Genomic DNA, 64,718 nt, shown 5'->3' on the forward strand with positions numbered 1-64,718 from the left:
AAATTCAAATGAATAAACTTTTCAATAATATTCAAATGTATTTACTGAATCTAAATTAAATAAATCCTGCCAGACTAAAATGATTAATTTGGATGTTTTTTAGTCATGTGCACCATTCTTAAAAATCAAATGTTTTCCGGCATTTTTGGAGTCAAGAACACACAGCAGCATATTCATGTTGTCTACGATGTCTCATGGTAAAATAAACAGCAGAACTAACCTTGCTGTCTCAACCAACAAGCAGAGAAACAACAGGGGAGAGAGATTTGTGATCAAGGGAGCAGTGTGGGACTGGTAATGTAGCTCTGATTCCAAGAAGAGTGGTTTAAAAAACAGCCTGTATTAAGCCATAAGCTTGTTAATGGCTGCAAAAACATATGATTGGTCTCTAAAAGACATTTAACCAAATATTCAAAAGGTGAATGTTTATATTTGAGTCTGTATGTATATATTAGACACAGAAAATCTACAAAATTACTTTTGTTTAAGAATCATCAGTTTCATTTTGTATGATCATTCCTGGACAAAGCTAGCATGTTTTTCACTTCTGAAAATACTTTAAAACTACTCCAGAAATAAAGAACTATGAGTTTCTTTCTGACTGAGAATGAAACCGGCTGAGACATTATCAGCGATGCTCAGGCTGTGCATTCAGATAATTCTGTTATCTGACCTCCAATCAGGAGTGAAGGTATTTATCAAGTTCCCTCAAACGCTCAAATACTTAATTACTGAATTTATTATGGAAAAACCACACTTTAAGTCTTTAATAATTGAGTTTATTTAGACAGTGCTTATTCACAACAAAATCATCTCAGGGCACTGTACAAAAAAGCAAACAAGTGCAGTTCAAACCAAGTTGGATCTGTTCTAGATTTTTACTTCAATACAGAAATGTGATAACCTGTTACATGTTAACATTTTACTAAGCAAGACATGTATGAAGTTTATAAATTATTGGACACCAAGAATAAGTAAATTAAACTGTATAAAAAGCAGAAATTGTCAATTATCTTGAAAAAGGGCTACTTGATAAGCTTTTGGTTGTTAAATGTATTTGTTCAGCTTTTTCCTGCAAAACATTTTGGCTAGCTTAAAGATTTTAATCATGGTGAGAGTCTATAGATTGATGCTGAACAGTTGCAGCTTATAGAAAAATTAAAATGGACTGCACTTTCATCAAATAACCTAGTACTGACCCGAAGAAGTCACAATCTAATTTGTGCACCTGACCACATTCACTTTCGATCTTTACACATCATGAGAGTTTCAAAAGGCTTGATCAATATTCCATAAAAGCTTCAAAATAATCTGGAATCTTATATTGATGTGGAGAAAGCAAAAACAGTTTAGTCTTTCCTGGAAATAAACTTTGCATTCTTACATTAATGTCAGATGCTCCATGAACCACGTTACACAGCGACCCCTATAAATCCTCACACACTCCCCTATTGCAAGAAGGCTGTTTGAAGAATGAGTTGTTACCCTTCAGGATGCTTCCAACAGAAAACCTTTATATGCTCTGATTATAATTTATGTGTTGAGAATTTATTTGGTCAGGCAGTTTATCATAAATGTGAAAAAATGTAATTTCCCAGGAAAATTTATTTTATAAGTAACATTTTTTATGTTGTTTCAGCATTTACCTGAGAAACATTTTGATGTCATTTTAATTATTAGGAAGTATTTCATTCTGTGCTGTATGTGCTTTCGGTAAAGCCTCTGAATTCTTCTGACTCTTTGAGAAAAACAAGTCAGCAATATGAGAAGTAACGTTTACAAGAGGAAGTTTTAACATTCACAAATTTAGCTGGATTGTTACAACAAAAGTGCTACATAATTCAGAATTTTGTCGTTTTTATATGGGGGTACATTTTCAAAGATTCAACAAAAAATGTTGCACATGTTAACTTACATTTGTATAAATTATCTAAATAAATCCACACACCAAGAGATTGAAAAGATTTACAGTCTCTCAACAAGAAATGATAGATGATGTATTGATTCTGGTTCAAGCAGCACGTTTTAACTGAAAGTTAAAGATAAATACGATATATGAAATGTTCACAAACTCCGCTTTAACTCTGCTCATAGCTGATCTGAGGCCTGCGCCATGAAGCAGGATTAGTGGCTTTGCAAAGTAATTTCAGAATAGTTTAGGTTTCTTGAAATCAGGAAGCTGGTTCACTTCTTGCCTGGGTTTATCACCATGGTAACTAATACTGGAAACATAAAAGGGTCAGTGGCAGGTTTAGTTACTAGATTAGAGATCAACACATCTTAAAGCAATGTGCCCTTATGGATTAATGCTCTTAGAGAATGAAATAAATGAAGAAAATTAGGTAAAACGTAAATGTTATTGTTTTATGCCCTTCAATTTTGACCATATAATGAATTTATAGATGAGATTGATGTGTGTGATGCAAATGAGAAAATAGAAATTTGAAGAGGATAATTTCCATTCTATATTAAGCAGAAAACTAACAGGCTAATTACAACTTTTTTTTCCCTAGCTTTCTTTCATGATTGTGATTGGTCCTCTAGGTCCACCTATTTTCTGTGAAAATATACTCAGAGAGCCTTAATTGACTCGGCAAATAATAGCCAGCTTTATAATTCCTCTCAGGGTGATCTGTTGGATATTATGATGTTTTGATTTGGTTAAGCCAGACATCTTAAATAATCTGTGTATGTTGAAGCTGCTTCACAGCACAGGACTCAGCTCAGCCTTCTCCTCTGTCAGAACTCATTGATTGTCATTATCAAAGTACTGATTTGTTATCAGAGGTTTTTTATTGCTTTCACAGTGACCACAGTGTTCACCTCCCAGGTATCAATAAAGCTGCAGTTGGTTCATAAAATTCTATTCAAATGTTTGCTACACTAAAAGAGTTTCACTCAGTTTGCAGCTCGTGGAGCCAGCTGGCTGACTGTTGCATCATATTGAGGACATGTTGACATCGTCATTACTTTTTTTTACCCAGCATGCCTTTGGCACCTTTAGAAACCTCTCTGACTTCTGCTCCTGAGAGATTAGTGTTTCTATGACAGTTATTCCACTAATACAATGAGGGGATGCAAACATTTGCATTTAACATATCCATCACTATTATCATCACCATCCCCAGATTAGTGCAGAAAACAAGTACACGTGTGCTTTGGATGTTTGTTTGTATAAATGTGTGTGTGTGTGTGTGTTTGGTACCTGTGTCTGATGGGTTGCATATTTGGATTTAGTGTGTGTGTCTGAAGCACTAGGTGTTTGTGTAGTGCGTATTTATATGTGCTGTTATGTGTTTGTTTGTGTGCCTGGTGTTGTGTTGTGTATGCATGTGTTTAGTTGTGTCAGTCTCTGTAGTGTTTGTGTGTCAGTGTTCGTTGGGCATGTGTCTGATGGTGTGGAAGATCCAGTCCATCTTGGTGCTCCATCCACCATGATGAGCATCGTTCATCTGTTTTGTGAAGTACTCCAGCGCCTCCTGCTGGCTCTTTTCTGGGGGAAAGAAATAGAGTGTGAGACAGGAGAATCCACAGCTGAACAGTGGTGTCTAAGGTCAAGTTTCTTTTATATTGTTTTCTGATCTTTGGATTTCTGCACTAAAAGCATCTTTGATTTTGTAAAATAAAAGTTGTTTTTCACACCGATCTGTTGCGTTCTTAGTCTCGATCCACTAATTAAAATAGAAAGGTTGGACCAATAATTAATCATGCAGACTTTGATTTTACATACTTCTCACAACAAATACCATGTTCGCGAGTAAAAAGCTACATTAACTTCTTTCTTGTGTAATAAATATGATCGCTACTAATCTGAAAGACTTACGTTCTCATGATTAATGGAGGATTTCGTGCATATAAATTGTAAAAAGAAAAATTACACAACCAGGGTATTTTATGTCACTTTAGTCATTCCTGCAAGCTGTTTTGGGTCATGGTCACATGTAGGATGGAAATCAATAAAGCCAAGTTCAAGCAGCTAAGTTACTGCAGAGTGTTACTCCGGCTGTTTGTAAGTAGATTTAATCTCACCAGCCATTCTCATAGAGATACAGTAACTTTCAAGACCACTGGGTGGTGTGGTCTTTGCTAAAAACATTAATGTTCTCCAAAATAGATTCGCACAAGGGTTTTCATCAAGGTTATTGACAGAGCTAGCCAAAACCTAACCTAAGCACGCATTAGAAGTTCTTTTTTCGGTCTGGCTGTATGTCCTGCAAGATATTCCTCCTATTCTAGTACTGACATCAACAACATCCAGGCTAAACCAGACTGGGAGGTCATTCCAGCTAGTTGTGGGATTAAAAATTTTCCATTTTTCACTAATGCATCATCAACCCCACAGCCTGGACCAGGTCCAGTCTCATAATTTCTTTCCGATGTAGCAATATCAGGAAATCTGAGATGGTCAGGTTCACAGTCCAAGTTGTCCTCTTATGTCAAAGTTATTCAGGTTGCTTTTTTGGTCCGCAGCTGAGTTGTCCTAAACTGAGCCGTTCATGATTTCTCCAAATCACACATTTACGTGCTTTATTATATTTCTGTTCAAACTTAAGTTTTTCCACTTTTCTCTACCAATCTCCTTACTCTCAGCCTCCCTCTTTCTTGTTTCTCTTCCCGTCTTTTCACAAGTCTGCCCTCCCATTTTACCTAATGCAAGGGTCTTCCTAAGGTACGCAATATCATCAAAGCTCTGCAGTTCAGGCATGCCGCAGCCCAGCATGAGTGAGAAGAGGTTGATGAAGAGGCTAGCGTGCTGTCGGATGGCCAGGTAAGCTTTGTAGCACATCTCCTGGAACCTGCACCATAGATGGGTAAACACAGGTGAGACTGGCTCAATAGACAGACAGTGGAAGCAGCTGCAGACAGACGAGGACCAGGTAAGACCTCTCAAACTCCTTTGTCTTAGTTGACTCCTGAATGCCTTTACTGATGACAATGAGGAAGTCCTGAGTCAGCACGAAAGGCACACGTTCCCTCTTGTAGCCAAACTTTTTCTTCTTGTGGTCTAGGAAGTGACCGAAGTCGATGTGAAACAGCTGAAGGGAGAATAATAAGAGTTAGGGTGAGGAGCTATGGGAAGAAAAAGTTAAGATAAAAAATATGGGGTCCACCTGTCCGTTCTCCTTCACCATGATGTTGGAGTTGTGTCGATCTCCAATTCCCAAGATAAATGTGGCAACGCAGTAACCTGCACATGACCTGGTGAACAGGTCAATGGCCCGATCATACCTAAGGTACAGGTAAGACAAGTGAGACATATATATCAAGTACAACAGGTGAAATACTGGTGGATACAGTACAGACCAAAAGTGGATGAGCTTCAAGTCACCTCTTGAAGCTCATCAACAGAATGCTAAGAGTGTGTGGAGCAGTAATCAAAGCAAAAGGTGACTTTGAAGAACCTAGAATATAAGACATATTTTCAGTTGTTTCATGCTTTTTTGTTCAGTATATAATTCCACATGTGTTAATTCATAGTTTTGATGCCTTCAGTGTGAAGCTACAATATTCATAGTCATGAAAATAAAGAAAACTCTTTGAATGAGAAGGTGTGTCCAAACCTTTGGTCTGTACTGTATATAACATGTAGACCAATAAGCAGGTGGAAGGAGTTCACATAGACAGATGCATGTGAAATAAAGCATACAGAACAGCCAGATGGAGCAGGTATACAGATGTATTAAGTTAAACAGATAAACAGTTAGGTCTACAATCAGATGGAGGAGTACTAACGCTTCTCCATGGTTCTTGTCTTTGATCCAATGGTGAAGCGTGTTGGAGTTGAACTGCAGTGCCCCCTTCAAGCCTCCTTTGCACTGAATCTGCATGATAGTGTAACTGTTCTTAACCACCTCAATAAGACCCACACGGTCCCCGATGGACAGGCAGCCGTACGGCAGCATACTGCAACACACAAACACTCCAGGTTAGCCACGAGTGATTGATATTACTTCCTCCGATGAAGTCACCTGCTCTCACCGCAGGTCCAGGCCTTGGTTCTGCCAGATGTTCTCCATGATCTTAATGATCTGCAGTGTCAGCATATCTTGACGCAGGTCTGCAACGCAAACAGAGCCCACTACATTATCCTCAATACCCTAACTCAATAACCTAGCTCCTCCTTTAGCACAGTTTGCATTCTGCGGTGAAACATGAGCTGGTTACCGTCTCCGTTCTTGAAGATGATCTCATTGTTGGTGAAGAGTAGCTCAGACATTATATCGGGATTCTCCCAGTTTAGCCATAGGGGGCGCTTCGCTGAGGACATGATCCTGCACTCCTCCAGCCTGCAGGCATAACAACTTGTTTTACAGCTGTTTATCTAGGTTGGTTTGCGACCTACTATGTTGGTTGGCTGGTTAGGCATATGGGAGCATTTAGGGTTAGATTTGTATTTGTTGGCTTAATTAATTGGTAAATTGCTTAGTATGTTACCTGAGGTTTCCCAGCTGGTGAACTGGGTTTAGTGGAGAGACAAATCCTTGCAGAGACTCCATGTAGTCTGGACGTGACATGTGTTCAACCAGGAACTTCATCTGAGTCTACCAATAATAATAATAATAATAATAATAATACAGTGACATGTCAACACTCAGGCATAGGAATTGAATAAAAGAAAATGTTGGTTTTTGTTTTCATACCTTTTGAGTCTCGTCCTTCTTCTCCTGCTTCAATGTGTCTGTCAGATTCACCAGTTTGTCCATGGCCTCCACCTGCACACATGTTTCTGTCTAAATCACCAAACTCTGTTTCTAAATCCTCCATGAATGCAGTGCATTCACTGGACATCACAAGAGGATGAGTAACCTTAACACTATCTCTTCCCTCATTATAAGCTCATTGTATCTTTTAAACAGAAATCCATTGTTAACTTGAATGATGCAACCTACAATAATCATCCCGATGAATTTGCTGGACCCCCACAGTCTCATTGGACAAACAGAATTACACCCATTTAATTTTTTTATCAACATGACTTTTGGACAGGAGAAGATCAGGTTTAATGACCTGTAATATTTATTTACATAATTATTTGATTTGATTTAAATATGCCTATGTCATGTTTTTAAGTAACATCTGAATGTGAGCGTTAGATGCTTTATTACCTTCTCCTCTGAGATTATCAATAGCTTCCATCTGGCTACCCCTTTGAAAATCTCCTGGATGTGCCCCAGTTATCTCCCAAGACACCACTGAACCCATGGGAACCTCACTTTGATACCCATGTTTATCAATTGTAACCCTGGTCAATTCAAGCTAATACAGATAGAAACAAACATTTCATTCCAGATGTTTGAGGACTAACCTGTGTGATTCAGAGCCTCACCTGTCTGTTAAGGTGTTTCAGGTACATGCCGCAGGCTCTGCAGAAAGCCTCCAGCAGCAGGCCAAACCTTCTGGAAACTGTCTTGTTGTGCATTTCTGACCTGTGAAAACACTTCTTCTCAAATCAAACCTGAATGTACAGGTAGCTAACACACGTGTTTATTACAATTCTACTCAGGTTAACAGCAGAACATTTACACTGACTTCAGATGCCAGAAGAAGAAGTGTCCTATCCTCTGATTGGTCAGAGCTTTCTTGATGAGGAATCGAGCCAGAGGATTGTCCAAGTACATCTCATACTTTAACACCTGCAGACCCAGAGATCAGGTTTGCATTCACAATGTACTAAAGAACACAGATGAAGTGACAGTTTCAGGTCACCTGTACAAGCTGCAGCAGATACTGTGACAACTTGTCATCCGTCAAGCCCTGCACCAGACATCGCAAAGCAAACTCTCTGACTATCGGATCAGGAAAGTTACAGTCCAGCAGCTCCAGAGCTGACTCAGGCTCCATCAGATGCCATTCCTTCAGCAAACAGTACATCTGAGGAAGACGAAAAGACATGTTGAACGTGGGTCAAAACAAAGAGTTCAGAGTAGGCATTATACACAATACCTTGACCATGTCAGCATTTTGTCATGTTACAAGTTTGACACGTGAATGTGTTTTAATCTAACCAAATTTAACCCATTCCGGCTGCATATTTAGGGTTGTTGTCCTGATCGAAAGTGAACTATTTGCCCAGTCTCAAGTCCTTTGCAGCCTTTTACAGGTTTTCTTCCAGTTTGCCTTTTAATTACCTCCATCCATCTTCCCATCAACTCTGACCAGCTTCTTTGTCTCTTTATGCAGTGCCCCCACTACATGATAATGCCACCACTGTGTTTCATGATGGGAATTCTATGTTTTCTTTGGGCAGATGTATTATTTTTGCCACACATAGGGTTTTGTATGCAGTCCAAAAGTTCCAAATTTGGTCTCAATCTGACCAGAACACTTTCATTCAGTCATGGCTTTCTTCTTGCCACTCTTTCATTAGGCCCAGATTTGTAGAGCACACAACTAATAGTTGTCCTATATGTAGATTTTTCCACCGGAGCTGCAGTTCTTCTGGAGTTATCATGTTACCAATACATTGGAAGCTGTAACATGACAAAATGGCGTAAATTAAAGGGTGTGAACACTTTCACTTTTGGAATGTACTGTTTGGGAGTTCAGACCCTGGCCTTTAATTTGTTTTAATACTTGAATAAAAGCCCCAAAACCAATGCACTATCGAAAGCAGTGGTGGGTATTAACTAGTTACATTCAATCATTTATATTTACTTAAGTAACTTTTTGAAAAAAAAAAGTGCTATTATGCCATTTGGAGGTCAAGGGAATATAAAGTAAACAGTAAATATTTTCACTGAAAGTACTTTGCACTGTTCTAACATGTTTATTTCACCTACTGTAAGTATTGGTGTTGAACGTTTTCTTCTGTGTTTATTCTGTCCGAATTTCTTACTTTAATACTCTGATTTATTTTTACTCATTTTGCATTTTATTATTCAAAGCACCAGAACCTGCAAGTAATTTTATAATTTTTTTGTATGAAGAAGGTTCGACTCCCGGCCGGGGGTCTTTCTGCATGGAGTTTGCATGTTCTCCCCGTGCATGTGTGGGTTCTCTTCGGGTACTCTGGCTTCCTCCCACAGTCCAAAAACAGGACTGTTTGGTTAACTGGTCTCTGTACATTGCCCTTAGGTGTGAATGAGAGTGTGTAGGCACCAGCTTCCCCCCGACCCACTATGGAAGAAGTGGTAGAAAATGACTGACTGACCGTTTGTATGAATACATCATTTTCATAAACTACATCATCTTAAACCGTACTACTCAAGTACTCAGTACTTTAGTAGGCTATTCACCCAATACTTATTTACTGTTACTTGAGAAATTGTTTGAATGACTACTTTTTACTTCTACTTGAGTAAAAATATATCAAGGTAGTGCTACTCTTACACAAGTACAACTTTTGGCTACTCTCCCAGTGTTGGTTTTACTGTTACTTGAAGGCAGCTATAGTAAGCACAAACATGGAGCAATCATTATAAGGGGTCATTAGATAAACAGTCTACTCAGAAACGAAACAGAAAGGAAAGAAAAGACCAGCACTGAGTTTTAAACTTGCTGTTTATGTCTATAGTTCGTTGCTCAAACATCAGTTATTCAGCCACAGGAAGGGCAGTGAAGGCTTCATTTTCTTTGGCTGCTGTGTCTGAGTGGAAACCTGGCCTTGTGCCTTGAGGTAGAGCTGCTCTCTCAGCTGGGCTGCAACTGAATTCTGTATCAGATTGCACTTGCTCTGTTAATAATTTAATACGTTACAGTCTGGATACGGCGGGGTTTGTAGGATCTTTCCTGATCGTGACAATGAGTTTATACCTGCGACACTTCGTCTCTGGAGTTCCATTTGACTGAAAGAAGCAGCTTAGGCAGAGACTCTGGGATGTTTAAACAATAATGTCTGCAGAGAGATGAACAGAGACAGGGAGACATGGGCAGGCAGAGACAGACAATAAAGTAATCAGCTAGAAGCAGCAACAGGTATATCACATATACATATACACAAAGCACCAAATTAGAAAAAAAGCTGGAATGAAAAAAATAAAAAAGAATTTCTGCATTTGCTTGATTTCTTTTTTAATACGCATCTATTTCATGCTACAAGATATTCTAAAAATGTTGAGGTTACTGTGGTTAATGAACAGGTAAAAACAACGATTAGAACAGTTGGTGTTTTGATTATAATAAAGGTTTCATAAATGTAGTTCACTTAAAAGGCTATATTTTTGAGGAATGAAAATCCATCCATCCACCCTTCCCAGATCAGGTCAATGAGACAACAGTCCCAGGAGGGAAACCCAGATATCTCTCTCACCATTGACAGTCTCCATCATATATAGTTTTTTTTCAGTGAGGACTGGGCCTTCCTAGGGTCTACTTCTATGGGGATGTGCCCCAAAACAAACCCTATCTCTAAGAGTGCGCACAGCCACGCTATGGAGGAAGCTCATTTCAGACACTTGTATCCGGGATCTTAATCAGAAAACAGCGAGCTTCAATTTTTTTGCTCAGCTCTTTTCTACTACAGAGGAGCATAGAAGCATCTGCATATTTGCTCTAGTCCTCAATCCATCTATCTCCCGCTTTAACCTCCTAAAACCCATGACCGAAACACAAAAATGCTTAAACACATCTGACTGAGAAAAATACTGTCTCCCCACCCAGAAGAAGCAGTCTATCTTTTGTTGAGAACCCTAACCTCAGACTTTGAGCAATACATGACTTAAGGACGCCAAAAAAACAGCATCCTCTGGAAAAAGTAAGGATGTATCCCAGAAGTTCACTAAGCAGACACTGTGTTCTCTCTAAGTATGCTTTACATTCTTGCCCATAAACAACCCCCACTGGGAACAAGTTTGACTTTTCGGGGGAAAATTTATAACTGTTAAAGATTAATTCGTGATCTTCATTAGGATTAACAATGAATCTTAGTGAAGAACTGGAAGGGGATTGGCATATTTCTGCCTCTGTGTTTCAAAATATTTAAGGAAACTACACCTTAAGACTGCAAGCCTCAGTTGGACAACTCTTATCTCGATTCAGTACTTGACACTATGTCAAGAGCTGTCCCTCATCAACAGCTGATGGAACGACGTTATTACTCTGTAAATCCTTTGGTAGGCATTATAGTATTGAGGTTCCAAAGCATAGACTCTTCATAATTTAGAAACATAGTTGGTCCTTGCATGAATTACAGATTCATGCAGGAACCATGAAATTTTTTTAACCTGGACTTTTCAAGCCAGGCTTGGTGATGGCATGGGATGTTATTTGTTGTCTTGCCAAAGCCCATTTCCACCATTTCTTATGGCAGCATTAATGCAGAAAAGTACAAATTGCAACATATGCTGCCTCCAGCATGTCATCCTCTTTATGGGCGTTCATGACATTTTCAACAAGACAATCAAAGCACTGTATGCATCGATTCCAAACGGACAGCTGACAAACAAAAACAACTAAAACAGATGAAAAGCGTCCCGCTACTGGACTTATCTGCCTGTAGTTCACGAAAGAGAATGTGAAATGAATTTATAAGACCAACAATGGGATGAGGAGGATCTCATATTGTTAGGCACCATAAACCCGTAAGAAGGGAAAATGTGATGAAATAATACCAAAAGTCCTAATTACAAACATTACAAATTAAGCAGAATGGTGCATTAAAGAAGGGACACAATTAGTTATGATGCCAACAGTTCCTAAAATGTTATGAACTCAACCATCTAATCTGTATCTAGACATTTAGCTCCCACCTTACCTGTGTCTCCAGAGGAAATCCTTCTCCTGCTCAGAAAGCTCATACAGAGGGTCTTTGGAGCAAAGAGAGCGAAGCTGCTCTGCATCGGTGGCTGAAACACTGCTATCGCAGGCCAGACGGCTACTCTAAGTCAGAGATACAAGGACAAAAACAGGGTTTACACACAAGAGAAAAGCTCTCTGGGGGACTGGACCTACTGACCTTTCAGTGAATCTGCCTGAAGTCCTCTCCTGGGAAAATGTTGTCCTAAATGCTTTTCAATTTTGAATTATCTTTCTTTCTGCGGGAATCGTGGACTTCCAATTATTTGAAAATTGATTCTCCTTTCCAGATTGATGAGACGTTACAAGTTATTCTCCAAGAACATTGCTTAAATGTTTCCCTTTTAGCATTGTGTTAGCACACACCTGTATGCTTTAGACCAGAAAACTGCTAAAACCCTTTAGAAGTGGTCACTTTAACAAGTTCATTTGACTTGCAGCACCATGCTGCTACTTTCCCCTTTGTATCCAGGGGTGTTTTTAGTTTTTCATTAATTTCTTTTTCATTTTGGCTTCATCTTTGTTTACTATATAATAACAATGTGGAATCTGCTTTTTGTACATTTTCAAATGTAACAGTTTTATGACCTGGTAAAATCCAGATAATATGCAGATCAATATAACCATGACCTTTCCCCATGACTGTATGCGACTGTTTTCCTATCATTTATAAAGTGATAATAGTTAACATTGTTAACATATTTGGCCCAAATGTTCTTTTAATGGTTACTGGGCCCTTCAGTTGCTGGACCACTCAAGGGTATAGAAAACCTTAGACCCTAATCCGTTTAATACAGTGGCTTGCAGATTTCATGGACATCGTGGATCAGAATTTCTACAGAATTTGACATCAGTCTCTCTGAATTCTGTTTACACATGTCAGTCTGTGAATTACCAGTCCATGGCAGTAGTTGTAGCCCAGCTCTCTGCTGATGGTCCAGTTAGCATGTTCTTCAATCTGTTGCTCATCAGGAAACATGACTGTCTGGTTGAATCGTGAGAATTCCAGCTCAACGCAGGGGGTCTCCTGCAGATCACAGTGCCAATTGATCAGGTCAGCCATCAATCATCATTCACTCTTTCTCCAGTTGTCCATCGGTCATTGTTAAGTCATCGATTATTACTGTGACTGATCAGACATTAGTCCACTCAATCACCTGGATGCCAACAGTCACAGTTACCTTGTTCGGGTTTGAGCCAGCCACTCCGATGGGATTTAGCAGGTCTTCAAGGCCATGAGGGACAGGCCAGAGACTCAGAGCCATCTTCCCAGAGACAAGAATATCCATGTAGTCAAACAGGCTGACATTACCCCAGGCGAGAGGGCAGTGCTCCTACAGGAAGTCAGAGAGAGGTGGGTCAGGTAGATCAATGACTAAACAACTAAAGTTACCACTTACCATGTGCAAGTCTCTACCCTTTCCTACCTCCTTGGCTCCTTTCCTTCCCTTCACAGAGCAGATAGAGAGACAGAGTCTTGCTGAGCGAGGAAGATCCGCCAGGTATATGTCGTAGGTCAGCCACTCGTTCCACCTGAGCATAGGTATGTAGAGTTAGGTGAATAATAGCAGGATCAGACAGGTGTTCAGTGTGTGTTTTCAAAGTGTATATGTTGAAGCATGGTGGGGTGTGTTACCTGGGGTTGGAGCAGGGAACTCTCTGTGTGTTGACATTTTCACACAGTGGCTCTCCTCCATGATATATACCTGTCCTCACATAGATCTACGCACAGACAGACACACAAGCACATGAGAACGATACCCGAATGTCAGACAAACACCTCCCATCAAACAGCTTGGTAAACTTAGTGAAATTGTATACATTAAACTGCTTACACCTTCACTCCCTTTGTGTTTGTTGTTTTAATGGCAGCGTCTTCAAAAGGTGTCCATATAGGACCTTAACCTCCACAGAGACACTGCTTAAAGTAACACACAGGCTCACTACTACTCACTACTGCTTTGAGACAAGAAACAATCTCAGAGAAGTAGAATCACAACAATGAGCTTCACATGTTTAAAGTACCTTGACTGTGAGTGATCACATGTGACGAGAACATGAGAGGAAAGACACAAAGACAACCTGAGGAGACAGAGGAAGGACACACAGCGGAGGACAGATTTAAAACTGAGGAAAGAATATTAAGACAGACACCGAGGACACTGAAAGGAAAGGTTCAGGGTGTTTGACAAAGATTTAAATAACATCTTGTTTGTCAAGAATCTAAATGGAACAGATGAGAACTTCAATGCTGAATAAATGCTACCCAGAGTTAGCGTGTCCATTTAGTTTTTAAACAGCATGCCAAAGGAAGTTGTGTCTCATTGCCCTGGAATACTTTGTCTACATTTCAACAATGGATTACTCAGAAATTTAGGGGAAATCTCAACATAATGCATATTGATCAACATTAAAGTTAGAGGAAGTAACACCGGATTCTTAGAGACCAGCACTATTTCAGCACAAAAACCTAATACGACCACTCATTGAGGGACTTGTGCCTCATATTTAAGCAAATTATTTCTCTAACCAGTGTTAGGCAGCTAAGAAAAATTTAAACTGATATCACAAACCATTTGATAAGAGCACATTCCATCAGACATGGGTTTTATATTCAGAGGTTAATAGACTGGGGTCAAATAAGCTTCCTGCATGTTGTCCACTGACTACTGAGCAGGAACTTGACTTTACTTCAACCAGTGGGGAGGGGTTCGGGACATCAGCCAGGCAAACATCCCAACATTTGAAACCTTAAGACAAGCTTTTTATCTTTTTATTCCTTTAAAATCCTATTATTTTGTACTTTTCACTTTGGTAGAAGTAATATGATGTAATCACAGTCAAAAAAGTATAGGTGTTCCTTTTTAAAGATATTTTTTCAGCACAAGTGGCCTTTATTTTTATTTTTTTGACAGTAGGCAGACAGGAAAGAAGGGGAGACATTAGGCAAATGTCGCCGGGTCCGGGACTCGAACCTGGGACGGCCGCTTCGAGGACTGTAGCCTCTGCATATGGTCGCGTGCTTAACCCCTACACCATCAGCACCGCACCAGGTGTTCCATTTTTAGTCTGACAATATATATCACAGATTAGTACGTGTATATTGTACAAAGCAAATGTTACAATTTGTATAATCTGATTCATTTCAAACATCAGTCAATGCTTTTTGAGCTAGAGTGAATGAGTTAAAGTGTTGAATTATTGTACGGTCTTTTATAATCTTTGGCTGGGCATTAACAACATCCACATCCCTAACGGATGTAGAAATATTACCCAAAACATAATTCTTCCCTGCAACAGTGAGCTCTGACCTTTTCAGTTTTCAGAATCCTTGATCCTGTCAGGAGCTGAAACTGATGGTGAGAAAATATTTTTCTCTATCTCTTTGATAATTTCTGCACCTGCTGTCGTTGGGTCGAGGACAACTCTGAGACAGGTGCAGAGATAACTTGAAACTTCTTGCATTTGCTTCGATACTAGCATGTATTTAGAGCGATCGGCTTCACGACCTACGTGTAGAAATGAAATGTATAGAGCACACAAAAGATAAGCAAGAAGAGGGAGCATGTAGCACTGCTTTGTGATTTTCTTCCTTTGGGTTAACACCAGGGGCAAATACAATGCTGACACAGAAACAGGTTGAATAGATTCAAATGAAGAACAGATACTGAGGATAGAGTGTTGGACAGGAAACACTCAACAAAGCTTTTAAATGTCCCAAATATTGACAGAGCAAGAACATAGGTAAACACTAGACAAACAGAAGACAAGGACACGGTGATAGACTCAAACTGTGTGCAAGCTTTAAATGTTGACTTTGAATAAAGTAAAGTTGACTTAGATTATGGATAGATAATGAGAGTAGACAGAAGAAGTATGAAAAGAAACAAAAGACAGGTAAAGAGGGAAGATTATTGGACGGTGGTCAGCAGATGGGTACCTTATCAATGTCCCGGATGTTGACGTTGACGTAGGTGGCGCAGAGCAGTCGAACCCTGAGCAAAGTGTTAAAGGCCCAGAGGGAGCGAGGAGGAGATCCATCAACTCCTCCTGGACAAGGAGACGGCTGGGGCGTCCTTCGACTAAAACACAGACACCTCATCAACTTGACACCTGCAGCACCCCTGTATCTGCTCCTTATTGGCCGTGACATACTCCAACTGACTTTTACCTGTAGGAAGGAGTGACAAAGCCCGAGGCTGGAAGCTGAGAGTAGAGACTGTCTTTGGAAACAAGCATTAGGTGAGGAAGACGTCCAACGATGATGCAAGAGCGTATGTACTGCAGACAGAAGGGGGGGGGGAACAGGTGAAGACAAGTTAGAATAATCGAACAAGTAGAGAAAAACAGACTGAAGAGTTTAAACTTATTACCTTATACTGACTGAGGGGGAAATTTTCCAACAGGTACTCATCACAGCCACATACCTAAGACACACAGAGACACCTGTGAGTTACATGGACACAGGTGACAGAGGGAGAAGTGGGACAAGGGGACACAAATAGGTGTAGGACAGTTTAGAGATAAAATAAGAAAAATAAGAGAGATATGTATACAGGTTAATAAATGGGTGGGTCGGACAACCAGGTATACCTTGAGAATGTACTGGTCTTGGTTCTCCTGGACCCTGACTGACAGGTGGATGGACAGTCAGACAGGTGTGCTGGTAGGCATGTGGATGAACAGACAGGTGGGCAGGTAGATTGACAGAAAGCTGACAGAGATAGTTGAGACAGCCCAGTATACCTTAAGGATGTACTGGCCCTGGTATTCTTGCACGCAGAGTCGGAGCTGCTGAGGGGAGAGGTGCATCGATCGGCTCTTCTTCCTGATGGACTCTGCAATTAGCTGCTCGGGTAAACTGTCATGGCTCACCTGGACACAAAGGTTACGAGCGCCGGAGAGGAAATGAGTGCTTTATGCTTGAGATTCTGTGCCTATGTTTGATACTCTTATTTTGAAGTAAGAAAGGAAGTAGTTCTTGAGATGCTATGTTGGGCTGGTGGACTCGCTTTATTTAGTAAATATTCAGAGTCCTCTAATGACTTTTTTTCAAAAACAAAGACTTGGGACCAACTTGTTTTTGGGGACCTGAAGATATAACCGATGTGTTTTTACCTTCTTTTCGTGACTGATTAGAGTTTTCCTTTCCTACAGCTTTTATTCCAACTACATTTACATAGTGAATTTGTAGACAGTATAGTTTAGTAACTTCAAGCTACTTTTGAGAGAGCTAATGTCTGCTCAATTTTAACAGTATTACAAATAACACTGATGTATTGAAACAAAGTTTTTTCTGTATATTGTTTTACAAATCATTGACCAGCTGCTACATTGTATAGCTGTTTTCTTTGTCTGGCATGAAGTCAAAGTGTCTAAAACCTTTAAAACAAAGATGTTGTATTATTTTGGGCATTTATTACACAGATTAGCCCAGAATTTGAATTGATTAATGTTCAAACCATGCTACTTTCCTACACGTCATTAAAGAGGTGATTTGACACTGAATTAATTAATCTCTTCCTAACACAGAGGTTGAAACCTCAAACTGTAAAATAGAACCTCTTTTCTGTAATATGTGCAGCCATCTTGTTATCTGCTGAACGTCTGGCTCTCTCTTGCAGCCTGCAACCTTAGTGAACCACAGGCATGTTGAGACATTTTACTTTTCACCCAACAGAAAAAGATCAGATTTTTCAGTTTGCCAGTCACAGACCAGGACCAATCACAGACGATTCTAGTCAACAGTTGATTTGTTGGTGTCTTCATAGTAAAAATCTCATAACAAGAATAAAACTGGTTTACCCCCAAATCCAAATAATACTTTAAAGTCCTAAACACTAAAAAGATTTACCTTTAAAGTGTATTTCTGCTTAGAGTTTGATGGAGACATAATCACCCAGATGGTCACAATAAGCCGTCCTGCAAAAAGACATATTCACCTTACTGAAGCCAGATCAGACAAACATATTTAGCTGTGATTTAGGAGCTGTCTCATAAAATAGATTAGATTATAGTAAGATTGACAGGAGTATAGAAATCAGTTCAGAGAGAAGTGAGACAGTTAAAGACTCAGGTCCTGGCTCAAAGGTATCAAGAACCCAGCAGAAGAAGTGGTTCAGGACCTTTGTCCAGCTTCCTATAGATGTGTTGTGGCAGATGCGGACTGGACTCCACGTTGGGGGGGTAAACATAGAGTGCCTGGGTGTGTGCCCCACCCCCCTCTCTCTCCTCCATGGCTTCTCTGCACACACTCAGTATAGAGCGGCGGAAGTCCTGAACCTCTGGGTCCTTCATCATCTCAAATTCACAGACTGGCATCCCAATGGCAAAGCCTAAAAGGGACACGAAGTATTAGTTTGGAAGACAAGATAATTACCTTAGTGATGACATCAGAGAGAACTGAGGGGCAAGTCCTACCAATCTCTCGGTTTAGGATTTTCTCCTCACGGTTCCCCAATGGCTCGATGACCTTTAGGATGGGGTGAAACAGTCGCAGGTCACACAACCTCCGCGTCTCATCATAAAACTCCTCCCTCTCAGCCTCCTGGGTCACGCCCACAAAGATGTAGCATGACTCCTCCTAACCAATAAGAGAGCAGAGGTGAGAGCTTTACTTCATCACAGGTAGAAGAAAGAGAAACAGTTGCATACCTGCAGCAGGTGGTAGAGAGGGTACTTCCTGGCCTCGATGAAGAGCTGCTGCTTTATGCTGATGAGGGGAGTTTCTCTCAAACACTCCAGGCTCACCATCATACCTGTTGAACAGATACAGAGATTAACTATATGTAAAAAAGGCAAAGACAGTAACACACAATCAGATGATCCAAGTTTATTTTTTAGCCTGAGGCAGATATATGTAGCACACTGGTTAAATAGTGCATAGTTGCTGGATATCCACAATAACACACAGAGAAAACAATAAAAACAGAAAAAAAGGTATAGACGATCACCATTGGGGAGGCAGCAGTCCACCAGAATCCGCGGGGGCATCAGATGGAGCCCCCATAGCTCTCCTGACGACGGCCTGGGCACCATGGCAACTACCAATCACCAGCTGCCACACCTCAGCACAGGGCTACCTGGATAGACCAACACAGACAAACAGTGTGGTAAGGTGGATTTAGCTGTTCCTCCAGCTGACTCCAGAAGTTTCATTGTATGATGTTGAGTCAAACTCACACTAGCAGAAATGTTTGGAAGTTTCCTTTAAACACAACCAAATATAGTATTTCGAAAACTGAAACGGTGCTAGAACACAATGAAACTTAAAGGCTGGAACCCACTGCTAGATGATCTTTTGAGCCATTTAGTGCTACTGCATCACCTAAAGTGCAGACAGGTAGGGATAAACAACACGGTGAGCTGAAAAGTTTAATAAACAAACTTACAGCAAGGCATGAGGCAAAACAAGCAGGCACAGACGTGTTATATATATATATATATATATATATATATATAAAACACAAAGTAATGCATAATTGTGTCGTGCCAGGAAAGGGATACATGGGGAAACGATATATAGATTTTTGATTGCAAAAGATGTTTTCCTTTAATCTGATACCAGAAAATACTGGTAGAAATAGCCCTCAACCTGAGTATGATTGGATCTCTGTATAAATGCATCTATTCTGTGAAGGGTTCAGAGGCTTTTAGTAGAACCTTTGTCAACAAACATCTTTAAAAATCAAGGAACACATCAGACAATAGTGCTGTGGTCCTTGAGATGAGTCTTGTAACAAGACCAAAACTTTGAACATTTTTAGGTCGTTTCAGTCTTTACTACATTTTACTCGATGTAATCTCTGGATCTTTTTTTTTTCCAGAACTACATCCTGTTTTTACTACAACTTGTGAAACTCATGACTGCAGTCAAATGCAAAAAGTGTTTAACGTTCACTAAAGCTGCAGGAGAGAGCCAGACTTTCAGCAGATAACAAGGCTGAAGATATTACAGTAAGACGTTTTAAAAAGTTTGAAAATTCAGATTTTCCTTAAACATTTGCAGGAACACCACCATTATTATGATTACAACAATTGTTTTGAAAATATTCAGGCATTGATTTAATCTTGGTCTTGACTTGGTCTCAGGCTAGGTTATTTTAATTAAAACACTACCAGATAGGTCAAGGATAAAATTGTGGAGTATTTTAAAGCAGCAAACAGCAGTAAAAAAAAAAATAATGTCTCAGTTTTGACAGGAAGACTAGTGAGAGTTGATGGGAAGATGGGAGGAGCTAAATCCAGGAGGATAATCCTGAAAGTAAAGCCCTTAGAGGCAATAAAAGACTTGAGACTCATGCTGAGGTTCATTTTTCAGGCGATCACACAATGGAATGGTTATAGTCCAAGCATAATCAAAAGCTTGTAGCTGTAATTGAAGCAAAATGTGGTCCTACTCAAAGAGACTAAATACAAATGCACACCCACTTTTCAGGTTTTTCTTTGTTTAAAATGTTGAAAATCATGTATAATTTTCCTTTAACTTCACAATTACGCAGTACACTGTGTTGGTCTTTGACCCACTATCTCAGTAAATTATGCTAAAGTGTATGGTTCCAACATGAAAAACTGAAAACATTTGATGACTTTGCAGGGCACTGTTTCCGCATGAAAACCATTTCCCTTTAATCCAGTCAGAATTCTGGCCCAGAAATATAATCTAAAGTAAATTTTACAACAAATCATAAATCAGAACATGCTAACCATGTACACACAGAAACACAGCTGACTGACAGAAAATGGAGATGTGAAAACGTCTAGTTATAGAAGCCAAAGATAAGAAAAATCGTGACTTTTCTCAGTGAAAGGTGGGCATGCCAGCATCCGGGGGTAATATTACGAAGTATCAACATTCATGGCTGACCTGAACATGTGTGAAGGTACCATTGATGCAGGGTGGGAACATGGATATTTTGGCAAGACATACAACCATTAACGTGAGAAGTCCAGTTTATTTTTTGTAAGATGACACCCAGTGCAAAATAAAAAGAAAGTGACTTTTGGCCAGATCTTTCTTCTACTGAAAGAATTGAATCCAACTGCTCTGATTTATTTAATTATGTCAACAGGACTTTAAGCACCGTGAGTCTTTTCCCACAGCTGATGAAGGGGAAAATGAGTAAACAGTTAAACCCAGGTCAGACTTCCTGGTTGGGTTGTAACATACTACCAAACATTATACAAGTTTGTTCCTCAATCCAGAATAAAAAAATATAATCTGAAAAGCAAAGCTGGAAAGTAAATATGAAACACTATACCAGGAAATGGGAGTGATTTTTCATGTTTATGCACGTTCTGGTTTTTTCTACATTCTTTAAAACAAACACGATACATTTATTACAACTGGTTGTTTTCACATTTATCTCATGTTACTTCAGTTTATTAATAAACAAATTTCTAAAGATTCTGTTTTTGTTTCTGCTAACATGTTTATTCCTCGTGTTTGTATTTATACAGAATTCACCTTCATACTGTACTCGTCTTTGACATCCACCCCTCTCAAAACATATCAGCATGCCTTATTGTCTCAACTCTTTGTGTTTTTAGGACGAAGCCGTCAAACAAAGGAAGGAAGTAGGACACACACACACGCACACACACATACACTCAAAAACACACTCAGGGAAACAAAAGCAGCTGTGTCTGTGTGTGTCTGGTCTGTGTGAGAGGAAGTCGGCTTCCTTCCTTACCTCTCTTCCTGTTGACCAGCTGATTTAAGAGAATAAGTTCTCACACAGAAACCTTATTTACAATTTACTTGAGATATGTAAAAAAACAAGAATGATGTCATCAACAAAACAGATAAACTGAACGCTTAAAATATACGTCTGGACAGATGGCATGAAATAAAAAAGAAAAGTAAAATGTATTCCTATTGTTTATGCTCCGATAAAGAAGTTAGAAATAAAACATGTAAAATGAAACAATGAACTAAAAATGTCATACAGAAAGTTTTTATATTCTTAAATAATACCATATAAATACATAAATAAAACTGCAAAATAAGGAACTCAGTTTGTACAACAAACTGAATTTGTTTTTAGATGAAACTCAATATTTTAACAGTAAAATTTAACTTCCTGACGTCATTACAAACGTCAAGTGATTAATAACCTACCTGCGGCTGTCCCTGCATGTTTTCTTAAAGGTAAACAGGAAACGCACGCAGAAAAAAAAAAATAATAATAAAAAAACTCCCCCCCCCCCCCCCCCCGCCGCCTTCATCCAGACCTCAGACTCTAAGATGGTTACCATGACAACAGCAGCGCAGCATCCGCGAGGATGGAGCCCACAGACGGACCCACGGACGGAGGACACATGACAGGCGGACTGCCTTTGTTCGGTTCATGAGTAAACCTATCATTCACCTGAGCGCGTGTCCTCCGCTCCCATGGCGCGTGCCTTCGCTCATAGCGTCTCCGTGTCCGCGTGTCGGTTCGCTAGCCTGTCTTCTGTCTTTGTCTCCACCTGAACAGTTGGACCCGCACGAAGAGATGAGACACCGCGGGTGGACGTGTTTTTTGTTAGCCTATCGGTTTATCTGTCAATTATTCTGTCAAACGGCCAGTCAGTCCTTCTGTCTGTCTGTCAGCGGCTCCTCTGGTTGACCAGTAGCAGCGGGAGGCAACCGGTTTCTCGCCGGCAGCCGCAGAACAATGTGTTTGAGAAGGAGGAGGGTGGATGAAGGGTTAGGGGGTGTGAGGTATGGGCTCATCCTGTCCTCTCCCTATCTTAAAGGGCCAGCTACCTCACAAAGATAGGAGAGAGCTCACCCTGACAAAGATAAGGAGGACCAATTGTTTCGGTTGAGGTAGATGTTAAATAAATAAAAAAAATAGATTTCCCAAATCAGACCAGCGTTGTAATCTGCACTCAGTTTAATATAATTCAGTAAAGGTTTGACCAGTGTAACAATTTTAAGCTGGTCTTAATCTAATGTTGCCCTAATTACAATTATCTTGGTGTTTTAAATAATCTCTGTTCTGAACAATCAAGTTAAAATTTAAACAGACGGTATTACAGATTTTAAGGAGATTTGGAAATTGAAAAACAATAAAAGAGTAATCCAGACTTGCCCCAAACTTTAGTTCAACTCTATTAACAATTATTCTGCACAGCCATATATTATTGCAGTGGTTACACAGACGTTGCGCCAAATCATTACTGACTGAACATGTAACATGTTTATGTTTTGTTCTGACTTCATCATAAACTATCGCTGGAGTTTTATCCAGGTTGAAATACTTGCTTAGAGTGAGAACTCTGGTTTCAGAAAATATCTTTATGAGAGAAGCTGCTGGTCAGAGATCAAATGCTAGCTACACCTAAATACTGCTATTGACTCATGCAGGTGCAGAGTGACAGTTAACCAGTAAAAACACATTGATCATCCCCTGCTGCTAAAGTCTCTTGAGGAATTCTTAAGAAAGTGGAGCCACGTTTCTGTCACTGAACCAAACGTCAGCTAGATATAGTCTTTTCTATAAAGCAGAGTTTTTAAATCAGTATTTTAGCACATCATTCTTGTTGCCACAGTTACATGCTGTTTACCAGTCAGAGACACACACAGATATAATCTTAATCTGTGTTTTCCAGATTGTCTGTTTACATTTCTGTATGTACATGTGCAGGGGGTGGAGCTTTCTGGATTAAAGATTACAGTGTCTCTTTTCTCTGCCTCTGTGTACTTATCCTCATTATTATGATGAGTACTGTATCCCAGAATGCAGTGAGGGTGCTTATGTCACAGCCATCAGGGATGTCATAAAACAACAAAAACTACAAGTGCCAGCCAGGTTGAAACTACTGTGTCAGTACCTGTTAAGTGGTTCCCACTTTTTTTGGGCTTACACTGCAGTTCCCCCCACTTGAAAAGGCAGCTTGCTTCAATAGGACTGAACTGGATTTCACTCAATGACCCAGAAACAATTTTTCTTTTCCTCCTTTCCTTTATTTTTAAAGTTCACACGTGGTCACAATAGGTGAAAAACCTTAAACACAAAGAAAACATAAAAGGGTTAAGCAAAAACCCAATAAACCACATTTAAATATGATCAAAATAATTAGCCCTTTAAATAATTATAAATTATTCTTGAAACTAAGTATAACATCCCAAATTAAACACCCAAAAATCAAACAAATATATTTAAAGCATTAAATATCAGTTTCTACATTTATTCAAGTATAGTCTGCAGCTCACCGGCTCCTTCCTTTCCTTGAAACACACTTTCTCAGTCTTGCAGCGTCCATCTTCCAGCATCTCTCTCACACATTGTCAGCAGCTCATGTGTTAGAGAGTACCTTCAAACAATTCATTTAATCATCTCCACCTGGAGAAAACAGGATGCTGCCACCAGGGTGGGTGACACACTCAGACCTGCACTCAGCCAGAAAGGGGCGGCGCCTGAAGCTCAGCTCAACAATACCATTAGAGTACAAATGCAGCATAAGTTTTGTTATGCAAATTAATCAGTGAAACTTTGGCAATTAAATATGAAGATGTTTACAAAAATAGTAGAAGTAGATGTCAAAGTTGTTTAATGAGGGAGAATATTAGGACGTCTCACTGACAGGGATCAGAAATGTCAATTCTTCTAAAAAACACTGGATAGTAATAATGACACAAATGTTGATGAAAGAGATCCTCTCTATCAAGATGATTCCACACTACTTTAAAAACTTGGGGTTTAGTGTTCACTAATCCTGTCAGGTTTGATTTCACAGCATCGCCGAGGGTTTGGGATAATTCCCATACTGAAAAAAAGTTGAAGATCAAGAGACACTTTCCATGTTAGGTTTCAGTAAAAACTCCAATCAAACCCTGAAAATTTACATTATTCCTGTTTCAGCATGAATTGTAACACAAAAGGCTAAAATCTGGACGCAAACCATGGCACAACCTCACATAATCCTTATAATTTTCAGATGGATGTAGACTGCAGACCTTTTTATAAAAATTCAGTACCACCAATCAGTGTTAGGTAGTAATGGATAAAGACTTCGACAGACCAAACTTGCTAATTGAATCTGCAGATAACACAAAAGATCCTGTAAAAAAAAATTAAAGCAGACATGAGCCGGCTGGGTAATTAGACTTCATTATTTTATTACACCATATAATTCATTATCATCTTTTAGCAGCAGCAACCAGTGCCATTGTCAAATTGTCAGTCTGTCAAACATGTTACCATGACAACAATGTCAGCAGCAAGTTCTAACTCAGATGTTTGATTTTACCCTGTGTTACTAAATGAGTGTTGTAAGTCAGACAATGGACATGTAGTTGTTTTTCAAAATAGTACATGTGTCATTAATGTTTCAGATTTTCTGTTTTCACTATAGTTATGTTTGTTTCATTCAGTTGTTAAAATGTCATGAATAAGTTGATTAAAAAGAAATCTAAGAAGGCAAATCTAAAGGTAGAAAAAGGTTGTTAAAAGGTAGTTGTAGGGTGTTCTGTGATTTGCAGTGAAATGGGTCACACGACAGTTTTTGTAAAGGGATGGTTCAGATTTTTTGGCTTTGTGAGGTTATCAGTAATAGTTCCTTAACATACTCTAGACAGATGCTATATTGCTGTAAGTTTATAGAAATAAGATAACCTCAGGTTAATGGAAGGCTAACAGCTGGTCATTTTTGTTTGAGCTAATTTTAACCATCTAACTGAAAATGAAAGTTGTCATAGATGTGGGAGACAACACAGTTATAGTGGTAATTCATCTTCTGCACCTTTGCATGGCACTTTGTTGCTGTTTCAAACGCTATTTGTGTCACTAGGCAGAATTAAGTGTGCTGCGGCTGCCGGCTGTATCAATATGCCTAATCAGGCTCTGACAAGAGTGGAGTAAACATTTTAATTTTACAACAGGCTGTACAACAACGTCAAACACAGTATGTTCCAGTGCTTTTCCAGGCAGCGCTAAGAAACCTAAACCATGGTGACCCTTTGGATTTTACTTTATCTGTGGATTTAGTTCCAGCTGATCTTCACATTATGATGAGAAAATAGCCAAACAAAAAATAAAAGTAATCTGTAAAGGTGTAGTTCATGTTTGCTTAAATAGTATTGTATCCCACTAGTATTTGAGATCATCTAAAAGTTAGTCAGATGGTTGTTCATCTGACTAGCTGTTAGCACCTCACCATCCTGAGGACTTCTTCTGTTTTCTACAAACTCACTGCAATGACATTTTTCTACTACAGGCAGGGGAACCATCATTGCCCAGTTCATCTTATGCTACATGTGTCTAAGAAGCGATCACTGTAACTGTCATTTGTTTAAAATATTAGGATGCTGTGTGTCCTGTTGTTGAGTAGATGTTGTGGCTCAGTGCTTTCAGGATGTGGTTCTCTCTCTCCAGCTGCAGGTTCTTCTCCTGTAGCTGTCTAAGTCGTTCTCTTAAAAGCTCCACCTCCTCACGCACCACCAACATCAGGTGACTCTTCACCAGATCCTGTGGACAGAGACAGATGGAGACATGTGGGAACAGATGTAGACAGGTAGGGAAATGTGTAAGATATCAAAACAGGTGGGGATAAACCAGAAAGGGCAGGAAGAGAGAGGTGGGGACCAGTAGAGAGAGGCAAAGATCGGTGAAGATAGAAAGTCAGCGTGTCTTTTACAAAACAGCTGCATGAAGTGTCAATCTGAATCTACCAGCAGAGGGTGCTGCTTGAACCTCAGTCAGAAAGTTACCATAGTTACTGTTTATGAACAGTCATCATGACAGATTCAACAAGGCAAATCAATGAACTGTAGCTTTTAAAGTAATATTCAAATAGGTGACAGACAGGTCAGAACATAAACAGGAAGACTCACCATGGCCTGCTCAATTTTACCATCAATGGCCAAAAGACCGGAAGAACTGCAGAGAAACACACAAAGTAAGATACATGCAGGAGAGGCAAACATGTCAGACAAAGTAGTGGGAAAAAGATGCGTGGGATCCAAATGAATGCACCCCCAGTGCATACTCAGCCTGTACGATTTTTCAAGACCCATAGTGCCAATCAGAAGTTTACATACACACGCTATGGGTATAAATGTCATATTATGTTGGGTTTTTCATGATGCATTTGAACTGTTCTTCTTAGAAGGGTAGAATGATTACACAACCTACATCTTCACTGTTTTAAAAAAAAAAAAATAATAAGTTTTAAATTATTGTGGATTTTCTCTAATCTAATATTTATATACACAAATATGTATCATAAAACTCCTACTTATATTCTGATGAGCTTTAATGGCAGAGCTCTTTTAAATAGGTTGGTTTCATTGCACATGTATTGTTAGCTCCTGGGCTGTTGTATCAGTGAAGCACGTGATAAAAACAATTGTGACACAAAAAAAAGCATAGTTCGATATAAAAGTTTGCAAGTCCAAAGTTGCACGGAAATTACATCCAAGGGAAAGTCTCCGGTTATTCATTGTGTGAGCGTCAATAATAAACTGTTCAGGTAGAAGCCAAGTTGCGTTAAAAACAGCATTAATATGGTGAAACGGTGCATTGCTGGTGGTGGCAGCAATAATACGACAACACTATTTTCTTGTAGTGAAGAGGATCCGAGGTGCCTGGATCAGAGCTGGAAAACTACTGAGGGACAGATGGACTGGTCCCACCAAGCACAGTCAGTTGTGATCGGAATAGTTTTTGGCAAACTGCTTCGAGCAAGAAACCTCTGAATTAGCAAGAGAAATGATGTCAGAGGTCGGGATATCTGACAGACGAAGGAGAAAGTTGAAGCAGATGTTATAGCCAGAATGTGCAGTGCAACTGATGTGAAAAGATTGTCAAGAAAAGGTCGTTGCTGCTGTTGGTAAATGGATAAAGGCTCAGCAGGTGAGAGCACTTCCTTGTCACAAAAGTACATTTAGATATTACATTTAGATTTATAATGAAAATTCAATATCACAGGCACTTTAACATTCTTACTTGCTGTTTGAAAGAATTACCCTGATGGAACATAAGATTGTGTCCCAGCTTTTACCCAGAGATTAAATGAAATTTGTTAGCATCATGAAGCATGTGAGGAATTATAAACCACAGGATGTTGGAGTTTTACATCAACATGGGAGTAGGGTAACTCCTGCTTCAAAATTGACAACTTCAAGCTTGACTAAAATTGGAAGCTGTCATTCTAGGCAAGTCAAATACTTTTTTGACAAGTGTTATGGTCAGACAAGAGAAAGATAAAGTTATCTGGCCGTAATGACAGGATGTCTGTTTGAAGAACCTAAGAACACTACACCGACTGACAAGCATGGTGGCATCAAACTGTGAGCTCGTTTTAAAGTCTGTGGCACTGTTGCAGTGCACAAAGTAAACTAAATAACGAAGACTCCAAATTATTCAAACTGCTCTCACATAAAAAACTAACTGGTTAAAAATTGCACTTACGGGTGCTTAAACAGGATAATACTCCCAAACACACATCATAACTCATTTTGGAATGAATAAAACAGTCAAATATTGAGTCTCTGGAACAGCCTAAACCTTAGCCACAATGAACATTTATGATTAAAAGTGGTATCCTTCCATGAAACCAACCATTTCCTTTAAACAAACTATTTTGCACTTTTATATATACGTTCATAGTCAGTAAATTAGAATATCCGTTCTGCTGAGGCTCGTTTGTCAGATTCGGTACCTTTCAAAAATAACAACCTTTAAGCAGGTATTAAACATACTTTTCATTTAGCCCACATTTCTCTGTTAGTATTTTTTTATTGGTCTGATGCAATATTCTAAACTTAAATGTCATGTGGCAAAAAATAATATAATTAACACAAATAAAGGCTTAAAAACAACCATGTGTAATTAATCTATATATGTTTCATTTGGAAATTAAATGTTCATAATCTCAATTTGCATTTTATTGCATTATTTTACAGAACATTTTATATTGCATCCTATTTCAAGTGGTTGTTGGTTTTTTCCTTGATATGTGGCTCTTATGAAGGAGAAAATGATCAAACTAGATAATTCTAAGCTCTTGCAGGGAGATACTATTGTGAAAACTAGTCACATAGCTCAGTTTCCTTGCAGTGAATACTAAGAATATACTGGAAAAATCAATTTAAAACAATTATTGTTAAAGAACATACAAAATTACCCCCAAGGTGAGAAAGAGGCATTGCAAGGATAAAATCAGATGGTAGATGTCTTCCTGTACCGCAAAAACATCAGCAACAAAACAATGATGCTGAGTTAGATAATCATTCCAAGGGATGGTAATTAGTTTAAATGTCAACAAATAAATTGTGTGTGTACTTCACACTCTGGTATGTTCTTCTCCTAATGCAGTGCTCTTTTAACCCTCGTCCTCAAGGCACACTGTCCTGCATGTTTTAGATGTTTCCCTGCTTTAACACACCTGATTCAGAAGATTGCAGTTCAGCAAAAGCCTAAAATTAGGGCTGTGCTGAAGCAGGGAAACTTCTAAAACATGTAGGGCAGTGTGCCTTGAGGACCAGGGTTAAAAAACACTGTCCTAGTAAATCAGATATTACCTGCATCATTTGATCTCCAAGGTTACCTGTGGCAAAACAGCAGTAGTGACATCATGGTAAAATCGGAACTTCGCCCATGGGGCGTAGCTCTAGCAGGAACTGACCGATGAAGAGAGGCTGCAGGAAGTGTCGGATTCTGGGACACAGTTGGAGTTGGAGTTAACAAGACGATGTCTAATCTTGGTTGGCTGGAGGGTCGTTGCCGAGTTTCTGTAGTCAGAGATCTCTGGTAGGTTGTCGCTGAGACACGTGGCCAGGACTCCCTGATAGCTGAGCCCTGACCTTTGACCTTTCTACGCTCCCGCAGTACAACAGGTGTTTGTGGTTGCCTAGCAACAAGTTGCAGAGACCTGAGATGGAGTGGAGGGGTCAATGGAGGATAGCGCTGAGAATGAGTACGGGTGGCAGAGTCAGAGAGCTCAGAGGATGACTGCTTCTTCTTTGCACTAAAGGACATCTTCTGTCAGTCAAAGGGCTCTGCTTGCTGTACTCTCATATCAGGACTCAGCTACATTACTGTCCAATCAGAGTTCAGTTAGAAAGTAAAAATAGGCCAGACAATCAAAGTCCATCTTGTGGAATAAGCATACAGCCAGATCAATTCTTACCCATAGAGTGGTATTTAAAGCCGGAACAAGTTTTGTCTCATTGTTGAGTCTTCAATGTCCCACACTGATGTCCTCATCAACTCTCATTTAAGCCAAGTTTGTCATTTCAGGACATCCAGATGCTGACTATAAACTTTGGGATATCTTCTGTTCAAGAGGACTTTCTGTCCCACACCCACTCATTCTGCTCTCTAGTTGGCTGTTGCCTCATTCCACTTCCTTCCCACTCACCGTTTCAGCCAGTGACATGGCTGTAGGGGCATTTTACTCTGCCTACTCACACAGACAGAGCCTTTTTCATGTAGTCAGAACATGATGTTTTGTCAGCTCAGTCATTGATTCTGACTGCTGTAAATAGGATCTAAAATTACTTGTATCTTTATCTGATAGAAGTGTAACTTAAATCGCCAAAGGCCTGCTGTGTGAGCAAATCAGAAAACTGTTGTCCTGGGCTCACACTTTGCAATCCAGTGTCTAGAGAGAAAAAATTATTTATTGTTGGATTGTCATGTTTTTGAGAAATAAACTAACACGAAACATAATATCCAAAAAGGAATTATGCCATTAAATAATGTATGTGGGTACAGTGTTATGACTGGCTAAGGGCCATAACGAAAACGAGACACCATGGCACAGGTAAAATTGTATTAAATTAACAATTATTTAAATATAAGGACCTGTGATGGACTGGCGACCTGTCCAGGGTGTGGCCCGCATCTCGCCCATAGACTGCTGGAGATAGGCACCAGCTTCCCCGTGACCCACTATGGAATAAGCGGTAGAAAATGACTGACTGACTAAATATAAGGACAAACTCAAATGTTCATAATGGGGATGAGATGTGGCCCAGCAGCAGAGCAGCCCACACATGTGCGTCATGAAGACCAGCAGAGAGAGACCCATTCCTCTCTTCCCTGGAAGGAGAAAACAGACAGCTTTTATACGCTGTGCTCCAGAACTCCTGCACAGAGGAGGAGCAAAGGGGCAGACACACTGCAACATGCATCACTTATCCAATGAAGCATATGGCTGTAACAACAGATTCAAAAGACTTACGCAGAGAGAGGACAGCATAAGAACTGCCAGGTCTGGGAGCACTTTTCTTTGTTCATTGCATTCACTACGCAACTTAAACCCCTTTGGACCTTCTGTTCATCAGAACGTTTCATGTAAGAGGTAGTGTCTGGACAGAGTAAAATTAGTTTAGCTTTTGTTTGTGGTGGGCACAGGCTACCTGGTGAGCCAATGTGAACAGACCTCTAAGCCTTGAGGCTAGTGGTTTAAACCCATATCGGCCATAACACACAGACCGAAAGCTATTTAATTAAATATTAAATAACGTAAACATATTATTGCCCAACAACACACATTAAAAACACCAAATACAATGCACATAAAAATGAAACATTCCAAAATGTAATATAGGCAAAGTAATACATGATTATCAACCATATTTAACCAACCTTAGACCTTTAAGGGTTAGTTGCAGGCAGTAAAGTTTTCAGTCCTGAATTAAAAGAACAAACAGTTTCTGCACATGCCAGGTAACTCAGATTTTACAGGGTAAGCTCAGATTTGTTGAATTAAGGCTTTGTGAAGTTCATATTGGTAATAGTTCCCCCAGCCGTAGTGGAACAATGAGAAATCACTGTAATATTAAGTACATCCTCATTAAGCTCACAAAAGCTTCTCAAAAGCTCAGGAACATATTGTTAGATGCTGCTGCAAAACTGTCTCTAAATCCAACAGTTTACTCTGTTCTTGGCAGAGCTGAAGCACACTGATGAGTTATAGCTGATGTGGGGAATTGATCTGGTGGCAGATCTGACAAGTTTTTAGCTTCTACGACTCCAAGGACTTATTTTATTTCCAAAAAGCTAAAGTGATATAACATCTTTCTACAAATGCAAGACAACCATTACAGATGATAACTTCACAGAACATAACTTGAAAATACCCAAACTACAACTTAAAGGGTTATCACAGTTAAAGGATGGATAACATGGCAAGTTTGATCATATTGCATTAAGACAACTCAAAGTTAAAAAAAGAGATATGCAGACTTTCTAAGTAGCATTAGCTGACAACCTGAAGCTTCCATTCCCTATTCAGTTAGGGTAGGAGTCTGGAGCCTGCAGCTTCGGAGTCAAATTTGGTTCTTTAGCTCCCACACAAGGCCTTCTGTTAACTGAGAAGGGTTTTAAAATATAAGGTGATTTAATAATGGTGGTTTAAATGTTTTTCTGTGTGTTTTTAATGCAGTATCTATGTAGAATTTCCATTGTTGCAAACTATGTGCTTTTTTCTAAATAAAAAATAGAACTGAAGAAAAATATTCTGATTAAAAATGCATCTTTAGATGGTAAAGGTTGCTGACACCTTGGTAAGGCTGAGGGTCTAAATCTGAACCGTTAAAACTCAGAGAAATGCCAAAACATTTCACAAAAAACACAACAGTTGCTACCTAGTCTATGGCAGCAAATTACTAAAGGTTGATATTGAAAGACAAATATATACTTTCTGCTTCCATTTTTCAAAGCTTTTTCATAATTGTGATATTAGTTTAAATTATTCAGTACAAACGCTTGGTTTATAAGTCAATATTTCATGTTGATGAAATTACATCCATATAATGCAAGTCTTTATAAAGCTGACTTGGGGATTTTAAATGGCATTAGATGTTTGCTCCAATGCTTCTTCTTCTGGACCTGGAACACAACAAAGTTACATAAGGTATGGAAACTAAAAAACAAAAACAAATAGAATGGATAAAATAAAGATGATAATCAACACATGTAAATAAATAAAAACATTTATAGCTATTTTGAACTAACAACTCAACTAATATATTAAAAAGCATTTTAATAAGCTTAACAATCTGTTTTACCCTGCAGAAAGACTCACAGGTAATTCTGCTTTAATTACCAGCATTTAGATTTGAAATGAATACTAATGGCTCAGTAGCTATATTGTTCTATTTTATCTCATTGTGTCATTATCTATGTTTTTATTTAACCATATGATGTTTTTTTTGCATAGCTTGAAGTTTGTATTTGTACAGGTGCGTAAATCAAACATTATTTTAGAGTTTTTGTACTTACTGCTTGTTTCGTGTTAGATCACCTGATCACAAGATGCAAGAGCAGAGTCATCATCTGCTGCTTCCCCTAAAATAATAATGGTACATTTGTACACATCAGATGGTTCTTATATAGCATTTACTGATATTTTCACAAGAATCAAAGTGTGAACTTTACCAATTTCAATGTTTTTGTTGTGGGGCAGAGATTCATAGACAGCTTGGTCACCTATAAGTCAGTAAAATAATAGACAATACAAAATCAGAGACTTAAGCCTTGACAAGACAAAAAAAGTGTCTTTTTCTGGACAAGAAGCTGCAATAATGCTTTATATTTATTATTCAAAGCTGACCGTGAAGAAGGGTTGAGTAAATATGGATTTCATCCTGGCTAATTGTTTGTTGTGCAGCAGAGGCTTGATTGAGGTTCACAGATTGAATGAATCTAAAATGTAAGGGAAATATTGAAAATTTATTAGGAAGAGGACATACGTAACTATGTTATCTTTAAAATAAAGGAAATCAGTACATACTTGATGTAACATAGATCTGTGAAAAGAGGTTTTAAAAGTTACTGCACTACATAGTAACACTAAGATTGATACATGTCATGGAATATGGTTAAGAAATTTTTCATTAAAAAGTCTTACCTATAACATTTGTGTACCAGCACATTAACAGCAAAACAAGCTTTATTAGAAGACTTCCACAAGCCAGTCCAGTGATAAGAGAGCTGCTTTCCTCTAAAATGCTTTCCTCTAAAATGACAAATTTTTCTTAACATTATGTCACAAAAAAAGGAAAGATAATATATTAAGAGTTCCACCAGTTTCTATGCTTGAATTAGCTAAATACAATTAGATTTATGAATTTTCTTGTATGTTGTTGATGGAAACTCACCCTGTGTGCCCACTTTCAGTGACTCGCTAAACTCTGTGTAGTAAATTGGGTCTCCTCTTCCTCCTCTACACCAGTAAAGTCCTGTCTGTGACACATGGATGTGTTCGTTGCTCTCAGCAACTTGATGTGTGGGCAGGACTTCACCCTTGTACCAGAAGTATTTCCAAGATCGTGATGGTTTCACCGAGCAGGTCAGAGTCCATTTTCCATTCAAAGGAAAAAAATTGACACTTATTTTGGCCTTTGGTTTACCTGCTGTTTATGTTGGAGAAACATGAGATGAAAGTAATGACCTCCACTGTACTTTAACTTCATGAAAATGAACAGCAGTTATCTTGAACCCAGCTTGCAGAAAAGCTGGGCTCAAGTGGAAATAAGTGGATAAAGTAATAACCTAAAATGGTAGCACAAATAATAGAAACAGGCATAAACTGGAGATACAAGTAACTCAATCTCAAACAACTAACACAAGAGGGTCATGACACATGACGAAAGCCATATATCAACAACACCCAGAAATGCCGCCGGCTTCTCTGAGCTCATCTGAGATGGACTGATGCAAAGCGGAAAAGTGTGCGTTGCTCTGATGAGTCCACATTTCCTATTGTTTTTGGAAATCATGGATTTCAAGGAAAATAACTATCTGGATTGTTAACAGTGCAAAGTTCAAAAGCCAGCATCTGTGATGATACGGGGCAGTGTTAGTGCCCATGGCATGGGTAACTTGCACATCGGTAAAGGCACCATTAATGCTGAAAGGTACATACAGGTTTTGGAGCAACATAGATGTTGCCATCCAAGCAACGTCTTTTTCAGGGACGTCCTGCTTATTTCAGCAAGACAATGCTAAGCTACATTCTGCATGTGTCACAATAATGTGGCTTCATAGTAAAAGAGTGCGGGTACTAGACTAGACTTGAAATGTGCTGCAGGCATCATATTCAAAATGAGTGAATATTTACAAGAAAACAATAAAGTTTATCAGTTTGAACATTAAATATCTTGTCTTTGTAGTGGAATCAAGTCCATGATTTGCGAATTATTGTATTCTGTTTTTATTTACGTTTTACACAACATCTCAACTCATTGGAATTAGGCTGGACCTAACCCTAAGCCTAACCTAAACTAAATTCACACCCTGGTCTTAAACCTAACCCTTAACCCAAAAACAGCAGTTTTTCTTTAGGAGCATTGGGCCCTCACAGAGTAATAAATGTTGGACAAATGGGCCGTACACTGTAACAAATGCTAGAACACACACACACACACACACACACACACACACACACACACACACACACACACACACACACACACACACACACACACACACACTCTTGTTTTGCTATATGTAGTGAGGACCATGTGTTGACTCCCATTGACTTCCATTGATTTTCAGTCATTTTCAACCCTTTCTATGCCCTAACCCTGACAATAACCCTAAACCTAACCATTACCAGTTCATGCCTCACCCTAACCTTAACCTAAACTCAATTCACATCTTAGTCCTAAACCTAACCGTTAGCAAAATAGGTCGTGAGGACCAGCAAAATGTCCTCACTTTGGTACAAACGGTCCTCAATTTGATGGTGAAATCGGGAAAATGGTTCTCACTGTGATGCCAAGACAGGAACACACACACACAGATACACAAACACACACACACACCACACACACACACACACACACACACACACACACACAGATACACAAACACAATTTCACTGGCCATACCCATGACCAATAACTGCCTGTTGTGTAGCATCAAAAAATAACTTGAATTGAACCTGTCTGACAGCATGAAGTAGGCAGAGAGACTATAAAGCAACACATCATGTCCAGATCTACAGAAATTCAAGAACAGATGAGAAACAAAGTAATTGATATTGATTAGTCCAGTAAAGGTTTACAAAGCCTTTTGTAATGGTTTGGTACTCCAGGAAACAGCACTGCGAGCCATTATCCACAAACAGAGAAAACATGGAACTTTGGTGAATATTTCCAGGAGTGGCGAGCCAATCAAAATTACTTCAAGAGCACTTTACCAAGAATAACATCTGAGCCACTTAATGCCTCACTTGCCTCAGTTAAGGTCAGTGTTCTTATTGTTATTCATCAATAAGAGCAATAAGAAAAACATGACTTGAAAATGGCATCTATGGAAGATTCAAGGCTAAAACCATTGCTGACCAAAGCCAACATCAAGGCCTATCACATTTGTCATATACTCAAGAATTTTGAAAAAATAATTTATGGACTGGCAAAACAGAAGTGGATTTCTTTTTTTTTTTTTTTTTGAAGTTTTGCATCCCTTTACACCTAACATAAAACTAACGGAGCATTTCATAAAAAGAACATTATGCTGAGAATCAAATATTGTGGTTGCAGTGTAATGATCTGGGCTGCTTTGCTTTTTCAGGACCTGGACAACTTGCTGTTAGTGATTTATACTATATGTATAAATGGAGGAAATGTCTTTTCTCCTTGTAATAAAAAAAGGCATCAGTTAAAAAAATTGTTTTTTTCTGACTCACTGATCTTATGCTCTCCTTCTACTTTCTGACCGCAGTCTGATTATTACTACAAAAGCCTCTCTGTATTTTTGCCATCATAACATATATGTAAATTCAAATCATAGTGAAGTAGCTGATATTTTGGGTTTGTTGTTTAAATGCATAGATAAAAATAAAACTTACACATCACTGTCATTTTGATGGGATAACTCCAAATTGTTGAGGAACACAAGTCCAGCTTCTTTTTCCCTCTGCACGAGTACTCGCCAGCACTGGTAACAGAAGCATTGAAAACCCACTTTTCAGTGCTCTCTGCTGTTGTTTCTGAGCTAGATGTCCTCCACTCGTACGCCCACTCAGTGCCTCCATCATCTGAAATCTCACATGTCAGACTGATACTCTCCCCAATAAACACCTTGGACCAGATATCATTTAGTGTTATCTTTGCTGGATTGACAGGTGTTTTGAAGGGTAAAAAACATAAATGACAAAATAATTAAAACAGAGAAATACGCCATATTCTCAGATGATTTTCATGAATACATGTGAGGATGCATATTTGTTTACAGACAAAACTCACCTCTTTTGTAAATCGTAACTCTGTTACTGTTCTCTGTGAAGAAAACGGGATCTCTTCTTCCTCCTCTGCAGTAATAGATGCCTCCTTCTGAAATACTAATATTCTGTTCTGATGTTCCATTTTTTATGGTGAAAGCATTAGAACACTCTGAGGTTTCTTTGAACCAGTAGTATCTCCAGTCTGCAGACACGTCCACACAGCAGGTCATTGTGACACTGCCCCCTGCTGGTATTTCTCTGCTGTTTGCACTGAGTGAGGCCTGAGCAGCCTTTGCTGTTCAGTTGGCATTTGAAGAAAATAAATACAAAAATTGTCAGAGTGGGAGTAATGTAAACTACTTTATTTTCTTATTTTGGAAATGGTAGTAATCACATCTGTAATTTGTTCAACTGAATTCAAACCCAATAAAACTAAAAGGCTGCTGCAGCTCTAGTAAGAGCGATGCCAATGGATGGGCCCATTTCTCTCCTTTTTAGGCTGTAATTGTTTTTGGATTGGAAAATTGTAATGTAATGTTGCAAACCATTATGACAGTAAAAGAAGATCTAATACATACTGACTTAGGTGGACTGAAAACAGTTTATCATTGTTCAACACATAGGCATCTGATCAGTGGGCATAAAAGTAGAGGAGCAATTTCAAGGTTTTGCTCCCCCATTTTTAGAAAAAAATAAAAATACAAAACTGATCCCTTCCTGCAATCAGAAGTATTAACTACATACTCATTAACTCTTATTTTACCTTTTTTGGCTAACAAATCAAAAATAAATAAATAAATAAAAAGGGATAATTTCTAGATTCTCTTATCTCATTTCAGTCTGGCTCATCTTTTGCCCAACATCCTCCTAAAGTCACCTCATCAATAAGATATTTTATAGGCATAAGGAGGAAAGGAATCAATCTGAGATAGTTTTTTACAGTGTTACATTCTATGTTTCAACACATAGTCTATTTCAAAGTTGCATTTTTTTGCAGACTCAAATTTCTAGGTTTTATTACATTCTGTAAATATGACTACAAATATTACCCAGTTAGGTTTTAATGTTTCACAAAACATCAAACAAGAAATTGGTAAATTTAGGCTTTAGTTGGTTTGGTAAAGGGACATTTTATAAAGTTTTTGTCATGATTTGTGGGTGTTTCTGTTAATCTTTTGTCGAATTTTGCTTTGAATCATGCTTCTGCTTATTTTCCTGGTCATGCTTTAGTTTTTGTCTTCTAGTTGTTAGTTTTGTAAAGTTATGTTTTGGATCATGCTGCGGTTCTGTTTTTCTAGTTATATTTCTCTTTGGTGTTCTAGCCATGTTTCTGTCTGCCATAGCAATTAACTTCATTCGGTTCACCTGCACCTAGCTTTCTGTCTCCTTGCTTCACCTGGTTCACGCTCCATAAATTCACATCTGTTCTGTTACTCATTGCGGAAACATTCCATTTCACATCGCTGGTTCCTGTTCTTTTGACCACGCCATGCCTGCCTGTTTTGCCCACTTAGTATTTTGTTCCTGCCTCCCTTGTGAGTGAGTTTTTGTGTTTTTGTTTTTGGAAATTAACTCTCTCACTTACCGTCATGCTGCCTGCTCGTGTGCATTCTGGGGTCCTCCACCTTGTCAAACGCGACAGTTTTTGGCATAAGAACTAAATTATCCTGGCTAATCCTAGCTAACTTGGAAAATCTGGACGGATTTACACATTAAATAGAGATTGTTTAATGAGAGCATGTAATACTGTTATTTTGTTTTTATCTTTTGTCGGGTGAGTTATTGCAGGACCAAAGTGCAGGCAAGAGCGAGGAAGCAGCATGGTGAGTAGATAAATGCTTTTAGTAATATGGAAATGTAGGCAGGACATGAAAAACACAGGCAGGTCTAAGGACATGGAACGGGTAGTACTTTACAGGAGGAAACAGTTGAGGAAAATGACAGCCAGAGAGTATAAATGCTGAGGAAGGGTGGAGAATGGATCAATAAACACAGGGAGGTAATCAAAGGGGAATCAGGAGCAGCTGGTGGAAGAGAGAGACTGAAGGCAACTGAAGGGGGGAGGCTAATTAAAACTAATGAGGAGGGAGTCCAGGGAGGTAACAGAAAACATCTGTCACAGAAAGTGAACAGAAATAAGTAAACAATGAGACTACTTAAAGAACATAAACAGGGAGTAAACAGATCTAGAAAATACAAACTAAAACATCTGACATAGGAAGTGACAAATATCTAAACACCAGAATGAATCTAATATGAAACATAAATAACAGGATTGCAGAAAACCTAACCCTGGCAGAACGTGACATTTTATTAAGTTCCAAAAATTAGCAATATCCTTGGTTGGTTTGGAATCCAAATCAGAACCAGTTTATGAACTAGAGGTCCATTTTTTTTATTTTTTAATGAGTGTGAATTTACCTGATTGATTTTTTAGTGACTAAAGAACCAGATGATCAATAAGTTGTATCAAATCAGAAGTTTTGGTTCAGCAAATCAAAGTTAAGTGAAGAATAAACAGGTTGATAATGGATTGAATAAGAAATAAAATCAGTGAGCTCAAACATATTTCCAGTTTCTTTTTGATTTTTTGCATAGGTGACTTGTATGACAATGCTGCATATTTTCCCTTGTCATAAATCAAAGAGAGCACAGTGGAACCCTTGCTTGAAATCTCACTATTTAGCCATAAAGTGCAAGTATTCATTTCAGTCCCTACAGGCTGCTTGGAACTCATTAGACTGCAGCGTTGATAATGTCGTCTTATTTTGCTTATGACAATATTTTAAAGTCTGTTATCTGGCAACCTGCTTACATATGGAACTGATTTTAAGTAGCTTTTTTGGCTTTTTAAACATATTAATAATTTTAGCCCAACCTATAAGACCTTACAACTCCTTCCCTCCCATGGTCTTCTGAGAAAGGTCATATGTTGTTACTTAAAGTTTAAACTAAGACATACTGAAGCACCATTCAAATAGATACATAGCTTTTTAGCCTGGCTTTCACTGAACTTTTACTAATTCTGCCTTATTTTTGTTCATCTGTTTTAATTTATTTATCTGCATATTACATTTTAAATAAGTTGAGAGGATATTGAATGCAAAGGTCAGCACTTACCATGCACTTGTCCACAGTAGAGGTATGGACTAAACACTTAAAAAGGAAAAAGGAAATTAACATATTATTCAAAAGAAACAAAAATAATACAGGTTTCTCATAATTACATTTTGAATAGAAAATTGTTCCAATATTATTTATGACATTAAAAAAAAATGTTACTGTTGATAAATAAGGATTTTCAGTCACTTTTAAAAAGACACAAATTTCAGTAATTCTTTTAAAAACATAACGACCACATAAAGAAAACAGGTTGCTAAAAACCATCTTTACTCACAAATTAAGAACAGTGCAGAGAGCAAAGTATGTACCATCCTCATTACTACTGTTTCTGTCTGACAAGCAAACACTCTTTGGTTCCTAGGGACAGTGTAGCTTTTTATATAGGAGTGACATCAGAAAACCACAGACTAATTTAAACACTGAGCGCTTCACACTTTTTGCAGTCCCACTGCACAATAAATTTACTATAGTGAACTTATCTCCCCCATGCATGTATTGCTTGCATCAAGTCGCACACAGTCTTGGTGAAGTTGATGGAAAACACAGTTAATTTACTTAAATATTAGTGTACTATGCCCCCATGGTGTTCTTAAACTTGAAGCATGTGTTAGATATGCTATTTCTAGCATAACAAACAGGGTGCTTTTGTCTTTTTTGTTTTCCATCAGGTATGCTTGTTTGTGAACCTAGTCTAAATACTGCTGAAAACGTGTTAAATCAAAAGCATAGCCTACTTGTTAACAAAAAGCTATCACAATAAAGCATAAAGGTTTTACAAATGTATGACGTACAACCAGTCACTCCTTCTTCACAATGTCAAAGTCTGTGGCAGGAAGGATATAAATATATTCTGTCATCACACTCACGTCTTCCACAAATACCAGCCTGGTGTAGAAGAAATGTGCAGGAAAGCTGTATAATTAAAATACTATTTATTTAATCTAAACAACAATATATATTGCTTTTAGTGAAGACAGAACATTATTTACTTGTCACAAGAAAATGTCCACAACAACAGGTGTTTAATATGTTTAAGTTTAATGTGTTTTGGTTTTACGCTAAAATATTACAAAATGTATAAAGTGAGACTATTACAAGAGTTATTAAAGAATCAAGGCCCAATATTTTCAGTGATGAAGCACTAGAGGTATGTAACCTTTTGGCAATGTTACCAAAGCACATACAGTATCTTCTCAAAGTGCTGTTTCATTTCTGACTACAGGTGCAGAGAGGAAGCATAGATCAATATTTTTGAGCTATGCTTTTCAGTTGAAATAATTTTTCATTTTTTAAGGGTTTGTCTGAGAACAAACCTCTGAATGGACCCAATCATGGCTCTGAGATTTTAGCAGCCTTTAAAGTCTTGAAACAGCAGAGCTATGATGTCAAGATTGTGGTCAATTAGACTAGAACCCGCAGTTGATCCAATCTAACACCTGCTGCACAAAGAATATTTATGCTACCATATGTAGCAATGAGGTTGAAGACATCATTATGATCTCATCTGGGTCTTTCCATTTTGCTATTCTTTCGATTTGGTTTGAACCTAGATTTAATCTTACTTTGCAGCTAGTTGAAGTTATTGTGTAGTTTCCTCAATATAGCATGCACAGTGTAGCAATAAAGAGTCAGAGACAAACTGTACTCGTACCCGTACTTGTCGTCTTACGCTTATCCGGGACCGGGTCACGGGGGCAGCAGACTCAGAAGAGACATCCAGCCGTCCCGCTCCCCAGACACCTCTTCCAGCTCCTCCGGGGGGAGCCCAAGGCGTTCCCAGGCCAGCCGTCCCCTGGGCCTCCTCCCAGTGGGACGTGCCTGAAACCCCAAATCATAACAGTTTTATATATTTATGTGTGCAGTGCTTGCTGTTTGAGAACTTCAATGCACAAATTTACTGCTTCACCTATTGCCCACACTATACATAGAGGTGAGCCGGACTATATCTAGTCGATATCTCTTAACCTCCAGTACAAGCTCGGGCTCAGCCTCTGTCCCCCCCAGTGAGGTGATATTCACCGTCCCTAGAGCCATTTTAAGCAACAGGGGCTCGGGTCGTCAAGGTCTTCACCTTCGAACGCCGCCCAATCCTCTTTGCACCAGTACCTACCTCATGGTTCCTCCTGCAGGTGGTGGGCCTACTAGGGGAGTAACCAGACTATCATTCAGAGGACTCAGCTGAGGTGGCTAGGGCATCTGTTTCCACCCTCTTTCCTGTCTGATTACTATAGAATAAAGGCCACTGGTGCCAAACAAATCTTTAAAAGCAAATATTGAAACTTTTTCAATAATTTTGTGAATAACTAATACTTATTTATAATTATTAGTAGAAGCTGAAAGCCAAACGCTGTTCCACAGCTATTATTGTTGCACTATAATGGCTACATACAAAATGATTAACTGAAGACCTTCCTAAAAGTGTTAACAGCAAGTTCATTATGTAATCTCTAATTTTCACAAGTTGTTCTGCCATTTGTTTCATCATATCGCTATGATATGGAGTTTTGACTTCAAACTGAAAGAGTCACCTCCTACCTTAGCCGTCCTATGACTCCACCATGCGTCTATCCTCCATCCAATCAGCGTCAGGTCCGCATGTGTCTTCAATCAATCATCCTCCGAGGCTTCGCCTTTAAGGAACTCCAGTCATGGATTTCCCGCTCTTCAGCTGAGCTTCGACCCTCCTCTGCTCCTCCTCCACCATCTCCCTTCCATACTTCTCCTTAACCTTCTTAGACCTTCACTCCACCACCTGTATCAGATCCCAAAGGGGGGAAGACTTATCTAATTCTAAGCCTAAGAAGTTCATTTAAACTCATGTCATTCTCAGTCCTCCGGGGTCCGAGCCCCAAAGATATTAACTTTTGTCAATAAACTTCTTTAATCGCCATCTGTGGGTTTCTTATTGTCAGTCTTTTCAGGTTGAAATTGAGATATGATATGTTGTGAGGCAGACGTTTGAGGAAGTGGTTTGTTATATGTGTGTGTGTTTTGAAGGCAGGAGCGACTGTTGAGGTTTGATGTCATATTAAGATGAAACATATTTCCTGTTTCTCACAGTCTTGTGTTTTCCTGCACACACCATACAACTTTCTTAAAAGCTGAAATGTTTCTACAAAGCAGAATTACTTTTATATTTGGCTTTGAAATCAAGATTTGAAGCACTTGGCTTTGACTGCTGGGCTTATGGTGTAACCTTATATGTTTGTCTGAATGGTGCCAATTACGGAAATGTGTTAAGAACAAAAGGAGTAATGTTGTATTCTGGTCAATGTATGTTGAGTGTTGTAAAATGTATTCATCTTTATACCTCGTGACAGAGTTACTGACCTCAAACCTTAGTTTTAGCAGCAATAGCTTTGGCTATTAATCAAGCTACCTGTGCCACCTATTATACTGAGAAGGTAAACGTACAAAACTTTACATAACAATTTTTTTACTGAAAATGAACGTGAAACCGTTCAAACTCCAAATATAAAAGTCTGAAACTGTTGGAAAGTCTGATAAAATACTGATCAATACCTCTTTAGAAGATTGTGTAATATTTTCCACTCTTGAGGCAACTTACAGGTCCTTCTCAAAATATTAGCATATTGTGATAAAGTTAATTATTTTCCATAATGTCATGATGAAAATTTAACATTCATATATTTTAGATTCATTGCACACTAACTGAAATATTTCAGGTCTTTTATTGTCTTAATATGGATGATTTTGGCATACAGCTCATGAAAACCCAAAATTCCTATTTCACAAAATTAGCATATTTCATCCGACCAATAAAAGAAAAGTGTTTTTAATCCAAAAAACGTCAACCTTCAAATAATCATGTACAGTTATGCACTCAATACTTGGTCGGGAATCCTTTCGCAGAAATGACTGCTTCAATGCGGCGTGGCATGGAGGCAATCAGCCTGTGGCACTGCTGAGGTCTTATGGAGGCCCAGGATGCTTCGATAGCGGCCTTTAGCTCATCCAGAGTGTTGGGTCTTGAGTGTCTCAACGTTCTCTTCACAATATCCCACAGATTCTCTATGGGGTTCAGGTCAGGAGAGTTGGCAGGCCAATTGAGCACAGTGATACCATGGTCAGTAAACCATTTACCAGTGGTTTTGGCACTGTGAGCAGGTGCCAGGTCGTGCTGAAAAATGAAATCTTCATCTCCATAAAACTTTTCAGCAGATGGAAGCATGAAGTGCTCCAAAATCTCCCGATAGCTAGCTGCATTGACCCTGCCCTTGATAAAACACAGTGGACCAACACCAGCAGCTGACACGGCACCCCAGACCATCACTGACTGTGGGTACTTGACACTGGACTTCTGGCATTTTGGCATTTCCTTCTCCCCAGTCTTCCTCCAGACTCTGGCACCTTGATTTCCGAATGACATGCAGAATTTGCTTTGATCCGAAAAAAGTACTTTGGACCACTGAGCAACAGTCCAGTGCTGCTTCTCTGTAGCCCAGGTCAGGCGCTTCTGCCGCAGTTTCTGGTTCAAAAGTGGCTGGACCTGGGGAATGCGGCACCTGTAGCCCATTTCCTGCACACGCCTGTGCACGGTGGCTCTGGATGTTTCTACTCCAGACTCAGTCCACTGCTTCCGCAGGTCCCCCAAGGTCTGGAATCGGCCCTTCTCCACAATCTTCCTCAGGGTCCGGTCACCTCTTCTCGTTGTGCAGCGTTTTCTGCCACACTTTTTCCTTCCCACAGACTTCCCACTGAGGTGCCTTGATACAGCACTCTGGGAACAGCCTATTCGTTCAGAAATTTCTTTCTGTGTCTTACCCTCTTGCTTGAGGGTGTCAATAGTGGCCTTCTGGACAGCAGTCAGGTCGGCAGTCTTACCCATGATTGGGGTTTTGAGTGATGAACCAGGCTGGGAGTTTTAAAGGCCTCAGGAATCTTTTGCAGGTGTTTAGAGTTAACTTGTTGATTCAGATGATTAGGTTCATAGCTCGTTTAGAGACCCTTTTAATGATATGCTAATTTTGTGAGATAGGAATTTTGGGTTTTCATGAGCTGTATGCCAAAATCATCCGTATTAAGACAATAAAATACCTGAAATATTTCAGTTAGTGTGCAATGAATCTAAAATATATGAATATTAAATTTTCATCATTACATTATGGAAAATAATGAACTTTATCACAATATGCTAATATTTTGAGAAGCACCTGTATAAGGAAAAATGGGGAAAACTATAGATAACCCAAGATTTTGCACGATACTTTAGATCCAACAAATTTTTAAATGGGCATAATATAACAAGATTTAAAGGATCATTTTTGATCAAGACTTGAAACACTTTTCCAGTAAATGTGAATTTTCAGAAGCTGTGTAGGAAGTTCAAAGTGTTTGGTGTTGACACACAGGAATGATAAATCAGTTCTGTCAAGACAACAAATTGGATTCAATAGGTATACTAGTTATTATCAATATCTTTCTGATCACAAACTTATTATATTTTGAGGTGCATCTTTGAAAAATGAAATTCTTGTTAAACAGGAAAACATACCGTCAGTGCTGGATGGAAGAGTACGACATATTTCATTTTGTGAGGCTGATGTAAATATTAATATGTCATTGTATATAATATTTGAAGTTTCAACCTTATTTATTGTTTAATGTTTTTCTTTTCTGTGGACAAGCTCAAGGTAGCTTCAATTTTAATTCCATACTTCACTGATTTCATTTTGATTTATTTCCATATGATTAACTCTTAGTGTATGATAAATTACACTCTATTCTGTTTTCCCATTTTAGACTACCTATATTCGTCACTTTGTGTTGTAAGCAAGAACAGAACAGTACCATGTTGTTGCTTTCAGGCTTTTTAAAACTATGCAAAACTGTCTGTGTTGTGTTACAGATGTAATGCTGACCCCTGAACCCAACTGGCAACGAAAAAACAATAACAAGTTTTTTGAATGGGCAGTCTGTTATCTTCATCTGTAATGTGAGCAGAGAGGACACCTTGTCCTTGTAAATGTCAGATTGGCAGAAGTGCAGTAAAAATGTCTCTATTACTGTATTAGGTAAGTCTTTCATGATTCAGCAAAATGTACTTAAATTGCAGTGAACACTAGTTATAACACTTCTAGTATATGGTTCACTACATTTAAAGATTGTTTTTTATAAATACATTTTATGCAGTTGTTCTTTTATTCAAATGAAAGTATTAAAATAATAATTGTATTATTATTGTTATTTTAATAAAACAACAGAAGTATAAAAATTGAAAAGGTTTCTGTTTGTTGTTCCTACAGATAAGTTATGGTGTTTACAATATAAGTAATTTAGTTTTCATAAATGTGTTGTAAAGTATGATCTGTGTTGGGAATTGGGAGTGTTCGTTCCTGTGCTTGTCCACCAGGGTCCTCCTGGAGCTTCTTTTAACCATCTACAGGTGTTGCTGATCTTTGGCTGATTGGCCTTACCTGGGAGGAGTACTTAGGAGCATGCCACCAGTCCTTCAGTGCCTGAGTGTTGTTGCTCTAGTGCAAACACCAAGCCAGAGAAACTTTGCCAGTCTGTTTTTGGCTTTTGCTAATCCTGTTTATCTTTCCCTGCTTCCTGTTAGAAACCTGTGAGGTGTGGGCTGTTACCTACGGAGCTGGACTCGGACATTCTACACCTTCTACTGCTGTTTGTGAATTTGGATTATTCATCTCTGACTGTGGCACGGTTCCTAACCTTCCTAACACCTGCCTCTGTGAGAATTCTAGACCGAACATTGGACAAGCTATTTGGATTGCCTGACTCCCAAGCCCAGTGGTATGACCCTCCTGAATTTCTCTGCTCAAGTGATCAAGTAAGCAAAACTTCTGGAGCTATATGGATGTACTTCCGCCCCAGATCAGAACTAACTCTTGCCTCTTTCTTCAGTGGACCCGAAAAACCTTCCAACCCTCATTCCAGTAGAACTCACCTTGTGTGTTTAAATAAACCTTTGAAACTTGTCTGGTCTGAGTTTTGCATGTGGGTCAAAATAATTCCTAAAACAATGACAATCTGTCGTTAATCACAAACAGTAAATCGCTAACCACAACACCAAAAAGGTACTTCTTTTTTTTTTTTTTTTTGCATAAATTAATCTTTTTTGTAAACACTGACCACAGCATCTTTCAGTAATGAAGCATCCATAGATTTTAACAAGTGACTCAACAAACCAACAATCCCTTATTTTATAATAACTGCAAACTTAAACACATTAACAATGTATGTCTTACGTTTGTTCTTGCATATGTACCAATATTGTTTTTAATAACTGCAGAGAAACCTGGTATCAAACTGAAAACAGGTCCTACAACCATACCAGTAGGGGGCAGTATGACCTTGAGCTGCTCTGTGGAGATCTGCTGGATGGAGATGGTTCAGACGGACATCAAATACCTCTGACGTTGAAGTCAAAACAAATAACACACGAAACAAACATATTTCTTTAACACAAGTAGTTACTTTCAGATGTGAGGCAGTAAGAGGAAAGGAAGTAAAGAAGCGGATACTGTCAGTATAGCATGTGAGCTCAACTATTTGTCAGAAAAACTGTGTGATTATCAAATGTATAACACAAAAAAGGCAGCAGAAATACAGTAGAGTAGGGGGAAATATTTATTAAACTTAATATTTACTTTCAAGAAAGCCTCTAATCCTTAGTTTTTCAAATTGGAAATAATACTCATCAGATTTGGAAATAAAACATTTTAAAGCACTTACAGATGTAACAATTAGTTTATTGGCCAGGTGATCACTAATCTTGAAATATTTTGGTTGCAGATAAATCCAGACATGTTACATATTCTCAGTTTGAACTGAAAAGCTCTGTGAAAGAGAGTAGGCTTCGAAGACACACTAAACATGAAAAAAAAATCATTTAGTATGGTTTATCTTCATGTCTTTGCTGTGTCTCAACAAGGAAGGCTTATGTAACAGAAGATTGCATTGTTTACTCTGAAATAAAAGCTGTATCTGCAGGTACAGTCACTCCAACAGTCTTAGTACTTAAATGTGTCCTCATCTCATTAAACTGAAAGTAATCAAATGTCAACAAGGAGTTCAGATAGTCAGCTGACATGCTTCCTCTAACAATTGGCAGAAACCGTCAGATAAAACAGGATGCTCATACCTCAAGTAGGGCAGACAGAACCCACGGTGCTAAAGGTCAAATCTGAGGATTTTCACAGTTTCTGTTTAATGTGTTCATAAAATAATGTTCATCTGCTATTTGAAAGTATTTTGAGTATTTGTTGCTACTGTGCAGGTGTTAAGCCACATAACATTCTTTAGTTTTCCTTGTCCTTGTAATTGTCAGTATGGTGTTTAATCTTATACTTGTAAACGATTCATCATCTGCTCAACAACAGTCTCCTAAGCCCTGTTGATTTTGTTTCTGCAGACTTAAATAAAAAAAATAAAAATATTAACTCTACTTTAATTGTGCACATACAGGCAAATCTCAAAAAATTTGGAATATTGAATAAAAGTGTAATATTTCAGAAAGTTAAACTTTATTTTATAGAGATTCATTCAGTGAAATATGTCAAGCTTTTATTCCTTGTAATTATGATGATTATGACTTACAGGTAAATAAATTATGTGTCTCAAAAAATTAGAACATCACATTTGATCAAAAAAGGATGATTTAAGCACAAATGTCAGGCTTCTGAAAAGTATGTTAATTTCTTTGCACTCAGTACTTGGTTAGGCTGTCTCTTGCATGAATTACTGCATCAATGCACCACGCCATAGAGGTGATTAGCCTGTGCCACTGCTTAGGTGTAATGGAAGCCCAGATTGCTTTATAGCTGCCTTCAGGTCATCTGCCTTGTTGGGTCCGGTTTCTCTCATCTTCCTCTTGACAACAGCCCATAGATCATCTATGGGTTTCAGGGGAGTTTGCTGGCCAATCAAGAACAGGAACACAATGGTCATTAAACCAGTTTTTGGTACCTTTGGCAGTGTGAACTTTGGACCATTCAGCAACAGACCAGTTCTTATTCTCCTTAGCCAAGGTAAGACATTTTTGATGCTGTCAACATTTATAGCCCATGGCTAGAGTTCGTCTACATGTGGTGGTTATTGATGCACCGAGTCCAGCCTCAGTCCATTCCATGTGAAGCAAATTCTTAATTTTTTTTTGTCAATCCTCTGAAGGCTGTAGTTCTCCCTTTTGCTGGTGCACCTTTTCCTACCACACTTCTTTCTTCCACTCAATGTTCTTTTAATATGCTTGGATACAAAACTCTAAACAACCAGTTTCTTCAGCCAGTTTCTAATACAGGTCCTTCTCAAAATATTAGCATATTGTGATAAAGTTCATTATTTTCCATAAAGTCATGATGAAAATTTAACATTCATATATTTTAGATTCATTGCACACTAACTGAAATATTTCAGGTCTTTTATTGTCTTAATACGGATGATTTTGGCATACAGCTCATGAAAACCCAAAATTCCTATCTCACAAAATTAGCATATCATTAAAAGGGTCTCTAAACGAGCTATGAACCTAATCATCTGAATCAACGAGTTAACTCTAAACACCTGCAAAAGATTCCTGAGGCCTTTAAAACTCCCAGCCTGGTTCATCACTCCAAACACCAATCATGGGTAAGACTGCCGACCTGACTGCTGTCCAGAAGGCCACTATTGACACCCTCAAGCAAGAGGGTAAGACACAGAAAGAAATTTCTGAACGAATAGGCTGTTCCCAGAGTGCTGTATCAAGGCACCTCAGTGGGAAGTCTGTGGGAAGGAAAAAGTGTGGCAGAAAATGCTGCACAACAAGAAGAGGAGACCGGACCCTGAGGAAGATTGTGGAGAAGGGCCGATTCCAGACCTTGGGGGACCTGCGGAAGCACTGGACTGAGTCTGTAGTAGAAACATCCAGAGCCACCGTGCACAGGCGTGTGCAGGAAATGGGCTACAGGTGCCGCATTCCCCAGGTCCAGCCACTTTTGAACCAGAAACTGCGGCAGAAGCGCCTGACCTGGGCTACAGAGAAGCAGCACTGGACTGTTGCTCAGTGGTCCAAAGTACTTTTTTCGGATCAAAGCAAATTCTGCATGTCATTCGGAAATCAAGGTGCCAGAGTCTGGAGGAAGACTGGGGAGAAGGAAATGCCAAAATGCCAGAAGTCCAGTGTCAAGTACCCACAGTCAGTGATGGTCTGGGGTGCCGTGTCAGCTGCTGGTGTTGGTCCACTGTGTTTTATCAAGGGCAGGGTCAATGCAGCTAGCTATCGGGAGATTTTGGAGCACTTCATGCTTCCATCTGCTGAAAAGTTTTATGGAGATGAAGATTTCATTTTTCAGCACGACCTGGCACCTGCTCACAGTGCCAAAACCACTGGTAAATGGTTTACTGACCATGGTATCACTGTGCTCAATTGGCCTGCCAACTCTCCTGACCTGAACCCCATAGAGAATCTGTGGGATATTGTGAAGAGAACATTGAGAGACTCAAGACCCAACACTCTGGATGAGCTAAAGGCCACTATCGAAGCATCCTGGGCCTCCATAAGACCTCAGCAGTGCCACAGGCTGATTGCCTCCATGCCACGCCGCATTGAAGCAGTCATTTCTGCCAAAGGATTCCCGACCAAGTATTGAGTGCATAACTGTACATGATTTTTTGAAGGTTGACGTTTTTGTATTAAAAACACTTTTCTTTTATTGGTCGGATGAAATATGCTAATTTTGTGAGATAGGAATTTTGGGTTTTCATGAGCTGTATGCCAAAATCATCCGTATTAAGACAATAAAAGACCTGAAATATTTCAGTTAGTGTGCAATGAATCTAAAATATATGAATGTTAAATTTTCATCATTACATTATGGAAAATAATGAACTTTAGAATCAGAATCAGAATCAGAATCAGAATCAGAATCAGAAAAGCTTTATTGCCAAGTACGTTTTTGGACATACAAGGAATTTGTTTTGGCGTAGTCGGTGCAATACAGTACAAATTAAACAGTATAAACATATCTACAATATAATATAAATATATGTGCACAGTTTTAAGTGACACAATATGCTAATATTTTTAGAAGGACCTGTATAAGTATTGTTTTTTGTTTTTAATACCTGCAAAAGAGTCGAATGTATCAAACAAATTAAGTCCTCATACACAGAACAGAGGAGTCCTGCAACAGTAGATGCAGCACATTGTTCCAAAATCAGATCCAGTAGAGCTCTGGTTAACAAAGCAGCTACATAGGCTGCTCACTCTACTGTTTTACTCTGCCACAAAAGTTCACATGGATTAAAACTCCTAAACTTATTCCATTTTTGAGGATGCCATATTTTTGAGAGTTTTGTTTAAATGATTTTAAATTCAAGTTCAACAAACCAAGGAATTTAAAGAATTATAGTCTAATTACTTATTTTTAGAACATGTCATTAACTTTTTTAGCCTTTATTTTCCTTTGCTCTGGCAGAAAGCTGTTTATTCTTTTTCTATTATATTTTGCTAATGTAGTGTTTTTGCAGCGACTACTCCTACTTGCTTATGTAAAATGGTTTGCACTTAACTGGAAATTTCATTTACATCAATTGTTGTTTTTGTCATCGTTTTCTTTAAGGCCGACTTGACCCACATGCAGAGAGAACACTCAAACAGAGAAGCGTGGATTAAACGTGATTTACATGATTAACAGAGAAATCAGTCAAAGAGGGGCGTGGCAAGAGGTCAGGCTGAAAAGGAAACGTAAGATGCTGAGTGGTGGCCAGGGTAGGGGAAAAAAAAAAAATACATAAGCTTAGCTTACTTTTCAGGCGGGAGGGATCCGCCCGGGGGAGAGAGATGCGAGTCTGGGGTTGTACTGCTGGGCATGTAGGCAACGTGGTCTGATGGTCCAGAGGGGTCTCGTGGGAGAGCGGGCAGGTCGAACTCGATTAGACTGGAGGGTACACAAGAGCGGCTGCCCGGCAAAAAGTGATCCAGGGGAAAAATCCAGATTAGTTGTAGGTGGTTCGAAGGGGATCTCAAGCATGGAGCTCGGCTTACAGGCCTAGGAATCAAGGAAGACAGAATAGGCAATTAGTCAGAGAACTGCTGCTCAGGATTACAAGATACGTCCAGGTGATCACTACCGCAGTGGTCAAAACACTCAGGCGTAGAATGCTGGGGAGCCGCCCTCATATACAGGTCATTCTCAAAATATTAGCATATTGTGATAAAGTTCATTATTTTCCATAATGTCATGATGAAAATTTTACATTCATATATTTTAGATTCATTGCACACTAGCTGAAATATTTCAGGTCTTTCATTGTCTTAATACGGATGATTTTGGCATACAGCTCATGAAAACCCAAAATTCCTATCTCACAAAATTAGCATATCATTAAAAGGGTCTCTAAACGAGCTATGAACCTAATCATCTGAATCAACGAGTTAACTCTAAACACCTGCAAAAGATTCCTGAGGCCTTTAAAACTCCCAGCCTGGTTCATCACTCAAAACCCCAATCATGGGTAAGACTGCCAACCTGACTGCTGTCCAGAAGGCCACTATTGACACCCTCAAGCAAGAGGGTAAGACACAGAAAGAAATTTCTGAACGAATAGGCTGTTCCCAGAGTGCTGTATCAAGGCACCTCAGTGGGAAGTCTGTGGGAAGGAAAAAGTGTGGCAGAAAACACTGCACAACGAGAAGAGGTGACCGGACCCTGAGGAAGATTGTGGAGAAGGGCCGATTCCAGACCTTGGGGGACCTGCGGAAGCAGTGGACTGAGTCTGAAGTAGAAACATCCAGAGCCACCGTGCACAGGCGTGTGCAGGAAATGGGCTACAGGTGCCGCATTCCACAGGTCAAGCCACTTTTGAACCAGAAACAGTGGCAGAAGCGCCTGACCTGGGCTACAGAGAAGCAGCACTGGACTGTTGCTCAGTGGTCCAAAGTACTTTTTTTGGATGAAAGCAAATTCTGCATGTCATTCAGAAATCAAGGTGCCAGAGTCTGGAGGAAGACTGGGGAGAAGGAAATGCCAAAATGCCAGAAGTCCAGTGTCAAGTACCCACAGTCAGTGATGGTCTGGGGTGCCGTGTCAGCTGCTGGTGTTGGTCCACTGTATTTTATCAAGGGCAGGGTCAATGCAGCTAGCTATCAGGAGATTTTGGAGCACTTCATGCTTCCATCTGCTGAAAAGCTTTATGAAGATGAAGATTTCATTTTTCAGCATGACCTGGCACCTGCTCACAGTGCCAAAACCACTGGTAAATGGTTTACTGACCATAGTATCACTGTGCTCAATTGGCCTGCCAACTCTCCTGACCTGAACCCCATAGAGAATCTGTGGGATATTGTGAAGAGAACGTTGAGAAACTCAAGACCCAACACTCTGGATGAGCTAAAGGCCGCTATCGAAGCATCCTGGGCCTCCATAAGACCTCAGCAGTGCCACAGGCTGATTGCCTCCATGCCACGCCGCATTGAAGCAGTCATTTTTGCAAAAGGATTCCCGACCAAGTATTGAGTGCATAACTGTACATGATTATTTGAAGGTTGACGTTTTTTGTATTAAAAACACTTTTCTTTTATTGGTCGGATGAAATATGCTAATTTTGTGAGATAGGAATTTTGGGTTTTCATGAGCTGCATGCCAAAATCATCCGTATTAAGACAATAAAAGACCTGAAATATTTCAGTTAGTGTGCAATGAATCTAAAATATATGAATGTTAAATTTTCATCATGACATTATGGAAAATAAATAACTTTATCACAATATGCTAATATTTTGAGAAGGACCTGTAGTCCTCCAGTTGATGAGGCGATGATGTGCACCTGTCAGGAACTCAGGACCCGGCTCCAGCGCCCTTAGTGGTGGAAGAAAGTAAACAGCAGGCAGGATGAAGAGCAGACATTTTAGAAATTGTTACCACCACGATTTAACCCTGACACTGAGGGAATTTGAAAATATAAGATTAAAGATCTAATTATTCCTCATTCACTTAAATGGGATACAATTGGGCCACAAATAATTTCATTCAAGTGTTTGAGTGAAATTAATAGAATTTTTTTATTGCATTTCATTGTAATTGGATGTATGGTATTATGTATATATATGTATAAACTGAGTCTAAAACAGAATTTAACTATCATTTATTGGTGATGCATAAATATATCAGTGTACACAGTATAACAAGTTGTGAGAACTGTTTGAAATGCATTCATTGTTTGTTAACATACTTTACAAGTATTATGAGATCACACTTTGCCTTCCATTAAGGTATTTACTCTGGTGGACTGAGTCTCATTGCAGTGGATGCTTGCACCTGATACAAGTTACAGAACCCAAGGTACTAAAGGTCAAAGTGAGTGCTTTGAGCACAGCTGAAAAAAGAGGTTTGAGGAATGTGTGCATGTATCACATTTGATGTTATCATTGCAATTTTAACAATAGTTTTGCTATTGTATGATTTTGTAATGTTGTGCATGTCATGATTTGAAGGAGTTTGAGTTTTGTTTTGAGTTTTTCCACTGATCATGATTGTTATCCAGGTGGTGCTTTAGTTCATTACTCAAGTTTAGTTCCTTAATAATTATTCTTTTGTTCATGATGCATTTTAGTTTGTTTTGTAAGAGCTTCATTTGGTTAGATTGTTTTCTTGCATCTATGTTCAACTCATTTATGTTTTTGTTACCACTTCCTGCCACAGGCAGCTTGCAATCAGTTTCATTTAGTCCACTTGTAAGTAAGCCAGGCAGTCTCGGCGTTTCACTTGTACCATGCTTTATTTATACACTTCTGTTCTGTTTATTCCATGCTGGTGTACACTGTTTTCCACGCCAAGCCTGTCCATGACTGGTTGTCATGTCAAGCCAAGCCTGATCATGTCTTCATCTGTTGCCACTTCAAGCTTATCTATGTTCATGCCTGCATCTACTACATCCAGGTTGCAGCGAATTTTCTTTTTGATTTTTATTAAACCTTTTTAAACCATGTTCTGACATTAGGCTGTGAACCACAATACTGAATATATGCACCTTTGATTTGTCTTCCAGCTTTAATTGTTGATTCTGTATGACCATGTTTGTGTAATTTGGAAGATATAAGCTCAAGCTATGAGCCAAGCTCTGGCATTGTTGAACAGCAAAACTCTGCACACACATGGAATGAATTCACACAATTTCTTAAAATACAAGAATTTATTAACAAAAATAAGTCAACTCAAGTCAAACATATTTCAATCAACAAACTCTTTACTATGCTAAAACAATCCAACTAAACTACCAAGCAGAATTAAAGAATAAGGAAGATTAATGGGCTATGTACAATATAAACAAGTTGATCAAAGATGGTTGAAAATCATGACCCAAAGAGTGATGCAAATTCACCATGCAATGTTTATGTTTGAGAACCAAGGATTATCTTGAAGAATCTGGACGTGAAGTTAAGTTAGTCTTGGAACCAACTTAGGCAATAATTGGTATACCTTTAGACAACCATTCACAATGCAAGATCAAATAAAATATTATTATTATATTCATATTATTTTAAAGAATAATTTGCTGTATAAAACCAACCTTCTGGATGACTAATTCTCAACGGTGTTTAATAAGCTGTCTTTATTTATTAAAATATTATTTAAGGAAATATTATTTTGAATAAGAACCAAATCTTTTGGATAAATGGGTCTTAATGGTGTTTAATTAGTTATCACGTTTAGTAAAATAATATTTAGCAAAATATTATTTCCTAGATTTTAAACTAACAACCTTTTAGGGTAAATGATCTTCAGCTGACTCATAAAGTAGGCAAGCACATGTTCTTAGCTGTTAGAGGTTGGAGCTAACAAAAGAAGCTTATAGCTTATCATCAGAATCAAACACATACTCTTAAAATACCATGAAGGTTGTTCTGGTGATGCTGAAAGATGGAGAAGAGATTGTTGATGTGCCTGTGGTCCTGGAGGAAGCAGTAGTCCTGACTGATCTTAAGGACATCCCAAGTGCTGTTGCTAGGCTCATGGGTCTGCTCTACTGTCTGAACATAAGCTACCCTAATGATCGGAAATACACCTTTGAGGTGATTCAGAAGGTGTTTATGAACATTGGCAGAATTTGTTCATCCCTTGCTCATTGCCTAAGAACAGACTTTTGCCGAAGACAATGTACTGTAAAACCCCCGCTGAGTTGGTGTTGGGACCACAGCCAGTTTTGTGTTCTGTTTGTGTGTTTTTAAAGTTAAGACAAACTTTATTTAAAGGGTGATTTTAAACAGAAGATGGATCATAATGCGCCGTCCGCGCTTATGCATTTTAACCCTTTTATTGACGGTATTTTAAAGGTATGTGTTTGTTTCTGGTACTAAGCTATCAGCTTCTTTTGTTAGCTTTAACTGCTAAAAACTAAGAACACGTGCTTGTTGCTAAAGAATATTTACCCAGAAAGGCTGTTAGCTTTCAATCTATTCAATTCAATTCAATTCAGTTTTATTTATATAGCGCCAATTCACAACACATGTTGTCACAACAGTCAAGTACATACATTACAATTAATCCTAATCATTGAACAGTGCAGTCGGAGTTAGCTTTTTATTCAAATTGGATAAAAAGTTTTTCTGTCTAAGGAAACCCAGCAGATTGCATCCAGTCAGTGACTTGCAGCATTCACTCCTCCCGGATGAGCATGTAGAGACAGTGGACAGTCACTGGCGTTGACTTTGCAGCAATCCCTCATACTGAGCATGCATGTAGCGACAGCGGAGAGGGAAAACTCCCTTTTAACAGGAAGAAACCTCCAGCAGAACCAGGCTCAGTGTGAGCGGCCATCTGCCACGACCGACTGGGGGTTTGAGAGAACAGAGCAGAGACACAAAAAGAACACAGAAGCACTGATCCAGAAGTACTTTCTATGGGAAGGAAAAGTAAATGTTAATGGATGTAGATCCTTTAGTCGTTTCACCTAGAAAGAAAGAACAGATAAACTCTGAGCCAGTTTTCAAGATTAGAGTCTGAAAGAGAGCACATATAGTTAGTTACAGTAAAAACTCAGTCAATTTCCATGTCTAGGAGAGAGAAAGGGTTAAACACTAAAAGACAGGGCTATGTGGATCATCGGTAGAGGGTGAGCATTAAGTTGTTGCCAGCAGAAGCTCGGACGATTCCCCTCTCCAGAAAGGTGTCACAGGTAGACACAGAGCCAGGCCAGGTGTAGCTTCTAGAAAGAGAAAAGAGAGAACAAAGTTAAAAGCTGAAATAACAGCAAAAAATGCAAATTTGGAGAGTAGTGTGAGAATGTAGCAAAGAGGGTGAAAGTGGTCATTATGTCTTCCAGCAGCCTAAGCCTATAGCAGCATAACTACACAGATAGTTTCAGTTCAGATTATTTAGTTAAACGGCGCTTATTTACAACAATGTCGTCTCAAGGAACCCCACAAAGGGTCCCACTGATGGTCATTGTAATACTAAAAACCACAAGGATTGGGATACCTCTCTCTGTCAGACTGATTATAACCATTGGAAAAGAGAAGGGGTCATACAGGTAGCAGAAATGGAGGGTGTGTTTGCACCTCCACCATAACTGAGCCGGTTTAGGCTAAACCTGACTCCCCCTTACTCCAACCAACAGGGAGGGAGGAAGGCTCCCTCTCTGATAAACTAAGCCACTCTAACTATAAGCTTTATCAAAAAGGAAAGTTTTAAGCCTAGCCTTAAAAGTAGACAGGGTGTCTGCCTCACGGACTAAAACTGGGAGCTGGTTCCACAGGAGAGGAGCCTGATAACTAAGGGATCTGCCTCCCATTCTACTTCTAGAGACTCTAGGAACCACCAGTAAACCTGCAGTTTGAGAACGAAGTGCTCTGTTAGGAACATATGGAACAATCAGATCTCTGATGTATGATGGAGCTAGATCATTAAGGGCTTTATATGTGAGAAGGAGAATTTTAAGTTATATTCTGGATTTAACAGGGAGCCAATGAAGGGAAGCTAAAATAGGAGAAATATGATCTCTCTTTTTAATTTTCATCAGAACTCTTGCTGCAGCATTTTGAATCAGCTGAAGGCTTTTAACTGCATTTTGTGGACATCCTGATAGTAACGAATTACAATAGTCCAGCCTTGAAGTAACAAATGCATGGACTAGTTTTTCAGCGTCACTCCTGGATAGAATATTTCTAATTTTGGCAATGTTCCGGAGATGAAAGAAGGAAATCCTCGAAACCTGTTTAATATGGGATTTAAATGACATGTCCTGGTCAAAAATAACATCAAGGTTTTTTACTTTATTATCAGAGGTCAATTTAATGCCATCCAGGTTAAGTGATTGACTAAGCAGTTTCTTTTTTAAAGACTCCGGTCCAAAGACGACAACTTCTGTCTTGTCTGAATTTAGAAGCAAAACATTTAACCTCATCCAAGTTTTTATATCTTCGAGACATGCTTGTAGTCTATCTAACTGGTTGGGCTCATCAAGATTTATGGATAAGTAAAGCTGAGTATCATCAGCGTAACAGTGAAAATTTATCCCATGCTGCCTGATAATTTGACCAATTGGAAGCATATATATAGTAAAGAGAATTGGCCCAAGTACTGAACCCTGTGGTACTCCACAATTAAGAGTTTAAAGATGATTTATCATTTACATGAACAAACTGGAATCTGTCAGACAGATACGATTTAAATCAGCCTAGCGCTCTTCCCCTGATCCCTACAGCATATTCCAGCCTTTCTAAGAGAATATTGTGATCGACTGTATCAAATGCAGCACTGAGATCTAACAGAACCAGAACAGACACAGGTCCATTATCTGAGGCCATAAGAATATCATTAGTGAATTTCAGCAGAGCTGTTTCAGTGCTATGATGAGCTCTGAAACCTGACTGAAACTCTTCAAACAGGTCATTGTTGTGTAAATGCTCACACATTTGATTAGCAACTATTTTCTCAAGAAGTTTAGATAAGAATGGAAGATTGGATATAGGTCTGTAATTTTTCAAGTCATCTTGATCAAGCGAAGGTTTCTTAAGTAAAGGTTTAATTACAGCTAACTTAAAAGCCTGTGGTACATATCCATTTACTAAAGATAGATTAATCATATCTAAAATGGGGATGGTAATCAGAGGGAACACTTCCTTAAATAATTTGGATGGGATTGGGTCTAACATACAAGTTGAAGGTTTAGATGAAGCTAATATTTCTGATAACTCAGGAAGCTTCACAGGATCAAAACAGTCCAAACACAAATCAGGTTCTACAGTTATTTCCAATGTTGTCTCACTTGGTGAGGATGAAGTAATCATCTTCGGGAGTATGTCAAAGATTTGATTTTTAATAGAATTAATTTTATTTAAGAAGAAGCCCATAAAGTCATGGCTGCTAAGAGCTAAGGGAATGGATGGCTCAATAGAGCTATGACTCTGTGTAAGTTTAGCAACTGTACTAAAGAGAAACCTAGGATTATTCTTGTTCTCTTCTATTAATGAGGAGAAATAAGCTGTTCTAGCTTGGCGAAGTGTCTTTTTATACAACAGTAGGCTATTTTTCCAGATTAAGTAGGAATCCTCTAGGTGTGTAGAGCACAATTTTCTCTCCAATTTTCTAACATTGTGCTTTAAAGTACGCAGCTCTGAATTAAACCAAGGAGTCAGCCTCCTATGAATAATTACCTTCTTTTTCAAGGGGGCTGCATTGTCAATGCATCACGCAATGATGAAGAAATACTATGAACAAAAGAATCAATTTGTGAAGGGGCAGAAACTGAATTATTGCCTTCCACTGTGCTTTTCAGTGATAATGAGGAAATTAAAAGTGGAACAGATTCTTTAAAGGTTGTTACAGCATCGCCTGATAATGATCTACTATTATGAAATTTTCTTTCGGGTGTGGAGTACTCGGTTAAATTAAACTCAAAGGTTATTAAGAAATGGTCAGACAGGACAGGGTTATGAGAGAATATTGTTATGTCTTTACACTCAATGCCATATGTCAGCACAAGGTCCAGAGAATGAAGACAAAGGTGGGTAGGTTTGTTAATGTTTTGATCAAAGCCAATTGAGTCTAAGATAGCATTAAAGGCTATATTTAGGCTATCACTTTCAGCATCTACATGAATGTTAAAATCCCCCACTATAATAACTTTATCTGTATTTAACACTAAATCAGATAAAAGGTCTGAAAACTGATCTAAAAATTGAGAGTAAGGGCCTGGTGGACGGTACAAAACAACAAACAGAAGAGGTTTTAGTGCTTTGCAATTTGGATGAGGAAAACTAAGGATTAAATATTGGTCTGGGACTAATCAATAAATCCGACTGAAAGATGATTGCTACTCCTCCTCCTCGCCCAGTAATTCGAGGAATGTGAAAATTTAAATAATTAGTAGGAGTTGACTCATTTATAGTAACATAATCCTCTTGTTGCAGCCAGGTTTCTGTGAGGCAAAGTAAATCAATCTGATTGTCACAAATCAGGTCACTAACTAGCAAAGTCTTTGAAGAGAGAGATTTTATGTTGAGTAAGCCACATTTAATTGTTTTATTTTTCTTTTCGGTCTGAGTTGTGTTTATTTTTATGAGATTTTCCTGATATCATCCTTTTAGATTATTTTTTAATCTATTCAATTTTGGCCGTGGACGAGACACTGTCTTAATAGGGTAATGGGTGGGTAGCAGTACAGAAACTGCAGAGGAGTGTTAAACTATGACCCTGCTTCCTGGTCTGAACCCTGGGTTGTCAGAGTTTTGGAGAACTAATAAATTCAGCCAGATTCCTAGAAAGAAGAGCTGCTCCATCCAAAGTGGGATGGATGCCGTCTCTCTGGATCAGACCAGGTTTTCCCCAAAATTATCAATGTAGCCCACATCGTTTTCTGGACACCACCTAGACAGCCAGCGGTTGAATGACAGCATGCGGCTAAACATGTTGTCACTGGTCAGATCGGGGAGGGGACCAGAGAAAATTACGGAGTCCGACATTGTTTTGGCAAACTTACACACCGAAGCAACACCAACTTTGGTGACCTCCGATTGACGTAACCGGGTGTCATTACCGCCAGCGTGAATAACAATCTTACTGTATTTACGCTTATTCTTAGCCAGCAGTTTCAGGTAGGATTTGATGTCGCCCGTTCTGGCCCCTGGCAGACATTTGACTATGGTCGCTGGTGTCTCTAGTGCCACGTTTCTGACTATGGAGCTGCCAATTACCAGGGTTGGCTTCTCAGCGGGTGTGTCACTGAGCGGTGAAAATCTGTTAGAAACGCAGACGGGTTGGTGGTGACCTGTGGGCTGGGATCTAGGACTATGCTTTCTACGTACCGTCACCCAGCCGACCTGAAGCTCCGGCTGCGCGGGCTCTGCTGGAGGACCGCTACGGGGCGCTACCCTCGGCGGCTCCGCGCTGGCTAAGGGGCCTCGGCTATCTGCTGGTTTTTCAACAGCGCGGAGCCGGGCCTCCAATTCCGACACTCTTGCCTCCAAAACTACAAAAATGCTACATTTATTACACGTACCATTATCCCTAAAGGAGGCAGAGGAGTAACTGAACATCTGACAGAGAGCAGGAGAGAGGAGGAGACTCAGAGAGAGAAACAGTAGAACGGGTAGCCATGGTGGAGCTAAAGCTAACGCTAAGCTAGCGACCCCTTACCACTACTAGAAAAACCGTGTAAAACACGGAGAGTCCCCAAACGTTAAAAGTAGCAACAGAAAGTAAGTGTTTTAACGTGCTAATGTATTAGAACAAGTCAGAGATATCACAGTAGAGAGAAATCAGATCAAACGAGAGAGCTTCACACACCAAACAATTTACCAACAGCGAAAACAGGAAGTGATGTTACCCAGAGCAACAGAGCATCCAATCCAAATGCTTCATTGACACCTGTTTGGCTCACCCAAACAGGTGTCCCTAAACAGTATTTTGCTAAACTTGATACCTAAGTAAACACCATTAAGCCATTAAGCCCCATTTCTCCAGAAAGATTTGGCTCTTTTCCAAAATATTTCCTTAAATATTTTACCATTTTCTTAATAATATTTCTTTAAATATTATTTTAACAAACAAAGGCAGCTAAGGAGACACCGTTGAGAATTAGTCATCCAGAAGGTTGGTTTTATTCAGCAGATCATTTTTTAAAACTTTGGTTTATTAAAATAATATTTTATCTTATCTTACATTGTGAATGGTTGCCTAAACGTTTGCTGATTATTGCTTAAGTTGGTTCCAAGACTAACTTAACTTCACCTCCAGATTCTTCAAGATGATCCTTGGTTCTCAAACATAAATAACATTGCATGGTAATATTTTATCACTCTTTTGGTCATGGTTTTCAACCATCTTTAATCAACTTGTTTATATTGTACATAGCCCATTAATCTTCGTTATTCTTTAATTCTGCTTGGTAGTTTAGTTGGATTGTTTTAGCATAGTAAAGAGTTTGTTGATTGAAATATGTTTGACTTTGAGTTGACTTATTTTTGTTAATACATTCTTGTATTTTAAGAAATTGTGTGAATTAATTCCATATGTGTGCAGAGTTTATGCTGTTCAATAATGTCAGAGCTCGTCTCACACCTTTCTATTTTGTCCTAATACCATCGCCTTACTGGGCTGGTATTCACAGGACAACCCTTAACAGACCGAAATATTATTTGATAAAATATTAAAATATTAATATTAAATAAAATGTTCAGATTCATAATCACAACATTGGGATCTTCATTTTTGGAGTGTGGAGTGAGGCTGGTTTAGTTTTTCTAGTTTTTCGGTATTTAATCGTTAAGATTGTTAAATGGCTCATTTCAATTACACAAGAACAAGAATTCTCAGATAGTGGTGCACAATGTGTTGTGGTGTTACTTTAAATTTAGATTGAAAAAAACATTGCTTGTAAATATTTTAGCTATATTTACAGGCTCAGTTGAACTTGACTTGTAGACTGCTATGGCCTGTTTGAGGCCCTTCTTTCTGAAGAATTGTGTGAACTTCAAACTAAATTGTCCTAAACTTGAAATGGTTTATTCCATGCAAGGCAAATGATTAATAAATGATGATCATTTAAAAATTAGATTTTTGAACAATTTATTTGATTTTTATTATAGGTTAATGTGTTGGGGATTGGGAGTGTCCTGCTGTGTTGGTCCACCAGAGGTTGTCCTTGAGCCACAGTATGTTTCTGCAACAGGTGTTCCTGATCGATGGCTGATTGTGGGCCTAGGTGGAGTATTTAGGAGCCAGCCGCCAGTCCTTCAGTGCCTGAGTGTTTTGCCCATGTGTACCTGTGAGGTATGGGCAGATTCCATGCAACCCTGGACCTAGATTACCTCGACTTCATTTTGACAGTTTGTGATTTTGGATTTTCTGTACTCGACTGTTGACTTGCCTCCTGGACCCTACTAAGACCCTGTCCCTGTGAGTACTTTGACCAGCCGTGGATCGTTCCTTGCTGGACCTGTCTCTGGATTGCCTGACTCCCTGCCCCATTGGAAGGCCCCCTCCGGTTCAGTAACAACCACAGACGAAGTAAGCAAGTTTGGACCTTTTGAGATATCTGAAGTTTGTCCTAATTTAACCAGCGCTTCTCTATCTAGAGAACCCGCGAAGGCTGTGATTCTGCCTGTGCTTTCCTGACCGCAGTTCCGGTCTAACCTTTAAACAAAACCAGTAAAATAAACCTTCTAACTTTCTCTGTTCTCCTTCGTGTGGTTGTATGGGTTAAACAAATCTCTAAATAAATTACATAATGTGGTAGATGCTGTTTTCATGTCAATGTATATGTCTCTATTGACTGAATTGACAAATGTTAAGATAATTCAGATTTAAGAATTAAAACAACTAAATGAAGTAGCTTCATCAACTATTGAATTTTAATTGATTTATTTCACACATATGTTCAAGATGAAATGTATATCAGTGTTTAAACAACTACTTTAACTAGCTAAATCAACTAAAAAAGTTTAATTAGTTCAAATAAGACAAATAGCTCTGATAATGCATTTTCCACTACAAATGACTACATCAAGCAGTTATATTGAAGTATTAATGCAGATTAGCTCATCTTAAAGAAGAGTTTAATTTGATTGAAATTATCGTTCTGTTAACAATCTTTGACAGTTTAGTAAACTAAACTGTACACTTTTACTGGAGTTAATCTAATATTTTGAGGCAGCCCTTGAAATATATATATATATATATTTTTTTTTTTGTTAAAACAGCAAGTTACATTTTACAGTGTAGTAAACCTAGCGAGAGTCTTTATCCACTAATAGTGAAAACAAGTAACAGTGGAGAACCTTCCCAGAAATGGCAAACCAACACAAATTACACCAGTAGCGCACTGACAACTGAAGAAGTCACAAAGGAACTCGGGGTAACCTCTGTTAGGGTTAATGTTCATGATTCAAGAATAAGAAACTGGTCATAAATTGCATCCATGGAAGAGTGTGAAGGTCAAAACCACTTCTGACCAAAAATAACACATAGGCCTTTCTCACATTTGTCACAATGTACCATCAGGAGTTCTGGGATTTTTGGAAGAATATACTGGGGACCTATAAAAGAAAGTGGAAGTTGTACTTTTTAAATGTGACTTAAAATGACCACACTTTTCAGAAAATGATCATCATACCCATAGTCAAACATGGTGGTGGTAGTGTAGTATTTGGTTTATTCATGGCTATTAGAACCATGAAGTCTGCTTTTTACTTAAAAATCCTGAAGGAGAAATCTGGCCATGAGTTCATGACC

General features: G+C 38.9%; 1 protein-coding gene and 2 long non-coding RNA genes across 4 annotated transcripts; 1 reads left to right on the plus strand and 2 right to left on the minus strand.

Annotated features, from left to right (window-relative positions):
* Window positions 1-763: 763 nt before the first annotated feature.
* On the minus strand, window positions 764-28,441 carry LOC124880409 (phosphatidylinositol 4,5-bisphosphate 3-kinase catalytic subunit alpha isoform-like). 2 transcript variants are annotated; one of them, XM_047385507.1, is made up of 30 exons: window positions 26,555-28,441; window positions 23,936-26,189; window positions 23,554-23,726; window positions 18,687-18,815; window positions 18,388-18,491; window positions 18,154-18,316; window positions 17,859-18,068; window positions 17,588-17,655; window positions 16,480-16,608; window positions 16,107-16,160; window positions 15,905-16,014; window positions 15,674-15,815; window positions 13,370-13,455; window positions 13,161-13,266; window positions 12,915-13,067; window positions 12,629-12,760; window positions 11,693-11,817; window positions 9,754-9,835; window positions 7,708-7,872; window positions 7,531-7,634; window positions 7,328-7,427; window positions 6,642-6,713; window positions 6,436-6,542; window positions 6,166-6,287; window positions 5,980-6,058; window positions 5,734-5,904; window positions 5,112-5,229; window positions 4,885-5,036; window positions 4,648-4,796; window positions 764-3,493 (listed from the first exon to the last, which is right to left on the minus strand). In XM_047385507.1, exons 4-30 carry the CDS (start codon window positions 18,769-18,771, stop codon window positions 3,369-3,371), a joined length of 3,213 nt encoding a protein of 1,070 aa, XP_047241463.1. In that variant the 5' UTR covers window positions 18,772-18,815; window positions 23,554-23,726; window positions 23,936-26,189; window positions 26,555-28,441; the 3' UTR covers window positions 764-3,368. The 2 variants fall into 2 exon arrangements, with proteins under 2 accessions (XP_047241463.1, XP_047241462.1); XM_047385506.1 differs by lacking the exons at window positions 23,554-23,726; window positions 23,936-26,189; window positions 26,555-28,441 and adding an exon at window positions 22,104-22,433 and having other exon boundaries at window positions 3,352-4,796.
* A 4,518-nt stretch (window positions 28,442-32,959) lies between these two features.
* Window positions 32,960-33,929, minus strand: LOC124880436. Its single transcript, XR_007041341.1, has 3 exons — window positions 33,833-33,929; window positions 33,111-33,161; window positions 32,960-33,020 (listed from the first exon to the last, which is right to left on the minus strand). It is a non-coding gene; the product is annotated as an uncharacterized LOC124880436 (long non-coding RNA).
* LOC124880434 lies at window positions 33,901-46,985 on the plus strand. The gene is made up of 3 exons (XR_007041339.1): window positions 33,901-34,023; window positions 45,896-46,061; window positions 46,607-46,985. It is a non-coding gene; the product is annotated as an uncharacterized LOC124880434 (long non-coding RNA).
* Window positions 46,986-64,718: the final 17,733 nt, after the last annotated feature.

This window comes from Girardinichthys multiradiatus, chromosome 14, assembly GCF_021462225.1.
Source record: "Girardinichthys multiradiatus isolate DD_20200921_A chromosome 14, DD_fGirMul_XY1, whole genome shotgun sequence".
Lineage (NCBI taxonomy): Eukaryota > Metazoa > Chordata > Actinopteri > Cyprinodontiformes > Goodeidae > Girardinichthys > Girardinichthys multiradiatus.

Bases quoted from the DNA above. Each gene is read 5' to 3' on its own strand.
- LOC124880409 (XM_047385506.1), bottom strand. From the start codon at position 18,771: ATGGTGCCCAGGCCGTCGTCAGGAGAGCTATGGGGGCTCCATCTGATG. The intron at 13,456-15,673 runs GTACCCATCTGC...GTCTGTGCGTAG, and splicing joins ACATCCGGGACATTGATAAG to ATCTATGTGAGGACAGGTAT. The intron at 5,905-5,979 runs GTGAGAGCAGGT...TGTGTGTTGCAG, and splicing joins AACCAAGGCCTGGACCTGCG to TATGCTGCCGTACGGCTGCC.